General features: G+C 33.1%; 4 protein-coding genes and 2 long non-coding RNA genes across 10 annotated transcripts; all 6 read right to left on the minus strand.

Annotated features, from left to right (window-relative positions):
- Positions 1–1412: 1412 nt before the first annotated feature.
- LOC115967870 lies at positions 1413–4724 on the minus strand. The gene is made up of 3 exons (XR_004086576.1): positions 4553–4724; positions 3182–3604; positions 1413–2024 (listed from the first exon to the last, which is right to left on the minus strand). It is a non-coding gene; the product is annotated as an uncharacterized LOC115967870 (long non-coding RNA).
- A 1715-nt stretch (positions 4725–6439) lies between these two features.
- On the minus strand, positions 6440–31854 carry LOC115968303 (ankyrin repeat-containing protein ITN1-like). 4 transcript variants are annotated; one of them, XM_031087658.1, is made up of 6 exons: positions 30482–30570; positions 30269–30406; positions 29273–29740; positions 28671–28826; positions 27902–28335; positions 6440–7172 (listed from the first exon to the last, which is right to left on the minus strand). In XM_031087658.1, the coding sequence occupies exons 2-6, from the start codon at positions 30387–30389 to the stop codon at positions 6546–6548; spliced, it is 1806 nt and encodes a 601-aa protein (XP_030943518.1). In that variant the 5' UTR covers positions 30390–30406; positions 30482–30570; the 3' UTR covers positions 6440–6545. The 4 variants fall into 4 exon arrangements, with proteins under 4 accessions (XP_030943518.1, XP_030943519.1, XP_030943516.1 ...); XM_031087656.1 differs by adding an exon at positions 31651–31854 and having other exon boundaries at positions 6445–7172; positions 30269–30678; XM_031087657.1 differs by lacking the exon at positions 6440–7172 and adding exons at positions 26247–26994; positions 31651–31853 and having other exon boundaries at positions 30269–30678.
- On the minus strand, positions 7197–14029 carry LOC115968304. Its single transcript, XM_031087660.1, has 5 exons — positions 13940–14029; positions 13503–13622; positions 8932–9400; positions 8338–8493; positions 7197–7919 (listed from the first exon to the last, which is right to left on the minus strand). The coding sequence occupies exons 3-5, from the start codon at positions 9137–9139 to the stop codon at positions 7756–7758; spliced, it is 528 nt and encodes a 175-aa protein (XP_030943520.1). The 5' UTR covers positions 9140–9400; positions 13503–13622; positions 13940–14029; the 3' UTR covers positions 7197–7755.
- A 10705-nt stretch (positions 31855–42559) lies between the features above and the next one.
- On the minus strand, positions 42560–44494 carry LOC115966450 (zinc finger BED domain-containing protein RICESLEEPER 2-like). The gene is made up of 4 exons (XM_031085685.1): positions 44142–44494; positions 43471–44036; positions 43150–43350; positions 42560–42678 (listed from the first exon to the last, which is right to left on the minus strand). Exons 1-4 carry the CDS (start codon positions 44492–44494, stop codon positions 42560–42562), a joined length of 1239 nt encoding a protein of 412 aa, XP_030941545.1.
- Positions 44495–56165: 11671 nt separating this feature from the next.
- LOC115966451 (ankyrin repeat-containing protein ITN1-like) lies at positions 56166–56726 on the minus strand. Its single transcript, XM_031085686.1, has one exon. It carries the CDS (start codon positions 56724–56726, stop codon positions 56166–56168), a length of 561 nt encoding a protein of 186 aa, XP_030941546.1.
- A 762-nt stretch (positions 56727–57488) lies between these two features.
- LOC115967915 lies at positions 57489–62251 on the minus strand. 2 transcript variants are annotated; one of them, XR_004086589.1, is made up of 5 exons: positions 62170–62251; positions 60752–60871; positions 58781–59245; positions 58155–58310; positions 57489–57880 (listed from the first exon to the last, which is right to left on the minus strand). It is a non-coding gene; the product is annotated as an uncharacterized LOC115967915 (long non-coding RNA). The 2 variants fall into 2 exon arrangements; XR_004086588.1 differs by lacking the exons at positions 57489–57880; positions 58155–58310 and having other exon boundaries at positions 58655–59245.
- Positions 62252–64331: the final 2080 nt, after the last annotated feature.

Genomic DNA, 64331 nt, shown 5'->3' on the forward strand with positions numbered 1-64331 from the left:
AAGTAGAATTACAATGAATCTATAACTATGTGTTTGTTAGGAATCCTTTGTGCTTCGCGTTCTTCGTGTGTACTTTATGTTCTTCGTGTGTTCTTCTCATTCTTTGTATGTTCTTTAAATGTTCTTTGTATTTTCTTTGTCTTTGAAGATTGTAGTAGAAGTTCTTCGAGACTTTGGAGGCTTGAATCTGTAGATCTTCACTAACTTGCAATCTCTTGAAGTTTCCAAACACTTTTGGACTTGATTCCAATGCACTTTGAGATTTAGAAAGATGACTTGAATGATTTCTCTTTGAATGTTCTGAAGATTTGAAGGTTGAAGTTCTTGGAGGCTTTGGAGCTTGATTTCGGCAGAGCTTCAAGACTTCTAAATGTGTGGCAATGTCCTCCTACCAGACTGATGAGAGTCTTTATTTATAGGAGTCTTGAGAAGTTGTGATGACACATGATTGTCTACAAGTGGTAAAACATGTCATAGTTTAAATGGAGGGGCTTTATGTCTTGTTCTCTAAGGGACATGTGACATTATTTGATTAGCCAAAGTGTTTTAAATTAAAATAACACATGGCAGCTTTTAATCAGACTAGACGCAGACCCGCGCGATGCGCGGGGAAAAAAAACTATTTACTGTAGTGAAAAATACTATTTCTCTTTTAAGAACTCAAATAATAAAGCTAAAAGCTAATGATTAATTAAACCGATATAATTTTTTCCTATCAATGGTCTTAAATTTAAGTATGAATTTTAAATTTGTGTGTTTTCTATAACAGGAAGTCTCAAACAGTAGGATGATTAAATAAAGATGGATTGAGTATAATATTATTAACAGAAATAGTTTTTTTTTAAAAAAAAAAAACAATAAAATGGACCAAAAATGCAATTGTAATTAAAAGTTAAAAGTGAAATTTCAAGTTCTATTACAATCTCTCACAACATATTTGGTTCACAAACTACAATCATTGTTACTCATACGGAGTTTGGATTATGCACCTATACTTGCAGTTTAGAATTTTGACATTGAAATTGATAGATGGTAAATTCTCTTTAGAATCATGCATATCCTTTGAGACCTTAACTACTTCAAATACTTTGTTTTATCCACATGACTCCTGGAATCAAAACTCAAATTGAAATAATAAGGTCATCACCATAAAATATAAATGCCTCTAATTTGACAATAAGATCTGACAAACTAATCACTCACCAAATACAATTATTCCAACCAATCATAACTATTTGAGCCAAATATCACAACTAAAAATCATTTAGATGGAGACAGAGAAATCAGGGATGAAACAAAATTCCTACAGAATGCAATATAGAAAGAGAGGCAGAGACAAACCAACTCTTAGGAACAAAAGTGCAAGAGCGTGTCAGCAAAGAATTAAGACTTGAAGAGATGCCCAAAGAACCAAAAGAGAAGACCATGGTGCTTGATTAAACTTAGGTTCCACTTACAACATTACAAACCACTTAGCTGCCAAGTGCCAATACTCAACTTTCAACAAACACCTGCTGCCCACCAAATTGATACCAAGTGAAGGCCTAAGGCCCTCACACAGCAACTTTGAAAAGTATTATAGGTCCTAATAGTTTATGTTTCAACAGTTTGTACCAATTTAAAAATATGCCAAGCAGAGTACAACAAACATCTATTAGACAAAATAAATACCTTACATGAAACCTAAAGTCCAAAAAAAAAAAAATATATATATATATATATATATATAGAATAAAAAATAAAGAAGCTTGTTCTACAAATTCTCTCATGACTTTGATAGGGAGAACCCTCAAAGATAACAATATAGCAGTAGTCTTCCTATGCACTTTTCAACTTTGACAGCCCATGAACATATTGGAACTTTTTCAAATTCTTACACTAAAATGAAACACCAATCCATTTGCCTTTCTTAGACTTTGAAGCTTCCGTGAGGACCATGATTTGCCTGAGAATAGGAAAATTTTTCATTTGTTTCAATGTTGTTGCAGACTTTGTTTCTTAGCATTTCTCTCCTTCCAAAAGCACTACATAAAGACAACATTCTATTAGACATCTTCTCTAATAAAATATGATCAATAAAAAAAAAAATGTTTGCTTCTCCTTCCTAAGGCAGCAACAGAGAGGTACACCCCAATAAGAAATTGAATGATTAATAAAATCTCTTAGTTTCCGTCTAGTTAGCAGTGCCCATACTTATTGAATTATTGTTTAAATCTATTGCCGGAGAAAAGAAGAAGCAACTATTAGACAATATTGTATAAAAATAAAAATGCTATATTTTTTCATCTCAACGATTCGACATACAACATTGTTCATTTTGCACGGATGATAAGTCCTTGACCCTAATTGCACAAAGATTAAACTCACATTGAATAAAGTTAAGTAAGACCCACATTCTTTTTTGCTAAATAATCAAGTGAGAGTGGCCCTTAAACACACTTCAATCATTGAATTTTTAATTCCATTTTAAAGAACAAACCACTTGAAAGATAAATATTCACATAAAAAATAGGCAGGGAAGAGAGGAATTTAGTTTAAATTGTTAATTTTTTTGGATAATTGGTCGTCTCTCTTGATGGTTTTTTTGTGTAAGTTATTCTGTCCTACTAATGATCTTCACACATTTCAAGTCACAGTGAGAGTATAGAAATTTGACAGAAAGTCTCAAACCCATTAATCTTTCTAAGCTTCACAGTGAAGTTTGAAGGGTATCAATAAGATCAAAATTAATTTAATCCTATAAAAGATTAAAAAAAATGTATAACCACGTCACTTCAAAAACATTTAAGGAGCAACATAATTGGCAATTCAAATATCAAATATAAATTAGAAGAAGAAAGATTTATATTAAGTAATAAAGCACACTTGCAGCCCATGCCTCAATTCCAATATGGCAACAAACAGAAGCCAAATTCTCAGCCTCAATGCTTAAATCAAGGAGCTAATTTACCACAGATAAAGCATGAAAGATTGCCCCCCTAATATCATGCCCAATGTCTGACTTTTTTCTTTGCAATTACCTTAGGAATATATTATGCATTTACTTTATAACTTTTCCTTGCACAAATTACTTTCTATACATGATGTAAATAGAATTTCTAATAAACATATTTCAAGCCTGAATCACTGTCTATGATTCCAACAGTATTAAAAGCATGTAATATTTTCAAATTGATCATACCCTTTCTGGCAGAAACAACGGTGTTTTTTGTATTGCATGAACATGGTAGTGATCACTTGGACTTCTTCTTTCTAGAGCGGCTAGGTACTGATTCGTCAGATGGAGCCAATGACGCCAAAGCTAATTTGTCATATCAGCATAGTTGATTCCTGTTGCAAAAAGCATTGAATGTTTCTTCAAAGTTTTAAGTAAAAATTTATTTAAAATTGAAAGTGAATAAGAAAAACCTAAACAATGAGAGATGTGGATAAGGGATTCACCACTTAAAATTGAAAGTGAATAAGAAAAACCTAAACAATGAGAGATGTGGATAAGAGATTCACCATCATTGTCTAGTTTAAGATTTTAATGGTGACCCAATCATCAAACCTGATAATGTTCATCATTGCTGTATCTTCATCATCAACTTGCGCCCTTGCATCACTATAACACATGGCATCAATTCAAAAATAGAAAATAAAAATTAAGACAAACAATTTAGAATGGCAGAAAAGAATACATGGTCAACCCTTTAAAGATCTATAGCCTCAGAAGCATGGATAAGGGATTCACCACTTAAAATTGAAAGTGAATAAGAAAAACCTAAACAATGAGAGATGTGGATAAGAGATTCACCATCATTGTCTAGTTTAAGATTTTAATGGTGACCCAATCATCAAACCTGATAATGTTCATCATTGCTGTATCTTCATAATCATCTTGCGCCCTTGCATCACTATAACACATGGCATCAATTCAAAAGTAGAAAATAAAAATTAAGACAAACAATTTAGAATGGCAAAAAAGAATACATGGTCGACCCTCTAAAGATCTATAGCCTCAGAAGCATGGATACTCCAAAATCCCTATACTTAAAATAAAAATAAAATACACCTAAATATATTAATTGATTTTACAATCTTTAGAAGTATGCACACAATCATAGCACAACTTAAAAATGCTTGCATAGTGACTTAAGTTTCACGAATCTGATAAAAGAAATTCACACATTCTTAAAATTGAAACCATGAATATCAAACCATGTCTAAACCAAAGACCATGATAAACACAATTATGTAGAAAATTCAAACACCAGGAAAACAATTTTCTTTGATTCTAAATCCCAATCAATATATTATACAATCATACAAAACAAACAGTAGAAGCAAACACCACAACACTACAATAATAAATCAGAGGCACACTAAGTCGTTGGAATCGCACAGGATAAGACCCAGCAATCAAAAATTCAACACACTAAGAAAAATGATTTATAAAGTAATTAAATTCAACATGACAATCATCCACACCACAGCACGAAAGACGCTGTAAAAAGGGGAAAAAAATCATGCAAAAGAATAGAGCACAAAAGAAACTTGGATTTAGAGATACCTCAACTGAATCGTCTAGCTGCTATCAGTATTTATATATTGTAAGGAGAGGAAGACAGGAAGGAAGGAAAATAGAGAGGTTGCCATTAGAAGGGAGAGAGGCTGGCGATGATTAAATGTGAAACCGTAGAACAGAGAAGGTGGGGAAGGGGAAAGAACTAAAATGTGGGAGACAGGAAATTAAAATCGTGTGCAACAAAAGGAAAGGAAAAACAAAAAGTTGCAACCATGAAAGCATAGGGTTTGAAAAGGCTCTGGGTTTGGGCTTTATGTGATATTAAATTTGTATGAAGTGGGCTTTATGGTGAAGATAGGGATGACAATTATTTTATAATTATCTGTATTTAAAATTGATAAAAATTATTTTAAAATTGTAGGATAAATTTAGAAAAGATGATAGAAATGACATGACTGTTGATGTGGCTCAATGTGAGAGTAGCAACATTAAATGCTACGTCTCAGCTTTTAGTAATATATTGACTAAAACCCAATCAATATATTATACAATCATACAAAACAAACAGTGAAAGCAAACACCACAACACTACAGTAATAAATCAGAGTCACACTAAGTCGTTGGAATCGCACAGGATAAGACCCAGCAATCAAAAATTCAACAAACTAAGAAAAATGATTTATAAAGTAATTAAATTCAAGATAACAATCATCCACACCACAGCACGAAAGACGCAGTAAAAAGGGGAAAAAAATCATGCAAAAGAATAGAGCACAAAAGAAACTTGGATTTAGAGATACCTCAACTGAATCGTCTAGCTGCTATCAGTATTTATATATTGTAAGGAGAGGAAGACAGGAAGGAAGGAAAACAGAGAGGTTGCCATTAGAAGGGAGAGAGGCTGGCGATGATTAAATGTGAAACCATAGGAAACCGTAGAACAGAGAAGGTGGGGAAGGGGAAAGAACTAAAACGTGGGAGACAGGAAATTAAAATCGTGTGCAACAAAAGGAAAGGAAAAACAAAAAGTTGCAACCGTGAAAGCATAGGGTTTGAAAAGGCTTTGGGTTTGGGCTTTATGTGATATTAAATTTGTAAGAAGTGGCTTTATGGTGAAGATAGGGATGACAATTATTTTAAAATTATCTGTATTTAAAATTGATAAAAATTATTTTAAAATTGTAGGATAAATTTAAAAAAGATGATAGAAATGACATGGCTATTGATGTGGCTCAATGTGAGAGTAGCAACATTAAATGTTACGTCTCAGCTTTTAGTAATATATTGATGGCTTATATCATATAAATTAAATATTAACATGTGTTGAGGTGTGATTGGCTCTTGAGTGTTCTTTGTAACTTTCTATTCATAACACTTGGAATATTTTCATTAGTCTCTGAATAATGACAATGGGACCCACTAAATAACACGTGGCATTTTGTAATTAGTTGCAAAATTCCCACTTCTACACTATAGTGAAGGATATTAGATGGAAGTTTGTTAATTATAAAGGTTTCAATGGAGAAACATAAGACCAAATACCAAAATGATGAAGGAATAGTAGCTTTAGACAGCAAGGTGAGGGTTGTTTCAATGATATGTTTGAGCTCAGTAACTCTGTTCTGTTTTTGCGTATGTGAGCGTGTAAGTTGATGAGTAATACCAAAGACAGAACATAAATTTTGAAACTCATTACTAGTATTCACCACAACAATCAGTATGTAAGAATTGAGTTTTTGTTGATAATATTTTTCCATAATGTATTTAATTAAAATGAGAGATAATAAGATGGGATTTTAATTTGATGGGAACCAACCAAGTAAATCAAGAAAAACCTTCAAAAAAAATTAATAACAATTTTTCATGCTTTTGTTTGACCTGTTTTGCAATTCACATTGGTTGACAACAGCTAGTGACATACATAGGGGAAAGGTACTCATGTGGACCATGGATGAAGCTCAATACAACCATACGACTAATAGCATCATACATTTGGGAGTCTAAAATATACTGATAGTATTAAACAGGCTCATACAATTCAAAATTCTAACTCAAAAATTCGTTGCTTGCTTGGCCGGAATAAAAACTTAGACCAGTAATATGAGCGGATTAAATCAGCCCAAAGGTTCGAATGTAACACAAGAAACAAAATCACTGGAGCACGGGCAAGTGAAGCAATGACATAAGGAACCCATTCTAACTTGTAGTCAAATATCAAAAAGATGGCAGCAATAAAGGCTGAGACCATGGTTGTTATGGAGATGAAGAGTGTTGTGAGCCCAAACATCAACCTTGCGTGCAATGAATACACAAACTCACTTTGTGCATAGCTTGAAGTAAGAATGGACAGTAACAACACAATTGATGCTGCCGAGGTAAAGAGTGCTACTGCATTTGAAAGAATAAAAATCATAAACCACTGCTCTTTGTGGAAAAAAGGAGTATTTGATATCTTGTTACTGGCACCAGGAAGTGTGAGAGCTGCTGCGAAGACCACAGTAGAAATGAGAGTTGCTACAAGCATACATGAATTGGCTGTCTCCTTCATTGCTTCTTCACCTAATTTAAGTAAATCTTTATGATCCTTATTGAAAACATCTATGGGTGTCATTTCCTCTGAATTTTTCATATACATATGAAATGGTCGGACAATCTCTTCCACTTCCTAGAATCATAAGCAGGGTGAAAAGTTAAATAGGCAATTTTATTAACACAAGAAAATGAATATTACATAACATATCAAAGATGGATTTAAATGGTATTAAGATCCTCTTTATTTGAAATGAACCCATTACATTGTTCATATTAAATATTACGAATGCATCCAATGTCTTGTCATTAAAATTTTAAATAACCTGACATTTTCTGTGCTCAAATTCAGAAAATAAAATATTAAACTTCCACCTGACAGGCTGACATTTTAAATTCGAAATGATATATCCAGAAAGTATTGAAATAGATCTAGTGGTAAGGAATACCTTAAACCACAATAGCTCTTGTTGCATTTGAAGGTTTGCTCGTGGGGCGCCAAGTCTTTCAACATGTGGCAACATTGCAGCAAACTGCAGCATGTTGTTTTTGTCAACATCAATATTTCCTACTATGTAATCCTTAATTGCTCCTATGTTATATATTAAATTAAACACATGTACGTGACGATGCAAAACAGCAACATGAAATACACTTTGCCCTTTTTCATTAACTTCCCATAAAAGAACAGGATACTCGCAAAGAAGCAAAGCTAAAAACTAAACATTTCCAGACATTGCAGCATCAAAAAGTACTCCTGAAGGCCTGCTGATTAGGTCTGAAATTTCCTCATCTGATTGCTGCAGAACTTGCTCCCAAATTCTTTCAAGTAAATCCCGAGCCAATATTGGCGTTGATGTTTGCTTATAGAAACCTTTGAAGTCTAGAAGAAGGGTAAAAGTATCAATTGAAAAAAGTTACCTTTATTAAAGAGAAATGGGAAGCAACAAAGTTGTTCTTTGGAACGATAGTGAAAGTATGTAAATCAAAAAAAGAATGTAAAATATGTTTGAGTGATGCAAAATGTTGACAAAAAGTTGCGTTATAGATCCTATCTAAAATATTTTACATCCAACAGTGTCCACACTGTTTTACATCATGAGTAGAATGTAAATATTGCTTGGAAATTGTGGACACCTAGTGTGAAAAGTGTGAATATAGTGAAGTTAAGAAACAATAATTTCCCTAATTAATTATAATGGGGTAGAAATGTTTACTCTGAGTTGGGAACTTAAGAGTATGCATAATGCTAAACACTAAATATCTATTGTGAGAATTGGACCAGGTTTAGAAAAGCGTACACAAGCTGGTGTATCTTGCCACGATCTTTAGGGGACTGCCGTTGTCAATGTGTGTAGCCTTTTGAGCCAACACATGCAAAGCTGTTTTCCCATTATTATCATCATCTCGTTCACAAGCCATTGTAGGATATTTACGCAGCATATCCAATGCTAAAACTATACAAGAAAAGAGTTTTATTGTAGTTAGAAACTAGGTTCATTTTAGACGAACAGATTTTGTTGTGGAGCCACAATTATATCAAGTGAGGTGCATCTTTTTTAAGCAGTAATGCTATGAAATTGGAAGCAGAGAGAAAGAGAGAGAGCAAGGAATATCCAAAATTTGACTTCCAACAAAAGTTCTTAGTATCATTATTAGAAATTCAGTATGTGAGTCACCGCAGAGTGTTAATTTGTCCTTGAAAGAAACTCTGGGATTGGGAGTGTACTCTACATAGATTATATCCTATCAAATTCTGAAAGTTCCAGAAAATAGTGGGATATGATACATAATGAATTACTAAAGCAGAAGCAAGATTGAAGGTAGCATGTTATTAGTTATATAGCCATACTGAAAAGTGACAAATTTTGGAGCACGAAGTAATGTAATCTTACCATACAAATTGCTGGAAAGGGTAAGAAAAAACAGCCTAATTCGTTCACAATGATCTAGACTGTCAAATTCAGTCTTCGAGTAGAGATATTCTGCCATTTCCTTATGTCCAACTTCAGCTGCCACGCCAAAGTGTATCAAATGCCTAGTACCACGTTTCATTGTCAGTTTATTATTCTTTTCTATCATCAACTTTGCAAGTTCGACCATTCCAGATACAGCAGCAATACTAAGGCCTGTGTCTTTATTTATGTTTTCTATAGCTAGATCTTCCCCAGTCCCATATTCCACCAGTTCTTTTACAAAAGATATGCATTTTGAAATGAACCGCTATGTGAATCACCGTATCCCATGCTTTTGTCAATCTAGCATAAAGCATGCCACGATCTTTATCGATGAACTGCTTAGCAGTTTTCCAGTCACCGTTAAGTGCAGCTAAACACAAGGCACGGGAGTGATCTCTTTTTTTCCCTGTAAAGTTTTAAAAATCAGAGACTTGCAATATATATAAAAGTCTTAGAGTATTATAATATAAGAATATAAAAGTCTCTTGTGTAACCCCAAAGCATACATTAAACTTGGTGCCATTATCTAAGCTTCTTGAAACGAGCATCGCAACAGAAAATTATGGCATATTGCATCTAGGCAATACAAGAAGAGGTCTGACAATGACTACCTGAATTTCTTTAAATCAAAATCATGTTAAAGAATATTGAAGATCTCATCTAGGAAATACAAGAAAAGGTCTGAAAATGACTCGAGGCATCCAATGGTAAGTAGAAGATGGCTGATTACAAGCCACTGGCTCACTTCGGAAGAAGATCTTCAACAAGGGGACTAGGTGATGGTCTATATATGGAAGGATCACTTTCCTGCTGGCACCTATAACAAGCTGAAAGACAAGAAGTATAGGCCATTCCAGATCATGAAGCATATTAACAACAATGCTTACGTTGTCGGACTCTAGCCAGAAATGTGTATTTCCTCTACTTTCAATGTTGTCTAGCTATTTGAATAATCTCCACTAGATGAGTAGAACAATGAGAACACGAGACAGAGTTCTTCCAAGTTGGGGTGCTGATATTGAATGAATGGTACAGGCTTTCCTTGAACAAAGATATCATCACACATTTAGTCACAATAAGTTTAGGAAGTAGAAAAGTAATGGTATAAATCATGGAGGCCGGTAATAGAATCACGTAGTGAAATTTAGTTTTCTAAAGGGTGCATTATGAGGATCAAAACTCACAACATGTATATATCAACGGTAGTTTTTTTTTTTTTTTTTTTTTTTTTTTTTTTTTTTTTAAATTTTAAATTCCCTTATTTTATACCTTCAATTTATCAAATTTACTATTTTTTTTTTCATAATTGCAAATTATAAGTCATAATAAGATCTCATCATTTATGTAATAATTCCTTTAATCCATAGTATTTAATTATGTATTTTTAGAAATTTGATTCTCAATATATATATATATATATATTAGAAATTTGTCCCTTTTGATAATTTTTTTTAATGTTCTAACTTAATTTCATTCCCAACATTAATTAGGCTTTTCTAGAGTCTTCTAATTGCCTAGGATTTCTTTACTATATATTAGTTGTTGTAGTCCCTTAGGTAAGTCAGACTAGTGGTGGAGTTAGAATTTCAATTTAGGGTTTCAAACACTTAAGGAGATTATCAAGATGGTCAAAACTTATCACGTAATTATCATTGATATTACTCAAATAATAGATAGGCACATTTAAATACATATAGTTAAGTAGATTGTGTTTTGATATAAACTCAAATTCTCACTTCCAAACTAATAAAGGATTAACTAAAAAAAAAAAATCAAACCAAATTATAAAATGGAGATAGAACACCTATGATGGGGAACTAATAAAATACAACACCAAAACATATCAACCAAAAGTAGAGATATTTAAAAATTAAAAAAATAAAAAAAATAAAAAGAAAAAGAAAAAGGACATAAAAATTCATGAACCTAAAGTTAGTTGCAAGAAAAAAAAAAAAAAATATATATATATATATATAGAGAGAGAGAGAGAGAGAGAGAGAGAGAGAGCATAATCACATTTTTTGAGAGAGAATAACAAATTTATAGAATAAAATATAATGAGAAGAATATTAAAAATTAAAGGTATAGTTGTATAACAATATATCATTATATACTATATTTTTAATAAAATAAGATCACATCTAAAAAAATAAAAAAAAATAAAAAATAAAAGCTTTATTTATATTTAGTTTATACTCACTAGAAAGAAAGAAAAAATGCATTTCACAATTGTATTTATATCCGTATGCTAATACGGTATTTAAGGTTAAGTAGAAGGGTCTAGTTCCACTCTGGCTTAAAGAATAATATGTATTTTTCATCAACTTTAAGAGATAGATATAATAAAGATAGCAACTCTATTTATTTTTAGTTTATACTCACTCAAAATGGACTGAAGTGGGTTGATTTGGATTGAAATGGACTAAAGTAGTCCGAATTGGATTGAAGTAGACTTAATTGGACCTGAATTAGACCCAAATAAGCCATGGGGGACCGAAATGGACTAAATTAGACCGAAGTAGGTGTTTATTAACTCTATCTCTTGAAGTTGTAGAAGAAAACGACATATGGTTCTCTAAGTAGAAGCTGAACTGAACCCTTCAACCTACCCTTGAATATTACATTATCATATACATATATGAATACAATGGTTGTATAGGATTTTTTTATTTTATTTTTTTTTTAAGTGAGTATATACTAAAAATAAATATATGGTGTCCTCTCAAGCAATTTGTATTACATGGATTTTCTATTATAAGTTACATTTAGGTTTAAAATTGCGTAAAGTTGTGGTAGTAAAAAAATGATGGTCCTATCATGATTGGTAAATTATAAAGGAAATCAAGTCCTATGGACTCAAGTTCTATATGATAGAACTTAAGTCTAATGGACTTGAGTTTTATGCCAATGTGGACGAAATTTCTACATCATCTGGTGCCACGATGCTGAAATCAAGTTCATTATACTCGATTTAGCATACCAAAATCGAGTCTATTGCACTCGAGATGTTAGTTTTCTAAATAATTTTTAAAACATTCTAACTAATGAAATTGTTTGAAAATTGGTGTTATTTTGAAAAACCAAATTCTGGTATAATGCATTATTATATATATATATATATAGAGAGAGAGAGAGAGAGAGAGAGAGAGAGAGAGAGAGAGAGAGAGAGAGAGAGAGAGAGAGAGAGAGAGAGATTGTAAAAATTATTCTTAAGGTAAACATGTTTTGTTTCTTATTATTTTTTGCCAGCCTCATATTTTTAGCTTTCTCCTGTAAAAGGTAAAAGGCGACAAAGTATACAGTACGCGAAGCTAAAAATCATTATATAAGCCCCACAATTAAGACAATAATAATAACAAATAGTGAATCTCATCAAAGGGCACCAAGCATCTATAATTAGATGCCTAGGGATCATTCAGCAAAAAAGAAAAATGCCTTGGGTTCCTTTGTGAAGTACTTAAGAATTCTCTCTGCCCTTTAGATAAGAGGGATTTTTTTTCCCCAAAATAACACCTATTTTCAAACTATTTTGTTAGTTAGCCACATTTTCAAATTATTTAGGAAACTAGCATCTCAAGACTCACAAACTCGATTTCACTGTTGTAACTCAAGTTTCTGAGACTCGAGTTCCATGAAAAATCAACGTGGAACTCGAGTTTCTAAAACTCAACTTCTAGACCACCAAGACCCAAATCAAATCCACGAGTTCCAATTTTTGCAGTTCATCAAAAACCAAACCAAAACACAACCCCATGAAGACCTAAATCCACGAAGGAGGTTGTTTCCTAAAGAAGAAAAAGAATCTGACCAAACCTGACGAAGACCCACGGTAGTTTTGATCTCGGCACCAACGGTTTGTTGATCTTGGCACTAGTGTCTCTCTGGTATTGTTGAATCAAACCAAGTGTCCCTTTGGTACCACAGACAAACCAACCTAGAGAACATTGAAAATGAATCCAGAGACAAACCAAATTGGGGAAAAAAAAAAAAAAACCTTTGGTGCCGAGATCAATGAACCCAAGCAGCTCCAATGTTGAAATTGTCAAAACCAAGCCACTCCGGTGCCAAGATCATCAAACCTAGTGCTCGGAATTGCTGGGTTGCTTGGAGTTGTTGGAATTGCATTTTTGTTGCTAGGAGTTGTTGGGTTGTTGCACTTTTGTTGTGGAAATCGACTCTATCATAATTGAATTCTAAGAGCAAAATTGAGTTTCTTAGACTTGAGATATTAGTTTCCTAAATAGTTTGTAAACGTTGCTAACTAACGAAATTATTTGGGGATTGGTGTTAGTTTGCAATTGTTTCCTATAGTCCTACATGAAATCTCCATCCTTGCGGGAACCAACATTTATAATTGTCCAACATACGTGGTTTTTTTTTTTTTTTTTTTTTGAGAAAGTGGAAAAATTTGTTTTAGAATTTGGAAAAAATAAAATAAAACAAAATGAAAGCCGCATTTTGTAATAAATCTGAAACTTATGTAGAGAACAAGGGGAAAAAAAATTTACTGTCAGGTGCAAAATCTGTCTTGGAAGTAAGAAATTCAACTTGAGGAAAATGATCTGGTTTTTGCAAACATGGGTCCATAAAAATTTCAAATAATTGTGCCGGTTGCTCCGTTGACATTGCTGCATTTAAGAAGGAAATTTACATAAGTTAATGAACACCTTTTAGTAAAAATAAAAATAAAGAAAATAAATAAAAAACGTCACACTTGTCTGAAATTCTAAATAGTTAGTTTAATAGTTCCTAAAACCTTATAAAATCTCTGAAATTTTGGATTCAAAGGTCAAAAATTTTAGTCTATTTTGGAGTCACCCCTATGAAATTCCTCACAATAATTATCTTGAGATATTAGCACGATATATATATATATATATATATATATATATATATATATATATATATTGTCTCTCTAGTTTGTGAGGTCAAATTGTGGACTCACCTGAAATTTTCCAAAATTTATTTGAGCTTATAATACGAAAAAGAGTGGTAACTGGTAAGTGTATGAGGAAGCTAGGAAACAAGAGAAATGGTTGGTATGGAATAGTGTAACTGTTTATGTTTTATATTATCGGAAAAGGAAAGGAATTTCTACTAAACAATTCCAACAACAGAAAGAATTCTAATAAGTACACCATTTGGTCGAGCATCAAATTCCGCAATTTTTAGAACCCTCGACACAACTTGTTCCAGCGTAAAATTCTGCAATTTTTAGAATCCCATTCCCTAGATAAAAATCAAATTCCACTCTTTATGCCAATTTTAATCTTCAAGCCAGTTTAAGAATATGCTTAACGACAAAAGGCAAATCAACGTATAGAAATTAAATTTGAAACTTTAAAAAGGCAATATTGGGCAATAACTGATATGCGTGGCTCAAAACTTCCAAATGCTTTTGTTTTCGTTGGAATGATAAAGGGCAAATGATGGCGGTTGAGAAACAAGTTTTTGAAGATTGGGTCAAGGTAACCTATATAATTTTTTGTCATTTATTTTTTAACTATCAATTTTTATATTATTATTTAATTGATATATTTTGTTTTTTAGTGTGTGTATATATATATATATATATATATATTATTTTTGTATCATGATCATATCTAGATGCTAAAGGATTACAGAACAAGCCCTTCCCTTATTATGGTGACGTAGCAATTGTGTTTGGTAAAGATTGGGCTAATGGAAAAAGAGCAATGCTATGGATGCTACTGAGGAGATAGATGGTAGACAAAAAGCCAAAATCCTATAGGCTATAGATGAAGTTGAGAAGAAGATGGTATAGAAGAGACCAATGGAAATGGTTCTAGTTCCCAAACACATATACCTATTAGAAGTGTTAGCACAAAGAAGTTAAATGAGAAAGAAGTCAAGATCCCATGATGAAATAGTTGAGACCTTAATGGAGACAATGAAAGACTTTGGAAAGAAGTATGAAGAAACTAATGGACACAACTTATACTTATTGACACACTTCTTTTCCTCTACCACTCATAATCGACCAATTCAGCAACTGTGAAATTTATTATGAAAAAAACTGTGTCGGTAGCATTATTGGAGGTTTATACTTAAAAAATAAAAGTGATGTCAACATGTTTATGTGCATAACGTGTAGAGCACTTTTCATTTGACCAAAGAATTATAAAATACACGGGTTTATGATTTGTTGAGGACGAAAAGTATTACAACCATTGTAGATAGAGCAAATGGATGAATCTTTGCAATAATTCAAATAATTGCGAGTGTTTGAATCAAATAAGAGCGTAGAAAGACAGATGGAAAGGGTCTTGAACACTTCACAACAGCACTTGGTAGTTTTTATCTTTAGAATGATTTTAGACTTAGACACGTAGTCACAGAGTAGGATAGTCATAGGAAATAAAACATGTTTTAAACATTGATTCTCTTTATAAGGAAATTTGGTTAATGCCACTAAATTTTAAATCTCTAGATAGAACATGTCTATTTAAGAATGAACTTTTAATCCTTAAAGTGGCTTACTGAATTCCATAATGAAAAGCTCTGTTAAAATGTAAGCTATATATATACAGAGACAATAAAGAATGACTTGAAAAGGCTATTTTGAAAAGTTACTCATGTTGTTACAAGCCATAAAATTTGTACTTGTCGTGAGAGAGAAAGAGAGAGAGAGAGAGAGAGAGAGAGAAAAGAAAAAAGAAAAAGAAAAAGAAGTCTCATTCCCTCACATTTTTGAAAATTTTGTAGAATCTATACAGTTTTTATAACTCTCTAGCTGAAAGTGAGACAAACCTCACTCCAGCAAGCTTTATGGGCTCACTTGAGAGCCTATCAAACGAATATCAAGTAAGCATCCAACCAAGCTCTCTCTTACCCCCGCGTACTCTCACATGTCCTCATTCAAGCCTTGCTCGAGTAGGCTCAACCAAGTACTAATTGACATTTTGTATAGCTGATATGTCCATTCAATTTTGCTATTACATTCATTCTACACAAGCCTCGCTCGAAGGGGACAATTTCCCCCCAACCCAAAACACCACTTATTTCATATATTTTGTTTATATATATATATATATATATATATATATATATATATTAGATATAAAATTTTCCCTCCTCCTGAAGTTAAATTCTAGCTCTGCCATTGTGTTGAAGGATTAGTTTATTATTTATATTTGTGTTCCCCTCTTTTTCTTTTTCCTTTTGGTTGAACATGCAACGTCCAAAGGAAGTTAATCTGAAGAGTTAAATAACCTTATACGGGATTCCCAAAAGATTTTAAAATTCATTCCTTAACCCCAATTAAGTCACTATTTAACCTAATATAATAAACCCTCTAGTTTTTTTCCAGTATTAAACTTAAGTTGTTGCAAACCCACGCAATGTGCGGAAAATTTGATGATTTGTTTTTTTGTTAAGTGAAAAATGAAAATATTTGATAAAACTTATAAGTATTAGTCTCAAACTCTTCTTAAAATAATGTGATTATTTTCTAATAAATTATAGTTGATACAATATATTAGATTTTCTAAATTATGCTATTTATATTTGTTATTTGAAAGTGTTTTAAAATTTAAAATTTAGAAATAATTTTTCAAGGAAATATAATGCATTTTACATTCAATTATTATATAAGGCAAGATATTTTATAAATAATGTAATGTGTGTTAGAAATTGTTTCTAGTATTCCTTACAAACGGTTCATCTTTTATATGTCTTGATTGACTTAAAAATGAAACATATATAAGTAAATCCATCACTGGTAGGAAAGGTGTTAAGCACCTTGCAATGTTATTTTGAATTTAATGTTAAATATGACCATTTAAAGAACAACTAAAATTTTGGCATTTGGGTTTTGAAAAAAGAATGATATGCATGTGCATGTGAAATGAAAAAAGATAAAACCTATCCTAGGATGACATGTGGATGTATGAAATGTATAATTTACCCTAGGGTGGCATGTGTGAGCATGAAGACACGTACAAAATGTATAGACATGTGAAAATTTTATTCTACAAAGCAAGATAAAAAGTGCATGGCTACACATGTGATCGTATGAATTTACTAGGAAGATAAACTGTATAGGTAATTAAGTAAAACTTCACTCCATAGCATAGCATCACATATCAATTGCAATTTTATTAAATTCTTATAAAATGTGAGAAAGGTGTCATTGTAAAGGCATTTTATTTTAAAGGAAAAAAATTTATTTTAGTAAAACATGGGATTGAAAAAGCATTTTTGCAGCCTATAGAGTCTTTGTGCAATTTTTATAGGTCATTTTGGTAATTTTGGAAACCTTGGGGTTACAAATAATACTATTGGAAAGTTGTGGGGGTCAAAAAGCAATTTTGGGAAAGGTATTTGTGGCTTGTGGACCCACAGGTTGGGAGTTTTCTTGATTAAAGTTATTGGTTTGGGGCCTTTGGGCCTAAGACTTTTAAAGTGGGTTGGTCTATGCATAGAGCTGGGCTTGTACCCAAATAGATTGGACTAACCCCACCTTTTCCATTAGAACCATCCATTAGAGCTGGGCTTGTTCTCATATAAACTGAAATCTCGTGTTCAGATTAGAACCATCCATTCTAACCCCAAATGCCACTACCTTTATTGGTGATCTTCTCTCTCCTAATTGAACCCATGACCAAAACCTAACCCTTTTCTTCTTCTCAGGTCATGGGTGTGACTATTTTGGGTTTCTTGATTTGGTTTGAGGTTTTGGGTCTGATTGGAAATTTGATTTGGGTTTGGGGTTCCGAATGGTTGTTGCTGTGAGTTTTTGATTTGGGGTTTAATATGGGGTTTTGAGGGGCTTCGGTTTTACTGTTGTTGTGTGTATTAATGTACGTTTGTGTAAGCATGCTCTGTTTGTATGGAATCTGTGTTCACTGTACATGAGAACAGGAATAGGTGTAGTCGTGTGTGTGTCTTGTGTTCATGTGTACACTTGAGTTACTATAAACGTGTGAGCATGAATTCCAAAAATAATAGCATAGAATGAAAAAATGAAATAGGAAGTAGGTGCTACCCATTTTGGTTTGCCATTTGCTATTGCTTCCCTTTCCGCTGCTTGCTTTTTCCTTGCTTCTCTTGTTCTGCATTGTTTATGGCCGAAAAAGAAAAAAAGAACAAACTTAGATTTCAAGCAACAAATAGAAAAGAAACAAGAAAGAGCGAGAAAAAATTATTGGGTCGTCTCTGCTCAGTGTTGCTTCTTCGTTTATGCTTGATACTCTACTTTCTTTTCTTCTCTGCCTTTCTTGCTTCTCATTAGCTACTACTGTTGTTTGTTGTGGTTATGGGTTGTTGTTGTTTATTGTTTGCTGTTAAATGGCAAAAAGGAGGGATCTTTGCTATGTTTTTTGGCTTGATGGTAGAAAGGAGAGAGCTTTCTATGTTTTGGTTATGTTTTTGGGGTTTTGGAGGTTGGGGAGATGGTGTTGGGAGTTGGCTATGTTTGTAGTTTCAAATTGATGGAAAAAGGATGGAATTTTCCTGTGTTTTCTAGATTTGCTTTAGGGGTTTTGGTTTTCTTGCTTGGGATTTTTGGTTTTGTTTTGGGAGTTTGCAGTGAGGTTGTTGTTCAAGGGTAGTGGCTACAAAGGGCTGGGATTTTCAGGTAGAGGAGTAGAGCCGTAGAGGAGAAAAGGAGAGACTTTTATGGGTATTTTTGGGATGTTGGCTGTTGGGATTTTTGGGTAGAGGTTATGGGGCATTCCCATGTAAAGCTCCATTTGTTATGGCAATTCAAACGCATGTTTTTAGTTTTTAAACAACAATACACGTATTTTCACACACTTTTTTTATCCACACATGTTTTCACACATTTTTTCAAATGGATGCAGCTTGTGCCCAATGGCCAGTGCCATTGGACACGTTGCGATGCAGACACGTCCAAGACTGGACACGTGTCCATATCCTAATGGGTCCAGTAGTCAAACAACAAAACACATATTTTTAAGTACATATACCAAACACTCCCAAACCCATCATAACTCACATGAGTGATGTTTAGAATGTTTTAGCAATTGTGACTCATGTCATTCAGTCTAAACTTGTGCAATGGATTAAAAGTTGAAACTTGAAGACACTTAAAAGAATTGTGTGAAACTTTCAATCAACAGTTAAAAATTCACAAATAAAATTTGACATACCGATCAATTAAAAGAGCTTAGCTTGATCTCCAAATAAATCACATGTACGACTTGATAAGAATAAAAGGACCAAGTATAATGAAGAAATAGACTTGAATAAAAATCGTACTAGTAATTTATGAAAACTAATTAAATTCCTTAATCATTTTTGACTTGTGAATTTTAATTGCATGCTTAATTATAAGGTTTCAAATAGTATACTTAGTGCCAATTTTTATGGAAAATAACAAAAAAATTTAGCATGCATTCAACCGAAAATTATGTACTTTTTCCATGATTAAAATGAAAAATGGGTAATTTCATTAAATTTGTGATATCTCATTTGATTTATACCTATTCTTTGCCCAAGCAAATTACATGAAATTTTACGGTCTTAAATAAACTTAATATGGAGGCTATATATATATATATATATATATATAGACAATAAATAATGACTGTTGAAAAGGCTCTTTTGAAAAGTTAGTCTAGTTTGTACAAGGCCTAAAATTTGTACTAGTTGGAGACAAAAAAAAGTTTCATTCCCTCACATTTTTGCAAAATTCTGTAGAATCTACAGTTTTTATAACTCTCTCAAGGGAGATAGACATTGCTCTAGCAAGCTCTTATGGGCTCACCTGAGATGTTATCAAACAAAATTCAAGTCGACATCCAACTAAGCTTTGCTCTTACCCCTTTGTACTCTCACATGTCCTCAATCAAGGCTTGCTCAAGTAGGCTCAACAAAGTACTAATTGACATTTTGTATAGCCGATATGTCCATTCCATTTTGCTATCACATTCATTCTACACAAGCCTCACTCGACGAGTAATTTCCCCCCAATCCAAAACACCACTTATTTTATATATAAACACACATTGTGCGCCGCTTCTTTATATTTGTTTCGCCTTCTTTTATTTTTCCTCTTCGTTGAACATGCAACTCCAAAGGAAGTTGATTCGAAGAGTTAAATAACCTTAAACCTTATACTAGGATTCCCAAATTAAAATTCATCCCTTAACTCCAATTAAATAATATTCAACGTAATATAATAAACCCTTTAGATTTTGTTCTAGTAATAGATTCAACTAGTCACTGGCTCGCAAGATGCACGAAAAATTTGAAATTTTTTTTTTTTTAAGAAAAAAAAAATGTAAATGAGACTTTAATAACATAAGAAAAATGTAATTTTATCAAGAACCCATCAACATTATGCTAAGAATGTGGCACAATTGTCAATGAAGCGACTCTTATTTCTACACAAACCTCTCCTACCAAAGTATCATCGAAGTTAACTAAATGGACTTAAGTGGACCGGTGGATTGAAAGGGGCTGAAGTGGACTCAATGGACCAAATGGATTGCATGGATTGAAATGCTATACTGATGCAGCTAAACAGTACCATATCAATAGTAAATGTTATGCTTAAAATTTTAGACATTATATATGTAGGGACTCAAAAAGTAAAGGCCTAAGCCCACCTAGAACAATGGTACCTTGTCCTCCAAATCAAGCCCAAACAATAGAATTTTTAAGAAAGTGGGTAACTAACTCAAGTGCAATACAAGGATATGTCCAAGTTTAAAACTGAAGAATCCAAAATAGCAGGTAAGTGCAATTGGAACAACAATTGAGGATAATATCCTCCTCAGGCAAGTCTGAGGATTAGTTTCTTATAAAGACTTGCTAATATAGTAGACATGTCTTTGTACCCTAGCCTTTATTCTGACTAGAACTAGGCTTACTACTTGATTAGTGACCGCTATATAAGTATATAAGACCTCCTCATTCTCGGGTTGGGAGAGAACAGGAGGGTATGATAAATACTGCTTCAACTCTTCAAAAGCAGCAAAACATTCCTCAGTCCACTCAAAGCTTTTCCATATGTAAAGGAGTTGGAAGAATGACCGACATTAGTTCGCGGATCGGGAGATGAACATATTTAAAGTGGCAATCATTCCTGTCAACTTCTGTGCCTCTTTGGGGTTCTAAGGTGGGTGCAAGTCATTTATGGCCTTGATTTGATCGAAATTGACCTCTATTCCCTGATGAGTGATCATGTATCCAAAAAACTTGCCCTAATTGACACTAAAGGAGCATTTAGAGGCATTAAGATGCAACTTATGCTTCTTAAGAACCAAGAACACGCTTCCTAAGTCATTTAGGTGTTCTGAAAGGCATCACACAATAGTGGTAATTCCCAATGGGGGTTAAGAAAGTTGTCTTCTCTTGGTCGAAGAGAGCCAAAGGTATTTGGTGATAGCCCTAGAAGGCATTTAGAAAACTCATCCGAGGATGTCCAACCATCGCATCCAATAGCTGATCAATCTGAGGAACGGGAAAATGATCTTTTAGGCAGAGCTTATTTAAATCAGTAAAATCCACACAAACCCTCCATTTTCCCGACTTCTCCTTCACTACCACAGTGTTAGCTAACCATTCAGGGTAAAAAGCTTCCTTAATCGCCCTTTCTCACTTGAGCTTATTCACCTCTTCTTTTATTGCTTCGACATGTTCCTTTGAAGAGCACCAAGTGATAACACCTTAAAATGTATACTTGTTATATATTTATATGGGCGTTATCTCCTTATTAGTATGATTGATTTGTATAATTAAACCATCATTTGCATTAGTCCCTATCATTTATCTTTACATAATTTATTGAATAAGATGCTATTCATTGTGTGTAATTTTCTACTTTCAGGAAATCATGTGAGAAAGATGAGTTTACAGGAATTTGTGAGAGAATGGAGGCCAAACTAGAATTAAAGTGGAGCTAAAGGACCATGCTTAAATGTCTAAGAAGGTGCAACTGGAGTGCTTGGATCATCTACTATGATTGGAAGCTTCAAATAAGGAAAGAAATCAAAGAGACAGAATCTGAAAAAGAAAAATCTAATTTGAGCACTGATCAGTATTTTGGACGTATCTCTCTCCTCAAAAATCCAATTGACACAAGACTAGATGGGTTGGAACCGTGATTTAAATATCTACAACTTTCCAGTTTTGAGTTTTCCGAAATTCTCAATTTGTGATGGCCAAAATTAACTCACAATTTACTACTGTAAACCTGGACGGAAATCAAAATAGTAAATGTTTTATTTTCTTTGGACACTTAGACATTAGGGTTTTGAAGTGAGGCTGGGCAGAACGAATTTTGGAGAGAAAACCTTGTATTTTTCTTTCTCTAATGGCGGCCTAAACTCTTTGCTAGGGCTAGAGGTTATGTTTCTTCTATACGGTATGAATATTCAATGTGATTCTTTCTAGGATTTTATCTACAACATATTTGATTGTTCAATTAGATTTCTTTTGATGTATTAGTTCTTCCATGCTTTCAATAAGTTCAATCATGTTTTTCTTATTGTTTAGATGAATTTCTAATAGTTTCAAATAGAAATTAGGATTTAAAGTGAATGGGTTTTTCTGAAAACTTTTCTAACCGCATTATTAATTGAGGTTATCATGCATTCTTGAATTGTCTCAGTTCAATCGAATCATAAGTTTTTAATTTTATAAGAACAATTAATTATGAAATAGATATTTTCTTAGATCACAAAAAATTTCATATCGATATAGGGAAACACCCCGATGCCCTAGTATTTACATTATTAATTAAAATTAGTTTTTATTATTATTCTTGTTAACAATCACCAAGCAAAAGTATTTTTCTTTTTCACTCAAATTGTTATTTAATTATATTGTCTTTGAATTTACCCCGCTCCTTGTGGTTCGACCTCCGTACTCCGAGAATTATATTGCTACAATCTCCTGCACGTGAGCAAGCACCAAGGTGTTTGCCTTTTTAGTACAACTGCAAGGTTTACATTTAGATGATGACATATAAAGTCTGGGTCAATCCTCGATGCCTCATAAGCATTCCATGCAAAAACATCCACGTTCTACTTTAAAAAGCCTATAAGTTCCTCCTTTTCAACAAGGGATAGTTAAGCCCCCACTTGAAAATACTTATCTTTGTTTGATCCAAGAACCACTTTTTCTAACTCCTCACAAAGTAAACCCTACAGTTCAATTTGAGTTTTCCCTCGAGGTTAGCCAATTGCTACGAGGCCTCTTCTAATGTAGAAGAAGCCTTATCCAACGATTGATATCCAATTGCGGCCACTAGGCACTGCCTGACCATTGTTTGACTTCCAACAAGCTCTCCCACTTGCCCCTTGGTGGAGTATTTGACTTTTATATGCATGGTTGATGACATTGCTCCCATGGCATGGAGCCAAGGCCTCACCAAAATAGTCGTATAGGGGGAATAAGCTTCAACAATAATAAAGTCCACCTCCACCACTTCATTCTATGCTTGCATGAGTAACCTAATCATCCCTTAGGGAACCATGGTTCTCCCATCAAACCTGACCAAAAGGGAGTCTTACTTGCTTAAATCCTCGAGCTTGAAATTCAACCCCTTATATAAGTCTAGGTACATAATTTCAGTCCCACTTCCTTGATCAACCAGGACTCTCTTTACATTATATCCCCCAATATGAATAGCCACTACTAGGGCATCATCATAAGGTTGGAAAGTCCCAACTTTATCCTCCTCTGAGAAGCCTAAGGTCGACAATGCTTTAGACCTAATCCTCTTAGATCTCAAACTCACTCCTTAAGCTCTGGTCTCAAAGCTACGGACATAACACTCAAAAATGAACTTGCATTGTGGCTAGGGGTGGCAAAAATCACATTGATTTTTCCCAAGGATGGCCGGGTAGCAATTTCCCTTTGGTACCTTACTTCGATCTGACTTGCTTGTCTTGAAGGCTGGTGCATGAACTGCTTCAGCTTCCCAACTTTCACTAACTGGTCTAAATGGTCATGCAAGGTTCTATAGTCTTTGGTACTAGCAGTAAAGACTTCGATTACGTTTGGATGGGTCTTCTTTTATCTTATTGGGCCACTTGAAATAAGATTCATTCTTTATCTTCTCGAGGATCTGGTACACAAGCTCTTTAAACACCAAGTTAGCTACTTGTGCATTAGCCCTTGATGATTGGTTAGCAAATTCTCTCCTAGGTCGACTGTGATTATACCCCTCTGGTCACGGATTTCTCTTTTCAGGGGGGAAGATTTTGGTTTTTCCTTTTCCTTGAGTTTGGTCTTCCTCGACCTACTTATGCTCATCAATGCGATCCATGAGCTAATGCATATTTCAGGCAAGTTTCATAGTCAAAGATTTTCTCAGGTCATGTTTCGTTGGGAGCCCAACCTTAAAGGTTCTTAGGGATACATCTTCAAAATCCCCATCTATTTCATTAAATGTTTCATAATACCTATCAGAGTAGGTTTTCAGATTTTCCCCCTCCCTCATCACCATGGATAATAAAGAGTCCAAAAGTCTAAGAACCCTGTTGCATGTCATGAATCTTGCTCTAAAGGCATTAGTCAATTCTTCATAAGAACTTATTAAACCCTTTTCCGACCCGTCGAACCATCTCATGGCAATAGGCTCAAGGTTGGAGGGAAAAACCTTGCACATAAGGGCCTTATTCCTCGAGTGAATGGCCATCCTCTAGTTGAAGTGACTCACATGTTCCACAGAGCCAGTCCTCCCATGATAAATAGTAAATGTAGGCTGAGTAAAATGATGGGGAAGCTCTGGCCCTATCAATTCTTCATGTGAAGGGCGACTTAGAAATCCGACATAGAGGTTTACTCATTGTGTCATTTCCCATTTTCCTAGGGGGTGAGCTTTCACCTTGCCTTCTACTATGTTTCTTCACCATATCTAGGCATGAACATGCAAAGAAAGATTCGTTGGGGGGAGTCCTTGATCTCGGTCTATAGCTACGGTTTCCCTCATCATCAGATCCTAAGCTTGATGGGGGTGTTGGATCTCTCCTAACATGTGCCCTATGACATAGCTTTTTGCGCAAATGATCAATCTCCAACTTGAGATTTTGGGTCTCTTGCTCATGGGACACATGACTTCCAGTACTTGATTGGATCCTACTGGTATGCTCTGTATGTTGCGTTTCCACCCTAACGCTTAGAGTTCGATTATGCTCTCTATCTCTCCTCTGCTCCAGATTAACAAAGTGATCCTCATGCTATGAGCCAACGAACTCCTCTCTATTTTGTCATAGCTTGGATAAAGAAGATTGCAAATGATCCCTACAGATAGTGCCAATTGTAGGGACTCAGAAAGTAAAGGCCCAAATCCACCTAGAATAATGGTATCTTGTCCCTCAAATCAAGCCCAAACAATAGAATTTTTAAGAGAGTGGGTAACTAACTCAAGTACAATACAAGGATATGTCCAAGTTTAAAACCGAAGAATCCAAAGTATAATATCCTCCCATGGAACAACAATTGAGGATAATATCCTCCTTGGGCAAGTTCGAGGATCAGTTTCTTGTATATAAGTTAAGTTCTGTTTCTTTACAAGGTAATCCTAAATTCTCCTCATTGGTCTCTTTTTACTTAGAAATTGTTCATCCCCTTTTTCTGGGGGGTTCCTTTCCTTTTATGGTCCCTTCCCTAGCATCCCAGTCCCCAATCTGTACGCTTTAGGTGATTCCTTAGGATACTTGTCTCATCAAGATCCTTCTGGAGGTGGTAGAGAGAGTTGTTAGCTATGATATTGTTATTCAGGGTTCATTTTCTCGTTAATGCAACTGATAAAGTTGGTACAGAGCATTCAATATAGAGGTGAAAGGTATCTCCTTCAGGAAACTTCCTCCCACCAACCTTGCTCCTGCCACTATTTCTTCTCCTATGTGTTTCTAAGGGATATTAGTTGTCTTGATTCTCTTGCTCTCCTCGGGTAGGCGTAGTCTTCGGAGTTTGCTTTACCCATCTTAGCCCAAATTGGGACGAATTTATTCTCAACTGGGACTTCTCGGTACGTCCTTGGACCCCCCACAATATAGATTATATAGATTTGTGGTAATTGCAATTTGCAAATTTGATGAAGGCAAAAGATAATTAATTTTAAGTTATGCCTTGCAAAGGTTGAGGACTATATCAAGTTATTGAAATGTCATAAGTATATTTTTATTTAGCCTAGAAGACTTTAATTTCCAATCATTATAAATTTTAGAAATTCAGGTTTAGATTTTAGTTCATTATTTGTTATGCCTGCTTTGTATCCACATTGGCCAACAACTACAGATGAGATACGTTGATAGAGGAAAGGAATTCACGTGGTCCATGCATATTGCTCAAAACAGGTTACAACTAATGGGGTCTTTAAGTACAACTGGAAATCATAAAATATACTAATCAGTACTAAAGTGCTTTTACAATTCAAAATTCTCACTAAAAAATTCGGTACTTGCTTGGCCGGAATAAAAACTTAGACCAGTAATAAGAGCGGATCAAATCAGCCCAAAGATTAGAATGTAACACAAGAAATAAAACAACAGGAGCACAAGCAAGTGAAGCAATGACATATGGAACCCATTCCATCTTGTAGTCAAAGATCAAAAAGATGGCAGCGATAAAGGCCGTTACCATGGTTGTTATGGAGATGAAGAGTGTTGTGAGCCCGAACATCAACCTTGCATGCAATGAATACATAAAATCATTTTGTGCATATCTTGATGTGAGAATGGATAGTAGCAACACTATTGATGCTGCAGAGGCAAAGAGTGAAATTGCATTTGAAAGGATAAAAATCATAAACCACTCCTCTTTGCCAAAAAAAGGAGTGTTTAATATCTTATTGCTAGCACCAGGAACAGTGAGAGCTGCAGCGAAGACCACTGTAGAAATGAGAGTTGCTACAAGCATACATGAATTGGCTGTCTCCTTCATTGCTTCTTCACCTACTTTAAGTAATTCTTTATGATCCTTATTGAATACTTCTATGGGTGTCATTCCCTCAGAATTTTTCATATACATATGAAATGGTCGGACAATCTTTTCCACTTCCTGGAATGAAAGGCAGGTTGAAACGTTACATAGATAATTTTTTTAGGACAAAACTTAGATACATTACCTTAAATGTTGTTCCTTAGATCCCCTTTTTAAGATTCAACCATGTGACTACTTAAAAATACACTTCCATCTTATGAGAAAAAATCTACATGGTAGAATCTTAAAAAGAGAACTTAAGGAATAACACCTAAGTACTGTATCTAAGTCTCACTCATTTTTTTAACATATGAAAATGAATATTACATAGCATATCAAAGATGAATTGAAATGGTGTTTAGATCCTCTCCATATAAGGTGGATTCATTTTCATTGTTTAAACTAAATAATACACTTATAATCATGTCATTTATAATTTTAGTGTTTTTACAACTATAACTTTCGTCAAACCTTCATGAATTGGTTGATTGAGTCAATAATCACTTTCACATTCATGTGTATTTTAAAAAGTTGAACATAAAAGTTAAAAATTAAACAAAAAAGTTAGAGTCAAAGAAATTTTAGAGTGTGTTGAGTTTCAAACTTAAGAGATGAGTCATCTTATGTATTTATAAACCATTGCACAACTTAAGAAATATCTTAAAAATTATGGGCTAATTGTTGGACTTGAGCTTGGACTTGTGCCCATCACTCTTGGGCTTTATTATTTATATCCTTTCTTTCTCTCCAATAGCAGGATAACACTATTTATTGATAATATTTTAGGGTTTATATTGTTGGATCAAAATTTTTTTACTTAGCCATTTTTTCCCAACAATTGTGACACAAATTGTGTACTTAAACTTAGTCTAAAAATTTTAAATTATACGACCCTACCAAATCCAAAAATTAAAATCTATATGCCATTGTAAATTGAAAAAGAAAAAGAACAAGAAAAAATAGAAGATCTAGTGATAAGGAATACCTTAAACCACAATAGCTCTCGTTGCATTTGAAGGTTTGCTCGTGGGGCACCAAGTCTTTCCGCGAGTGGCAACATTCCAGCTAAGTGCAACATGTTGTTTTTGTCAACATCAACATTTCCAACTATGTAATCCTTAGCTGCTCCTATGTTATATATTAAATTAAACACATGAACGTGACGATGCATAACAGCAACATGAAATACACTTTGCTCTTTTTCATTAACTTCCCATAAAAGATCAGGATACTTGCAAAGAAGCAAAGCTAAAAACTCAACATTTCCTGACAATGCAGCGTCGAAAAGTACTCCTGAAGGCCTTCTTATCAGGTCCGAAATTTCCTCATCTGATCGCTGTAGAACTTGCTCCCAAATTCTTTCAATTAAATCACGATCCAATATTGGCATTGATGCTTGCTTGTAGAAGTTTTTGAAGTCTAGAAGTAGGTTTAAAAGTATTAATTGAAAAAATGACCTCTATCAATGGGAAATTGGAAGCAACAAAGTTGTTCTTCAGATCATGAAAGTATTTAAATTGAAAAAGAAAGTAAAATATGTTGGAGTAGTGCAAAATGCTGATAAAAAAGCTTCGTTACAAATCCTTTCAAAAATGTTTTAAATTCAACCTTGTCCACATTCTTTTATATCATGTGAGTGTAAAACAATAATTTCCCAAATTGTTATGCTGATTTGGGAACTTAAAAGAGTATATAGCATTCTGAACACTAAATATCTGTTGTGAGAACTGGATCCTGGGTTTAGAAAAACGTACATAAGCTGGTGTATCGTGCCACGATCTTTAGCAGACTGCCGCCGGCAATGTCTGTAGCCTTTTGAGCCAACACATGCAAAGCTGTTTTCCCATCATTATTCTCGTCTCGTTCACAAGCCATTGTTGGATATCTAGTCAGTATCTCCAATGCTAAACCTATACATGGAATGAGATTTATTGTAGTAAGAAGCAACGTTTAGTGTAGTGCCACATTTATGTCAAGTTGCTTGCCCAAAAACATATGCGTAGGGCATGCAACTTTTTTAAGTAATGCAATGAAATTAGAAGCAGAGAGAGCAAGGAACTAATCAAAAATTCAAAGAATTTTATCAAAATTTCATAGTATCATTATTAAAAATTTAGTATATGAGTTGCTGCAGACAAAGTTGATTTGTCCTTGAAAGAAACTCTGGGATAGGGAATGTATTCTAACATAGATTGTACCTATAAAACAAAGTCAAAAAGTTCAACAAAATATTGGAATATGTATGATATATATTTTGATTTACTAATACAAAGCATGATAAAAAGTAGAATGTAATCAGTTATATATCCAGACTGACAAGTAACAAATTTGGGAGCACGAAGGAATGAAGTTATACCATACAGATTGCTGGAAAGGGTAATAAAAAACAGCCTAATGCGTTCAGAATGATCTAGACAGTCGAATTCAGTTTTCGAGTAGAGATATTCGGCCATTTCTTTGTGTCCAACTTCAGCTGCCATGCCAAAAGGTATTAATTCCCTAGTACCTCGTTTCATTGTTAGTTTATTATTCTTTTCTATCATTAATTTTGCAACTTCGACCATTCCAGACACAGCAGCAATACTAAGGCCTGTGTCTTTATTTAGATTTTCTATAGCTAGATCTTCCACAGTCCCATATTCCACCAGTTCTTTTATAAAATATATGCATTTTGAATGAACTGCTATGTGAATCAGTCTGTCCCATGATTTTGTCAATCTAGCATAAAGCATGCTCCGATCTTTATCGATGAAGCTCTTTGCAGTTTTCCAGTCACCCTTAAGTGCAGCTAGACACAAGGCGCGGTTGTCATTTCTTTTTTTTCCTGCAGAGTTTTAAAAATCAGAGGCTTGCAATTATATAGCGTTCACCAATTGTCAAACCACAAAGAGTGATGTCACCAATCAACAAAAAATAAACTAAACATTCATTAATTAGTCCATCAATCACATCTATTGCCACATTAATTTGTACATATATTGTAGTAAATTTTTTTGTAGCTTCAGCATTTTCCAACCACAAAACACATCACACTCTTTGCAATGATTTTTTTTTTTTTGGTACCTTTTATTTTCTGCAAATCACAACTCCTTATATATGTTATAGATATGTAAAGTGATATAACTTAACTATATACATGATCCAATACCAATTAGTGTTCACACTTCACAAACAAGTTCCATCAACTTTTCCTAGCTGGAGAAATGATGCATCTGATTAGCATTGAGGGCTAATATAGGACTCTGACCAGGCAAAAACCCAAAAGCTATCTAGCAAGCACTATTTGGGCAATTACTCTAGTACAATGTACAGACCTTTCTGCAAATACTAGTCCACAAATAGCGATACTTACCCTCACAAAGAATTAGATATGACAATTCTCTATTGGGTGTTGCACATTCAATTTGTGATCCACTAGGTATTTGAGTACTTAATCCCGCAGCATCCAGACAAATGTCTTCTTCCATTGGCATGGCTCCAATACTGGGTCCTGGAATTGAAGTGCTAAGATTTATTCTATGAGAGAAAGGCAGTGCAGAGAGTTGATTGCTGGAGTTAGAATTACATATAGGCTGCAGCTGATGAAAGCTTGACCCCTCAAAGGAATATGATTTCTGTCTTGTTAGATTGATCTGAGGTCCAAGAGCAGGTTCACAACTCGAGGGAGAAGAAGATTGAAAACAAGTTGGAGGCGATGAATTCACTCTCTCCTCTGTAGTCACCTGTGTCTCCCCTCTTCTTTTAGGAGGCATCTTTGTTTAACTGTCATAAAAATCAAATCATATGAGACATAAATGAAGCACATGTGCGCCTGTATGTGTGAGTATGCACGCATATGCATATGAGCATGCAATTGATTTGGATCTAACTGTTTTAATATGACTCAGAATTATGGTAAACAAGCTCAAGAAAATAAGTCCAAAGGTATAGCCACAAAAGAAGACTTTCGTTTCTTAATCTTGGTAATTAAGCTACATCTTTGATTGAACAAAATTACATAAAAAGTAAATTATTCGTTGACCTGTGACTATACTTGGGCTACATTACAATCAACTAACACTTTTCAGAGCTAACTCTCATTTTTTACAATAAGACAATCTCAGGACTTGGGCTTAAATTCTCTTAATGAATTCGAGGTAATATATTCTGGTTTTCCAGTTTCTTTATAAAGTCGTTCCTTATCTTAGTCCAATTTCATAAGCCATAATTCACAAAGGGTTTTGGCTCTAAGTTTTCAACTAGTAGTACAGGGAAGTGGCAGCACAACTTGAACGGTTGAAACTAGTTACATTAAGAACACAATAACAGAAGAATCATTATAGCCTCGTTCTATCTAGTTGAATGAGAATGCAAGCATCATATGTGGCCTGAACAAACTGTGTCATAATCAAAATTTTACTCCCAAATTTTTGGGATTAGATATAGATCTTCACAAACAGGTGCTGCCACATGTAACAACAAATATCGGCTCCTGCTTTGCTTTCAGCTTTTTAGCTTATTTGCTTAATGTACAAAACTAGAAAATAGAAGAAAAGTTTTCGTTTCCAATTATTAAAGAAAAATGAAAACAGCCAAAAAATGAAAATGAAAATGAAAAATCGAAACATAGCTGCAAACAAATCATAAAGGAAAAAGAAAAATGTTATTCAAAAAACAGAGAAGCGCTGACCATAGTCTTCCACTTTTAGATCACGATGACTATGAAAAAATTACTAACAAGAAGTTACAACTTACCAGTGAGAAAAGCGTTGTAAATTGGACCCTCTTACTTTCTGTGTCTTAGACACCCAGGCAAAAGCAGCAGGATTTTAATGGCTCTGACAAGTGCTTCAAGCCTTCAACAGATAACGAAATGCATTGGCCGGAGTACTAAGTTAAGTGAATTTCACAACACAAGTATGTGGTTGTAGATTGCATAGCTAAAGCAACTGAGGATGACTATATATATACACCCGCGTACGCACTCATGCGCGTGTTCAGGCACTTTTTATTTTTTCCGACATGTAAAGTATTTTTTTTTTTTTTTTGAGAAACTTTCCGACATGTAAAGTAATCACATATAATCATATATACAAAATAAATACATATATATTTTTTTTTTAGAAACAAAGTAAATACATAAATGATTGTGAAAAGTTGTAAGTATAACACGTCCAAGATAACGCCGAAAAATTAGGTGGGTAAGAAATGCGAGTTAGTAGGATTTTAAAATAGAATAAATCTCACATATTTATTGTAGTTAGAGAATAGGACAATTTAGGTGCAATAAGTCAAATTTGGTTTCTTTCAGGTTTCTAGTTTCTAACTTTATCATTGATTGACTTTTCTAGCTTTAATCATTACTAGTTAGTGGCACGTGCCTCGCTCGTGTTACCTTTGAAAAAATTTAGATAAAATTTCTATTTGAAGAATTATGAAACTATATACATTAAAAAAAAAATGTATGTCACACATAATGTTAGGGTAGCTATTTAACATAAGAATATCTATTTTATTATAACAGTTTCTTAGTACTTATTTGCTAATGACAATATTCACTCACTAAAAACTTCTGAGAATGATAATGAATATTATCATCTTCCAACAATAAGCCACTGAGTTTTGCTAAGACATTGTCATAATATTTAAAGTTTCATAATGAAATATGTCATATACTACAATTGAACCATTTCATCAAATACCTTCAACCATACACAATGAAAATTTTTTCATTCATACTTTCTTCTTTATCATTCTACATGAGTCTAGGTACAATGTTTAGCTAGCTTGGTTTTTAATGAACACCCATTTTAGGCAAGAAAAGAAAAAAAAATAACAAAAGGCATGTGTCTCGAATTTTCCATTAGATAAATTATAAGTTTCGACGATTTAAACCTAGAAAATCAATGTTCTTTAGGTAATAAATAAAATACCTTATATCATCATTCCAACTTTCTAATCATTAATACCATCTAAAACTCAAAATACTTGAAGAAAATTTTTGGAATATTAAAATTTAGTGTGAGTATTTTAGACATTACACATTGATAAGGGTAATTTTGTAATTAACCCATGACGAAACAAAAGGCGATGGACATAACAAGGTTGTCAACTTCACTCATGAGAGACAACCTTGTTGTAAAGTCTACAACTCCACCCCATACCTGATAGCTACATCTTGGGCATAGTAAGCTGAAGACAGTAAGTTGAAGATAATAAGCTGAAGACAGTAAGCTGAAAATAGTAAGCTGAAAATAGTAAGCTGAAGACAGTAAGCTGAAGAGAATAAGCTAAAGGGGATATATGAATCTCTGACGACCCTGACGAGGTAGTAGGCAAAGCTAACGACCCTGATGTGGTCTTGCTTGGTTTCCACGCATGCGTGTATAAGGAAATATATTGCGCCCCACGCTTACCTCTAATCAAGAAGACTCCTATAAGGAAAGGATTCCGGAAGATACACGGATTAAAGAGGTTCTCTCCTATAAGGAAAGAACTTCTAGATCAAGGCATGGACTTCGGCCCTACACTATTATAAAAACCCCAAAACCCTTATAAACGAAGGTACGCATAATTGACCCCGCTCTAGCACTTTAGAGCTGTAAACAAGAGATTTCTCTAACTTGACTATTGGAGGGTATTTGACCGATACCATACCGATACTCCTCTTAAGGTCTTCAGTTTTTGCGTTGTGCAAGTTCTTGTCAAGAGCACGTAAGGACCATGTGGCTTATTGATGATTTTTTGGCATCATCACACACTGTAATATTTTAAGAATTATAAACTTTCATTACAGTTTAAATAAAAGAATAACAATATGACATATTTGCTATTTTCAAAAACACTAAGGGGAGAATTGCTTAATTTTAAAGTTTAAGGAGGAACTGTGAACTATCTCAAACATAAAGGATGAAATGTGTTTTTATCCAATTTTTTTTTTTTTTTTGGGTGTAAAACTATGTATTTTTACTTAAAATTGTACGTAAAGATAAAAATACAATAAAAAAGAATAAAGTTTAGTTATAAAATTAATTGTAGTCTTAGGCTACAATCTTACTAAATATCTTTTTATTGGAGGTGAGTTGTAGCCTTAGGTTACAATCTTACTCAATAAAATAAATATTACTACATATTTTGAAAATTTAACCATTAAATTTCATATTCTTTACGCTCTTAATACGCATGTCAAATTTTGTGTCAATTGGATATTATTTACTATATGATCTATAACACCTCAACAATTGTAAAAACATTGTAGCAATTTATTGTGTTAATATTTTATTTTTTTAGAGTAGCTCATATGCATATAAAAGAATAAAAAATAAAAAGCTTGTTCAATAGGCCAATTTACCAACCAAATTTGAAAATGAAGAAAAAAAAAAAGGAAAAAAGAAGCAAGTGAAAGCAGAAAGAGTTGAATAAACCAAATTTACTGTTTCTTTGGCATTGACACTTTTTCTAGAAACACAACATAATGATACAACATTTTCATAATACCATAATTTTGTTATATTTTATTTTGATTCGTAAAGAATTGATATTTTAGTAGTTGTAAAAATATTATGACCAAAACAAATTGTCTTAATATTTTCACAAGAGAAATGTTATGTCCACAACATTTTCACAACAAATCATAAGTAGTATGCTGTTACGAGTTGTTATTGGTGAGCAAAAAAATAATTTCATTGGTAAATTTAAATTAGAACCAATAACAATTTACCTCCTATGCTTTGTTATGAAAGTGTTGTGAAAAATGTTATGAATGTCGTACTTTTTTTTTTTTTTTTACAATACCTTTATTTTTAGATGTGATTGGTTCCAGTATGATATTTTATTATTTTATTTTGGCATATAAGGAATTAACACCTCAACAATTGTGAAAATATTGAAGCAATTAATTGTGTTAATATTTTATTTTTTTAGAGTAGCTCATATGTATATAAAAGAATAAAAAATAAAAAGCATGTTCAATGGGCCAATTTACCAACCAAATTTAAAAATGAAAAAAAAAAAAGAAAAAAAAAAGAGCAAGTGAAAGCGGAAAGAGTTGAGTAAACCAAATTCACCATTTCTTTGACATTGACACGTTTTCTAGAAACACAACATAATGGTACAACATTTTCGTAATACCATAATTTTGTTATATTTTATTTTGATTCGTAAAGAATTGATACTTTAGTAGTTGTAAAAATATTATGACGACAACAAATTGTCTTAATATTTTCACAAGAGAAATGCTATATCCACAACATTTTCACAACAAATTACAAGTAGTATGCTGTTACGGGTTGTTATTGGTGAGCAAAAAAATAATTTCATAGGTAAATTTAAATTAGAACCAATAACAATTTACTCCCTATGCTTTGTTATGAAAGTGTTGTAAAAAATGTTATGAATGTCGCACTTTTTTTTTTTTTACAATACCTTTATTTTTAGATGTGATTGGATCTAGTATGATATTTTACTATTTTATTTTTGCGTACAAGGAATTAACACTTCAACAATTGTGAAAATATTGTAGCAATTTATTGTGTTAATATTTTATTTTTTTTAGAGTAGCTCATATGTATATAAAAGAATAAAAAATAAAAAGAGTGTTCAATGGGCCAATTTACCAACCAAATTTAAAAATGAAAAAAGAAAGAAAAAAAAAAAGAAAAAAGAAGCAAGTGAAAGCGGAAAGAGTTGAGTAAACCAAATTCACTATTTCTTCAACATTGACACTTTTTCAAGAAATACAACATAATGGTACAACATTTTCGTAATACCATAATTTTGTTATATTTTATTTTGATTCGTAAAGAATTGATTCTTTAGTAATTGTAAAAATATTATGACGACAACAAATTGTCTTAATATTTTCACAAAAGAAATGATATGTCTACAACATTTTCTAAACAAATCATAAGTAGTATGTTATTACGGGTTGTTATTGGTGAGCAAAAAAGTAATTTCATTGGTAAATTTAAATTAGAACCAATAACAATTTACCTCTTATACTTTGTTATGAAAGTGTTGTGAAAAAAGTTATAAATGTCACACTTTTTTTTTACAATTCTTTTATTATTTTATTTTGGCCTATAAGGAATAAACACCTCAACAATTGTGAAAATATTGTAACAATTTATTGTGTTAATATACTATTTTTTTAGAGTAGCTTATATGTATATAAAAGAATAAAAAATAAAAAGCGTGTTCAATAGGCCAATTTACCAACCAAATTTGAAAATTAAAAAAAAAAAAAAAAAAAAAAAGCAAGTGAAAGTTGAAAGAGTTGAATAAACCAAATTTATTGTTTCTTTGGCATTGACACTTTTTTTTTTAGAGTAGCTTATATGTATATAAAAGAATAAAAATAAAAAGCGTGTTCAATAGGCCAATTTACCAACCAAATTTGAAAATGAAAAAAAGAAAAAAAGAAAAAAAAAAGCAAGTGAAAGCGAAAGAGTTGAATAAACCAAATTTACTGTTTCTTTGGCATTGACACTTTTTATATATAAAACTGACTTTTGGCAAAAGCAATATAAGTGTATGTTTGGCAAAAATCAAAATGTCTATTTATTCTAGGCGTAAATGCACTTTTAGTCCCTACATTTTTATTTCACCACTTTTAGTCCCTAAATCAATTAACGCGTTCCATTTTGGTACTTATCGTTACTCATTTAATAGAAATTGCTGATGTGGCAAACGGAGTGCACTGTTGATACATTAAATACTGACGTAGCCAATAAAATAATATTAAAAAATGCCAAGTCAGCATTCACGTGTCCATTAAAAATAATATTAAAATAAATTATCAATTTTAAAAATTAAAAAAATTACAAAAAAAAAAAACATAATTAAATTTATCAATATCAATTTATCAAATTCTATTAAACTTTCTAGGCAACCAAACACAATAAAAGTTATTAAATCTTAAAATCTCAAACAAAATCTCCAAGCTCTCTCTATGAAAATCTCAAGCTCTCTCTCCAAGTTATCTCTTTCTACAAAAGTCTCCAAGTTTAAGGTGAAGGTAGAGGTGATTGAAGGTGGGTTTTGGGTGAAGGTGGAGGTGACTAAAGGTGGTTTCGGCTGAAGGGGCTAACTGAAGGTGAGCTCTCTCTCTCTCTCTCTCTCTCTCTAAATCCATGGCCGAAATCCCAACTCTCTCTCTCTCTCTCTCTCTCTCTAAATTCTCTAAATTCATGGCCGAAATCCCAGCTTTCTCTCTCTCTAAATTTTGGCCAAAAACTCAACTCTCTCTAGCCAAAAACTCAACCCTCTCTCTCTAAACACATGGCCAAAAACCCAACTCTCTCTCTCTCTAAATTTGTGGTTATTTGTGGTTTCAGATCTTGGGTTTTGTTCAATGATTTGGGATTTGAGTTTTGTGTTTTGAGTTTTGTGTTTTGAGTTTTGAGTTTTGTGTTTGGTTTCTTAGAAAGCCTAAGATAATCTAGGTTGAGTTTTGTGTTTGGGGTGGAAAAATCTGGGTTTGAGTTTTGTCTTTGTGCAATTGTTGAATGTCTTTGACTTTTGTCTCTATGTAATTGTTGAAAAAATGGGTTGAGTTTTGGGTTTGGGTTCCAAAATTTTGTCTTTGTAATTGTGGGCATGTCTTTGTGTTTGTGGATTATGATTTTTGTTGATCTGGGTTTTCGCCTTGTTGATTTGGGTTTTTGTTAATCTAGGTTTTGAGAGGCAACAACGCACCCTTTAGTATGGAAGCCACGGGTTCCTCTCAAAAAATGGGAAAACCCGATGAATTCAGCATCCACAACCATAGGTTATTTGTGTTTGTGATCTTGTGTTAATGTTTAAATTTAAGTTTGTGTTTTTTGTGTTTGGTTCTGGGTTTGTGCTCCGAAATCGAACTGAAGAGGCATTTATTACTCAAAACTCAAAATCAAGCTGTTCAAGAACTTATAGTTTGCCATCTCCGGTAGGATCGGTCCAGCAAGAGCGTTGCTGGAGAGATCTAGGGAAACGAGATAAGGCAACCAGTTACAGATTTGAGATGGGAAATATATGTTTTTGTCGGTAAATTTATTTTTTTTGGGTTTGTGTTCATGTGATTGAATATTTTGGTTTCGTGTTCTTTCTTGTTCATGTTTAAGATGAGACCAATCTGAATTCATGTGTATTTTAGGTTCTAATTTTGTTTTTTTTTTTTTTTTTTTTTCCATTTTTTATTTTGTTAAAATAGATAAATTAATTTTCAAAATCAAAAGTTGATGTGGATTCTTATGTGTCTTTTTTAATCATTATTTTATGCTGACGTAGCATTTTTTAATATTATTTTATTGGCCACGTCAGCATTTAATGTACCAACAATGCACTCCATTTGCCACATCAGCAATTTCTATTAAATGAGTAACAGTAAGGACTAAAATGGAACGCGTTAATTGATTTAGAGACTAAAAGTGGTGAAATGAAAATGTAGGGACCAAAATGGAAAAGATGCAAAATGTAGGGATTAAAAGTGCATTTACGCCTTTATTCTACTATTCAACTTATTTTTGCAATTATTTATGAGACTTACTGCACTTTTTGGTACTATTCATGGGTCTCACTATATTATTTCAGTTAACTTTTACATTTATTTATAGTACTTTCAGCAAAAAGTTTTTAGTTTCAATAAAATAAGCGGATCTCAAACAAACTCTAAATATTATATTCCGATGGCAAAAGTAAGTCATTGATTAAAGTTTTAAAATTTTGGGTGTAATGTCAAATGTGAAAGACAAACCTTAGCTTCTTTGGGGTTTCTAGTTTCTATATAGCTCAAGGTTTGAAGCTGAAGTTTGTAAGCCAACGGAAGTTGAATGAAATAAATAAGAGAAATATTTACGGATGTCCTAAGTCATTGATTTAGAAATTATTTTTATAAAAATTTTATGAGAAAATGATAAAACAATTAATTTTTTTGACAATTTTTTTATATTTCACATAAAAGTGGTATTTAAAACTTTCTTAATATGATTTATTAATAATTGCTTTAATAGCAAGGATAGACCGAGAATTTCAAGCTATAGGGCCAGAGTATATGCGAAAAAAATTGGGCAAATCCAAATTTTATAAGTTAGCAATGTGGGCAAGTCCAAATTTTATTTTGTTAAATTTGTGTGACATTTTGATTAGAGGAAATTGCAGTAAACCCATGGTTTTAAAAATCGATGCAATTAAAAAACCAAAAAATGGACTTGTTATTGGTTTTATGGTCCGACTAGGGTCGAACCAGTGATCGAATCGATGACGTCATATAGAATTTAATCTAATCAATAATTTTTAAATTTAAATTATATAAATAATAATAAGTGTTTTCCATATACTAATAAACTAATAGTAATAAATATGTATGCTTAAAAATATATAACATCTTTCTAAAAAATTTATGTAAGTTTTTAGCATTTTACATTTTATATTTATAAAATAAAAAATACCAAAATGTAACAAAAGAGGATCTTATATCTAGAAAAGTAAAATAACGAATCCAAATATATAGTAAGTTTATAACTATTTAGTATGAAATTAACAATAGGTAATAATAAATTTGTACTAAAACTAATTATTATTTAATATTTTTAAATTATATATTAAATATTATTATACATATCTTATATATAATATAATATTATTATATATTTTTTTTAATGATCAGTATGTCATGTAACCATGTAAGTCTTTCTCAAAAAAGAAAAAAGATATATGTCTTGTGACTACAACGTGACTCTCTATTCTTAAGATATTTGTTTGCTGAAGAATTAGAGTCAGACCTTGTACCCAGTGATGAAGATAAAGTTCCATTTGCAAGACCTGGGCTTGTGGTAGAACCTGATCTTGAGGATTTAGTGGTCCAAAGAGATTTCTGGAGCTCCTGCGCAATTGGGTTCCTACTAGACTATAGAATGTTCTCTATTTCACACCTACAACATTTAATCAACTTTGCATGGAGAATCAGGGGAGCAATTTCAATTGTAGGTAGAGAATCGTACTTTTATATCTTCCATTTTGAGTTCCTGAAAGATTTAATGCATATCTACACAGAAGGACCATAGGCAGTTGATGGAGCTCTTCTAGTTTTGGAACAATGAAGACCAAACTTAGTGATTAGGAACCTACAACTCAAATTCATCTCGATTTGGGTCCAACTACATGGTTTGCCTTTGGAGTATCAATACCTGGAACTAACTGAGAAGATGGGTCAATTGATGGGATTAGTGGAAAGGGGATTGGGAAGATAAAATCCCAAGAAACATTCGTTTTACGCGAGTGAAGGTGAGAATTAATCCCTGGCTACCAGTGATTGCTAGGTTCATGCTCAGACTTAATGATGGTTCTAGGGTTTGGATTCAATGTCGTTATGAAAGGGTACATAAACTATGTACTAGATGTGGTCTCATTGGTCATACACTTGATCAATGCACTCATAACATGGAGGATGTGGAATTTATGCTATTTAAGCAGAGGCAACGAATTCAAGAGCTTCACTAGGTACAATATAAATTCGATACTCTACAACCCCAATTCACAAATGAGCTTCGCACCTATCACAATCGAAGGAGGAGATGGACCACTCAGGTTCGTTTTGGACAAATGGGCCAAAAATAAGACCAGGTACTCTCTCACCCCCTTAACTCAGAGCATTCTGATCCTAGTACTCTTAGCACACCACATTCACAACATGCAAACTCATACAGTGCCTCCAACCCCAGCAAATTCATTGGACTCAAAATATACTAGGACTAATCCAAATGGAAATACCAACATCTTGCATGCTAGTCTTTTACCAACACAATAGAATCCATTAGGTAATGGAAGTCATAATGCTTCTTTTTCAACAAGACCACCAAAGCAACCCCCACAAGAATCAAACCTTCAAGGGACCTGGATTGAAGGCAATGGGCCTTTTATTACTAATGGCCAGAGTACCCGACCACATTTTGAACCTAGATAGCTTGAATGAAAGCATACTTGAAGCCATGCAGTGCCCTGGATGGGATAAGGGTTGCATACCTGAATCCCCTGATACATTCATAAAGTTGTTAGTACAAAGAGTAAATAGAAGGAGATTCATATTTGAATTGGGGGACTCCAGTAATGGGCCTAGACTTCTAAACCCCCAAATAGCAACACAATGGACCTGTTCAGTCAGACCAATTAGATAGCCCAATAGGTAATACCTAATTGAACAGTGAAGGGCCTAATGAAAGAGATCTTGGCCCCTTTGAACTCCTTACTCTTGGCCCAAGACCTTCCTTACCGAATATAAACCTTCCTTCTTCTATTCTAACATTGGAATTTTGGTGTAATGAAAGTGGGGACACATCAACTGGGGACATATCAAGACTAATCTCAAAGAAGAGAATCAGAAAGGAGATAGGGAAGTTTGGGAGAAACATTAAACAAAGGCTGTTATGTGGATTATTTGATTGGGAAACCAACCAAATCTAAGATGCTTCTGATCAGGGGACATCCAGTAATGTTGAGAGGATTGTAGGGCTTAGGGAAGCTGGCCTTGAACAGCTTCCTAGCAACCATGAAAATCTTGAGTTGGAACTGTAGAGGGTTAGGCAGCCCCTCTGCAGTTTTGCAATGCCGAAAAAAGGCTCAGTAGTATAAGCCTGACATCATGTTCTTAATGGAATTTTGGGAAAATGTGGTTTTTGGAATGGATGGGAGGTCCCTCGAGAAGGCTTGAGTGGTGGTCTGCTGCTAGGATGGATGAGGAATTAGAGCTTTAGCATTCAATACAGCTCAAAACACCTGCTCCATGCTGATCTCCTTGACAATAAAGGTATCGAGAAGCTTTCCAAACAAATCAAGCTCAACATCACATAACTGCACAACATCCTCAACAGATGCTCAACAACTAGGGATGGCAAATCATGATTAAGGTAGCAACTTACAGAAACAAAAAAACTAGGAGTGATTATGCTTTTGAGGTGAAAACAATGGAAGGATCTGTAATCTTCAGAGGTGGAGAAAGCAATGGAAGGAAATCTCATCATCTATCAATCTAGGGTGAAAAGTATTGCAACCATTGTAGATAGAAGCAAACGGTTGGATCTTTGCAATAATTCAAATAATTGTGAGAGTTTGAATCTCGTAAGAGCGAAGAAAGACAAATGGAAAGGATCCTGAACACATCACAACAACACCTGGTAGTTTTTATCTTTAGAATGATTTCAGACTTACACATAGTGACGTAGTAGGATAGTCATAAGAAATTAGGGATGGCAATGGGGCGGGGCAAGGCCGGAGGATGGGATCTTCGTCCCCGCCCCGCATGGTTGTTGCCTTTCCCCGTCCCCGCCCCGCCCCAGGGTGTGGGGAAAACTACCTTGCCCCATCCTCGCCCCTTGGGGCCCTGCGAGGACCCGCCCCGCCCTGTCCCGCCCCTAATACAATTTTATATATATAAATAAATTTTTTGGTACAATAATATAAATCACAACAACAAAAAAATGTTTTAAAATCCAAGCATTTAAATAAACCAAGTATTTAAATAGTCTAATATGTAACAACATAATTCAAAATTTCTTATAACAAAATAAACATTGTCTTTGCATGAACAAAATCATCAAGGATAATTGACTAGTTCTTTAACAAAATAAACATAAAAAAAAATAAAATAAATAAATAAACATTGTCTTATAACAAATAAAAATTGACTAGTTCTTTAAGAATAAGTTTCGCTTTCTCCCAATGTAGTGACACCACTTTCTTCTTCATCATCAGAATCATCAAGGATGTTTTGGAATGTATTAGCTTCAATTCCATCTACAACAGATGAAAGGCCTAAAAAAAGTAAAACAAATTCAATCAAACAATTGAAAAATACAGTGAAGAATGCAGCAACATAAATCATTAAATAGATTAACTAGTAAATCTGACTACCTTGACCTGATTGATTTCAGCCCATAACCAATTTTGAGCACACATCAATGCCTCCACGGTCTTTGCATGAAGTTTACTGTGATGTGGACTTAGCAGCCTACCACTTGTGCTAAATGATTCTGAAGCAACAGTTGACACTGGAATGGCTAGGATATCTCTTGCAATACATTGCAAAGTAGGATACTTAGGCCCATTAGATTTCCACCATGCCAAAATATCAAACTCCAAAGTTCTTGGCATTGATCATCCTCAAGGTAATGCTCCAACTCCAATTTAATATTCCCACCCTTTTTTTCTAACTAAGATATCTTTTAAAGTCCATAAGAGAGTCATCAACTTGTGGATCCTCACTTACACAAGTGCCACGAGTACCTTCCCTACCCATTCTCCCAGAAGTATAGTCACGAATCATTTCATAGCAAGTATCTCTAACTCTTTGAATTTCATTTTCAGCTTCATCACCATAAATAAGAGGAAAATAATATTCCAACAATTCAATCTTATGTCTTGGGTCTAAAATGGTTGCCACAGCCATAACACCGTGAATCACATTCCAATAACAGTCAAATTTTTCTAACATTTTAAATGCCATACTCCTAATTATATCACTTGGGCTTGTGAACCAAGAATTCAAAGCAATTTTTATTTCACACACCTTAGGAAAAAAAAGATTAGCTGTAGGATATGAGGTACCTGAGAATAGCTCTGTAACCTTGTAAAACAATGCCAATCTCTCACATATACTACTTGTCATCTCCCATTCTTCCTCTTTTGGAATACACTTATAAGATGACTCCCTTTGGCTCAATCGAAAAAAGACATCTCGATACTCTATAGCAGTAGAAAGCATAAGATAGGTAGAGTTCCAGCGAGTCTTACAATCAAGGGCTAGTTCTTTGGTACATTCAACATGTAATTGTCGAGCCGTATCTGTAAATCGTTGCCTTCTTTTTGTTGATCCAGTCAAAAATCCCACACTCTCACGAACCTTCTCAATGCATGATCCAATAACATTCAAACCATCCTGAACAATCAAATTAAGAACATGTGCTGCACAACGCATATGCAACATTGATCCACGCATAACAAGGGTACTACGTTGAAGCTTGTCTAGTATAATATTTATAACTACATCATTGGTACTACAATTGTCCACTGTCATAGTAGATAACTTCCTATCAATGCTCCATTCCAACAAGGTTTGTAAAAGGACATCAGAAAGCACTTCTTTTGTATGTGGAGATGGCACATAAATAAACCTAAAATAAGAAATTTAAATTATTATAACTAATAGTGAAATAAGTTCATACAATATTTGAAAAAAATTTAAATAATAAAATGAATATATACTTAAAAAAATGTACCTCATAACTCGGCTTTGTAATCTCCAGAAATCATCAATGAAGTGTGCTGTTACAACCATAAACCCTCGCTTTTTGTTTTGTGAATTCCACATATCAGTGGTAATAGCAATTCTACTCCGATTCTTTTCTATTTCATGTATTGATTTCTCCCTTTCATGATCATAGATGCTCGTAATGTCCTTCTTGATTGTGTTCCTACAAACCATCTTGAACAATGGTTGAAGAGAAGTTGAATATCTTCTAAAGCCAATGTGATCAACTATAGAAAGGGGATACTCATGCAAGATGATCATACGTGCGAGTTCTTTTCTTGATTCATCTTGATCAAAATGATAAGCATTCACACCTGCCATTGAGTCCATGTTATGTTGATCCCTCACCAAAATTTTTTGTTTCATATCCCTAATGTCCTTACAACTTTTTCCTAGGACATATTTTTAAGTGGTCATTCAAATGTTTAGTACCATTTTTAGAACCCCCTACAAGCAATCTCGTACAATAGTTGCACTCAGCTTTGTCTTTCCCATCAACTTTCCTTTTCTTAAAATGATTCCACACAACTAATTTCAACCTCCCTCATTCCTCAGTTATCTCATTGTTAGGTTGGGCTTGGGCATCTTCTGGCCTATCCAATGGAGTTGAACAGGGAGTTGTATTATCTTCATCTACCATAATTGGAGATTGATGGCTGCCAATGGGTGTGATAGATGGATTGGAGCTACCATTTTTTTCACTTGAAGTCATTCCTAAAAAAATTATTTATGATAATTTAGTAACTAAGCAATCATAAAATAGTAATATACATACACCAAAACCTAAGCCAAAAGTCTCGATCCAACACAAACAATGTAGAACAATGTAAAAGATAAACTTATATCACTTATGAAAAATTCAAGTAAATTAAACTGTGTGTAATGCTTTCACACATTTCAAGGAAAAATATTGTCAATAGAAAGATATAGATATAAGTATTTAACCACATTAACAGAGATAAAATCTTTAAGATTATTAATCAAACAAGTTTTAAAAACTATGACTCTATCACATAGTAAAGAAAAAAATAAGTTAGATATAAAAATATAAATATAACCGAATAGAATGAGTACTAAAACTCAACTACGTGAGATATATACCCAAAAAAAAAAACTCTTTTTAAGCGTAAGCCCTTCATTATTCTGGCTTGTTGTAGAATTGAAGAAATTTTGAACATTCAATTTTGCAATTATTTTAATGTTTTTGGAATATAACCAAATAGAAGATCTCTCCCCTCCTGTGCAAAATACATAATGAAACAATGTGCAAAAACATGAAACAATGTGGGGCGGAATACATGATGAGACAATGTGTAAAAACATGAAACAATGTGGGGCCGAATATATCAACAAACCTACTGCCTACTATATTCAAATATATGAAACAATGTGAAAAAAATGTGCAAAAAACATGAAACAAACCTGCCTACTGGAAATTTGGGCACTACGTAACGTGAATGAGATGAACCTTGAAAACACGTATGAACTATAGAGAAGAGGGATGGGTCAGAGGCGGCAATAGCAATAGGGTTTTAGAATAAAAAATATTTTATCTCATATCTTGTACTCTTGTGTTTCACTTTAAATATTAGTGATTTAGGGTTTACTAAATTTACAATTATAGTCTTTATTAGTGCGGGGTGGGGACAGGGCAGGGCAGGTTGGGGATAAAAATACTAAACCCATCCCCGCCCTGCCCCGGGGTGCGGGGACAAAATATTGCCCCATCCCCGCCCCACCACCTTTGCGGGGTGAGGTGGGGCGTGGCGGGGCAAAATTGCCATCCCTATAAGAAATAGAACACGCCTTTTTTTTTTTTTGATAAATTGTTATCTATATATATATAACCGAAACCTTTGAAACTCCCACAATTTTCCACGTCAGCACAATATTAAAAAAAAAAACTATAAAAAAAAAACTTTTCTAAAACCGAAAATAAAAACATAAATGCAAAATAACTTTTCTAAAACCCGATAAATGGCTTTGCCGCTCCCCTATACGCAAAACACAGCTCAATGGCTTCACCTTCAGTCCATAACGCAGGCCACCATCAGTCCTTCTCTCCCACAACTCAACGGCTCCACCTTCTCCAGCACCACCCTTTTCCAGCTCTACATTTGTCGGCGCTACCCATCTCTCACTCACAACAGTTTCTCCCCCTCTCTCACCCTCAGTTCTTCTCTCCCATAACCCTGTCGACACCTGGGTTTCTACCACCGGGTTTGTTGTTGGGTTCTACCCCTTATCAAATTTTTATTTTTATTTTTGGTAGCTAATTCGAGTTTGGGGTGAGTTTGTAGAGAAATTCGAGTTTGGTTTTGAGAATATCTGCTTATACATGGCTGTATTTTGATGAAATTAGAGAAGCCCCAACACCCTAAGGTAGAACAACCCCACTTGGGGGTGTGGTTGAAGCGAACAAAATCCCAACCCTTCACCCTCAAAGTGTTTAACAAAATTCCTGAGCCCCAACACTTCCTTTCCTCTTTCTCTTTTATCTTAATTTAAGTGTGTATATATATTTTTTGCAGAGTTTCCACGTCTTTTTCTTCTTCTTCTTCTTCCAAGTTTGGGTTTGAGAATATCTGCTTATTCATGGCTATATTTTGATTGAAATCAGAGAAGCACCCAACCCCACTTGAATGGTTGCCTAAGTCCCTACCGTTAAGCGAATCCTACCACAGGTTCATCTATGGTAGAGGGTGTGACTGCCTTTTTGGTTGTCATCATTGGCCACTTGGCCTCACCAGGTCTATCTCTATCTCTCTTCAAATTTAGACACTTTGTTCTATAAATTTTTTCCCTTTACAAGATATTTTTTATGGTGGAATGCTTGCGATTAAGATGACTGATAATTAGGTAATTGTTATCTGAAGCTTGGTTTTATGTTTAGTTTAATTGTTTCATCTGAAGACTTTCATTGTTTTTATTACTTCTTTATCTAATTTTAAGAGTAGCATCTACATTTTTGAGGGGTTTTGTTTGATTCTAATTTTTTAGTTATTCTAAGGTTTGTATTTTTAATTTTAGTATAACCATAGAAGCTAAGATCCATAGCTATCAGCCTACTATTGACTTTTATTTTTCGCTTTTTGCCATGCACATCGAAGGACCAAGTCCATAGAGTTTAGAAGTTGTCTACAAATTCCAGCAATAGCAAAGTGCATAGCAAAGTGAAAAGGTAGAGCTATGTTTTTACTTCCATATCTATTTTTGAATCTATAGTTTTTGATGTCTCTGTTTCTCCATTACTTTCTTTGGGGCTTGATTTAATTTTTATTTGATTTAAAGTTTGGTTGGGTGGGTTGTTGGGATATGAGTTGCATTTCAACATAATTCTTACCAATTTAAATTCTTCACTTGCAATATGCCTTAATGGCTCTCCTTTTTTTTGTTTTTTTTGTGGATTACTTCATGCTTCCTGAATCTCATACGAAATAATTTGTTGACTGATTGATATTTTTTGGCAACATGTAAAACCCAAAAATATGGAATCCTTGATTCAATGAAAATTATTAATGCTGAAAGACTGATTGCACAATTTTTATTAACATTTTCTATCAAATGTAAAACAGCATATATAGCCACCAACACTCTACAACTGACATGAAAAACAAACTGAATTTCTGTCCCAACATCAAACAATATACAGAGGATGAAATTCAGTGCCACCAAAATTAAGCCTTTAATAGAATGGAATGGAAAGCTCTGTTTGTATAGAGGATAGAATGAAGGAAATGAAGGTCATATTACTTGAAATTTATTTACTTAATATTGGGTTTCTTCCTTTTAAGACTTGTGTGAGCTTTATTTTAGACTTGCTTGAATTAGTGTCGGATATCTGTGGCTGTCAATACATGAGGTGAGATTTGCCAAATAGGCAGTTTGCGTAGCTACAGGCTATTTGATTAGCATGGACTTTAGGAGATGATGGCTAAAGAAATTGACCGTTAACCCAGATTTTTGGGTGCAAATTGGTCACATATGCATAGCAAAGAAAAAAGAAAAAAAAAAAAACCTAAAGAATGTGTGTTAAAAAGGTGACCATCATAGTACAACATGCATTTATGGGGTGTGAGATAAACCTCTAATCTTCTCTGCCAATTCTGGTACTTAGGACACCAGTTGCCTCAGCTGTTCAAACTCCAAGTTGAGAGATCTATTTTGCTGATTAAGTCCATGAATTTCTTGCTTGAGATTTCTAATATCCTAATAAGTCTATCCTCTTGGAAGTACAATATATATATATATATATATATTTTTTTTTTTTTTTTCCTCAAAGTCATAACACATTTAGTGTTAATTTTGTGATTTTTTTTGGGTTCTCCTTGATTAATTTAAGTTGAATCTTTGAATTGAATAGTGGGAGCCATCCCAATTCATAAGGTTATTATTGTACAATCTATTTGTATTTTAGATTGAGCCAATCGTTTGAGAAATTCACTAAAGCTATTTGATCTGTCAGATATGAGCTTAGATAGCAAATTTGGAAGTACTAATAGATACATGTTTTGGAATTTTTTTTGTTACATTTGTAGTTTTGCAATGATTTATGACTATTATGCTACTATTTTAAAGTTGAGTATAGACATTTTTAATCATGTTCACTTTCATTAAGTGTTGTTTTTTTTACATGTACACAAGGTGTTTGATGAAATTTCTTATGAGTTCTAGAGGCCATAATACATGGAGAGTCGTAAGGAGGAAGATAGGTAAGAAATGTGATGCTCTATTGTTGATTTAATCAAGGTAAGCTGTGTTTGATTCTTATTACTATTTATCAATTAAAAATGTATTTTTTTTCTTCTAAACTTTGTCTCATTATTTTTATTTTCTTTTTTCTCCTGTTTAATCCTATACAATTGTTCAACTCAGGAGCACTCCACCAAATTTTAGATGCCTTTTCAATTGAACTAGGATAGGCTTTTAGATATACATACTCCAAGTTATAGATAAACTATCCATTTGGATTAAAAATTTGTTGTTTTTTACCTCCGGTAATATGCCATTACATCGTTTATGAGATTTGTGTTACCAAGATTTTGTATAGCTCAGTTTGTTGTATTGTTTATAGTGATGGAACTATTGAGAGTGTACTGTGGTTTCTTCAATGAAATTGGCAGGTTTAAGAATATTTGTAAAATTGAGAATATTGTTTAATGGTGGGGAACATAATTTTTTGTTGGCTGGAATCATAGAAATTATGTTGTTTTAGGTTTCTACAAGTTTTGTGTTTATTTTTATTTTTATGTGAACTTTTATTTTGAATAAATTGTTTTTATTTTCATATATTTTCAAGTCAATACCTTGAACAAAATAAATATATTTAATTTCTATTTAACTATCTCGTGCATCGCACGGGTTAGCGATTAGTTATAAATAAGAAAGAGAATTTGAACCTTGATTCTCTTTATAAAGAAATTTTGGTAATACCACTAAATTATAAATCTCTAGATAGAACATGCCAATTTAAGAATGAACTTTTAATCCTTAAAGGGGCTTATTGAATTCCATAATGAAAATCTCTGTTAAAATGTAAGCTCTATCTATATATATATATATACAGAGACAATGAAGAATGACTTGAAATGGCTATTTTTGAAAAGTTACTCATGTTCGTACAAGCCAAAAATTTGTACTTGTCGTTAGAGAAAAAAAGTCTCATTCCCTCACTTTTTTGCAAAATTTTGTAGAATCTACAGTTTTTATAACTCTCTAGCTGAAAGTGAGACAAACCTCACTCTAGCAAGCTTTATGGGCTCGCTTGAGAGCCTATCAAATGAACCTCAAGTAAGCATCTGCAACCAAGCTTTCTCGTACCCCTTTGTACTCTCACATGTCCTCATTCAAGGCTTACTCGAGTAGGCTCAACCAAGTACTAATTGACATTTTGTATAGCTGATATGTCCATTAAATTTTGCTATTACATCCATTCTACACAAGCCTCGCTCGAAGGGGACAATTTCCCCCCAACCCAAAACAACACTTATTTCATATCTTTTGTTTATATATATAAATTAGATCTAAATTTTGCCCTCCTCCTGAAGTTAAATTCTAGCTCTGCCATTGTGCTGAAGGATTAGTTTATTCTTTATATTTGTGTTCCCCTCTTTTTCTTTTTCATTTGGTTAAACATGCAACTCCAAAGGAAGTTAATCCGAAGAGTTAAATAACCTTATGCGGGATTCCCAAAAGATTTTAAAATTCATTCCTTAACCCCAATTAAACCACTATTTAACCTAATATAATAAACCCTCTAGTTTTTTCCAGTATTAAACTCAAGTTGTTGCAAACCCACGCAATGTGTGGAAAATTTGATGATTTGTTTTTTTCTTAAGTGAAAAATGAAAATATTTGATAAAACTTATAAGTATTAGTCTCAAACTCTTCTTAAAATGATGTGATTATTTTTTAATAAATTATAGTTGATACAATATATTAGATTTTCTAAATTAAGCTATTTATATTTGTTATTTAGAAGTGTTTTAAAATTTTAAAATTAAAATAATTTTTAAGGAAATATAATGCATTTTACATTCAATTATTATATAAGGCGAGATATTTTATAAATAATGTAATGTGTGTTAGAATTTGTTTCTAGTATTCCTTACAAATGGTTCTTCATCTTTTATTCGTCTTGAGTGACTTAAAAATGAAACCTATATATATAAGTAAATCCATCACTGGTGGGGAAGGTGTTAAGCACCCTACAACGCTATTTTGAATTTAATCTTAAACATGACCATTTAAAGAACAACTAAAATTTTGGCATTTGGGTTTTAAAAAAAGAATGATATGCATGTGCATGTGAAATGAAAAAAGATAAAACCTATCCTAGGATGACATGTGGATGTATGACATGTATAATTTACCCTAGGGTGACATGTGTGAGCATGGAGACATGTACAAAATGTATCGACATGTGAAAATTTTATTCTACAAAGCAAGATAAAAAGTGCATGGCTAAACATGTGATCTTATGACATTTACTAGGAAGATAAATTGCATAGGTAATTAAGTAAAACTTCAATCCATACCATAGCATAGTATATCAATTGCAATTTTATTAAATTCTTATAAAATACGAGAAAGGTGTCATTTGTAAAGGCATTTTATCTTAAAGGAAAAAAATTTTATTTTAACAATCATGGGATTGAAAAAGCATTTTTGCAGCCTAAAGATTCTTTGTGCAATTTTTAGAGGTCATTTTGGTAATTTTGGAAACCTTGGGGGGAACAAATAATACTTTTGGAAAGTTGTGGGGGTCAAAAAGCAATTTTGGGAAAGGTATTTGTGGCTTAAGGACCTACGGGTTGAGTGTTTTCTTGATTAAGGTTATTGGTTTGGGCCTAAGGCTTTTTAAATTGGGTTGGTCTATGCATAGAGCTGGGGTTGTTCCCAAAAAGATTGGTCCAACCCACCTCTTCCATTTCTTTAATCTCTTCTTATCTACTCTTAATAGACATGGGAAAATGGGTTAGAATTTCTGAATCGACCCGATTTGAATTCGATTTTTTTTTTTTTTTACTATAAATAAAAATGGGTTAACCTGTGATCTGGCTTGTGTTTTTTGTGGGTCAACCCAACCCGACCCGCAATCTGACTCGTGACCCAAACCATTTTTTAAAAAAAAAAAAAAAAAAGAAAAAAAAAAACCTAGAATTAAGACAATATTGGTTTAATTGTTTGTTGTGAGTTTTAAGGAAACAATTGAGACATTTGCATAATTGCATGCAAATGAATTGAAAGATGAATGATTAAGCATTCTGTAATGAGTAATGATTTATAGATATCAAATAGCAAAGTATATGCCAAGATAATTTGGTTACACTAGAGTTAAAAATATAGATTTAAAATTGTAGATGTAACGACCCAAGGAAAAGCGCTAGCCACATCTGCGCTATACCTCAAAAGGACTAGTCACAATTGAAGCTCCTTATAGTTGTTAATAAAGCCCAGTTCAACCCAGTAAATACCCGATGTGGGACTCATCACACACCCACACACATCACACAATCAATCAAATTGGGGTATCACAGTAGACATGCATGAAAAACATTGATTCTTGTGAAAATAGTGAAGCCAAAGTATCAAATTAGCATAAATTATGAATGCTTAGACCTATTTTTTAACAGTTTATGTCCAAAATAAAGGGTTTTTCAAAATAAATTATGATATTTTCTAAAGTGTGTGTTGCTTAAAAATGATATAATATTCATAAAGAAGACCATGTATAAATAAATAAACAATCAAATTTTAATGTATATTCTCAAATAAAAAAAGGGTGTCAACCACAATTAATAATAGATTATAAAATTAATTTTCAAAATTGTAAATTTTTTATATGTTTTTATTCTTTGTCAAATGAGTTATCCAATAAGTCATTTGTAATTTTGTTTTATATTTTGGGATGTTGATATTGTGTAGAAATAAAACTTGTGTAATTTTGTTTTAGTTAGCAATGTTTGGATTTGTATAATTTTAAAATTATTGAATAAGTATTAATAAGTTTAATTAAGTTCATTATTGATATAAGTGGTGAATTCAAAGTAATACATTTTACATCAAGTAATTTGTTGCATGACTTTTCAAATGGCAAATACATATTGTTTTCTTTATAATTAAATATATATATATATATATATATATATATTCATGTGAAAGATACCGGTCAACCCGATCCAATCGGTAACCTAATTGACCCGAACCTGTTTTTAACTCACTTAAAAATGACCCGTTTTAACCCGCAACCTGATTGATCCGACCCGAACCAGACCTACCCCGCCCCGTTTGCCATGTCTACCTCTTAAATTGAAATCTCCCCATCAGATTAGAACCATCCACTCTAACACCAAATGCCACAGCTGCTACTGGTGAGCTTCTCTCTCCAGATTGAGCCCATGACCAAAACCTAACCCTTCTCTTCTTCTCAGCTCTTGGGTATGACTATTTTTGGTTTCTTGATTTAGTTTGAGGTTTTGGGTTTGGGGTTTCAAATGGTTGTTGCTGTGAGTTTTTGATTTGGGGTTTTGAGGGTTTCGGGTTTACTGTTGTTGTGTGTATGAATGTATGTTTGTGCAATCATGCTTTGTTTGTATGGAATCTATGTTCACCTATGTGAGAACAGGAATAGGTGTAGCCGTGTGTGTTCATGTGTACACTTGAACTACTATAAACATGTGAGCATGTATTCCAAAAAAAAAGCATAGCATGAAAAAATGAAATAGGAAGTAAGTGCTACCCATTTTGGTTTGCCATTTGCTATTGCTTCCCTTCCCGCTGCTTGCTTTTTTCCTTGCTTCCCTTGTTTTGCTTTGTTTATGGCTGAAAAAAATAAAAAAAATAAAAAAATAAAAAAAAAAATAAAAAAAAAAATAGATTTCAAGCAAAAAATAGAAAAGAAACAAGAGCTCTCTCTTGTTTCTTTTCTATTTTTTTCTTGAAATCTAATTTTAAAATTTTTTTTTCCGAGAATCTCTGCTCAGTGCTGCTTCTTCTTTTATGCTTGATACTTTGCTTTCTTTTCTTCTCTGCCTTTCTTGCTTCTCATTATCTGCTGCTTTTGTTTGTTATGGTTGTGGGTTGTTGTTGATTATTGTTTGTTGTTAAATAGCAAAAATGAGGGATCTTTGCTCCTTTTTTTTGGCTTGATGGTAGAAAGGAGAGCTTTCTATATTTTGGTTCTATTTTTGGGGTTTTGGAGGTTGGGGAGATAATGTTGGGAGTTGGCTGTGTTTGTAGTTTCAAATTGATGTAAAAAGGATGGAATTTTCGTGTGTTTTCTAGTTTTGCTTTAGGGCTTTTGGTTTTCTTGCTTGGGGTTTTTGGTTTTGTTTTGGGAGTTTGCAGTGAAGTTGTTGTTCAAAGGAAGTGGCTACAAAGGGCTGGGATTTTCGGGTAAAGGCGTAGAGCTGTAGAGGAGAAAGGAAGAGACTTTTATGGGAATGTTTAGGATGTTAGCTGTTTGAACTTTTGGGTAGAGCTTAATAACCGAAAGGGGAAGGGTAGACCAACCGTGGGAATGGGTTAGGATTCTAGGAATGTTTTTGGGCCTATCAAGATAGATGCCCTATCTTTCAAGAATAGGAGAAAAAAAAAAAAAGTGTATTTGTATGGACTTCTCCTAGGATTTTAAGACCATGGGTGACCAATCGTAGATACAGATGGTGACATCACATGAGCTATGTTTAGAATGTTTTAGCAATTGTGACTCATGTGATTTAGTCTAAACTTGTGCAATGGATTAAAAGTTGAAACTCGAAGACACTTAAAAGAATGATGTGAAACTTTCAATCAACAGTTAAAAATTTTACAAATAAAATTTGACATACTCATCAATTAAACGAGGTTAACTTAATCTTAAAATAAATCAAATGCATGTATGACTTGATAAAGATAAAAGGACCAAATATAACGAAGAAATAGACTTGAATAAAAATCGTACCAGTAATTTATGAAAACCAATTAAATTCCTAAATCATTTTTGACTTGTTAATACTTAATTGCTTGCTTAATTGTAAAGCCTCAAATGGTATACTTAGTACCAATTTTTATGGAAAATCTCAAAATATTTTAGCATGCGTTCAACAAAAAATTATGTACTTTTTCTACGATAAAAGTAAAAAATGGGCAATTTCATTAAATTTGTGACATCTCATTCAAATTATACCTATTCTTTGCCCGAGTAAGCAAATTACATGAAATTTTATGGTCTTTAACAAACTTAATATGGAGGCTATATATATAGACAAGAAATAATGACCATTGAAAAGGCTCTTTTGAAAAGTTAGTCTAGTTTGTACAAGCCCTAAAATTTGTACTAGTTAGAGACCAAAAAAATGTCTCATACCCTCACATTTTTGCAAAATTCTGTAGAATCTACTGTTTTTATAACTCTCTCAAGGGAGATAGACCTCGCTCTAGCAAGCTTTATGGGCTCACCTGAGATGCTATCAAACAAAATTCAAGTCCGCATCCAACTAAGCTCGTTCGTACCCCCTTGTAGTTTGTACTCTCACATGTCCTCAATCAAGGCTTGCTCAAGTAGTCTCAACCAAGTACTAATTGACATTTTGTATAGCCGATATGTCCATTCCATTTTGCTATCACATTCATTCTACACAAACCTCACTTAACGAGTAATTTCCCCCCAATCATAAACGCCACTTATTATATATACACACACACACACACATTTTGCCCCTCTTCTTTATATTTGTTTCCCCTTCTTTTTCCTTTCCCTCTTTGTTGAACATGCAACTCCAAAGGAAGTTGACCCGAAGAGTTAAATAACCTTATATTAGGATTCCCAAAATTTTTAATATATATTCCTTAACTCCAATTAAATAATATTAAACGTAATATAATAAACCCTTTAGATTTTGTTCTAGTATTAGGTTGAACTAGTCACTAGCCTGCAAGATGCATGAAAAATTTGAAGATTTGCTTCTTCTTTTTTTCTTTTTCTTTTTTTTTCGGTTAAGAAAAAAAATAAAAATAGTAGATGAAACTTTAATAATATAAGAAAAATGTAATTTTATTAAGAACCTATCAACATTATGCTAAGAATGTGACACAATTGTCAATGAAGCAACTCTTATTTAAATTATATAGATTTGTTGTAATTGCAATTTGCAAATTTGATGAAGGCAAAAGATAATTAATTTCAAGTTATGCCTTGCAAAGGTTGAGGACTATATCAAGTTATTGAAATGTTAAAAGTATATTTTTATTTAGCCTAGAAGACTTTAATTTCCAATCATTATAAATTTTAGAAATTTAGGTTTAGATTTTAGTTCATTATTTGTTATGCCTGCTTTGTATCCACATTGGCCAACAACTACTGGTGAGATACGTTGATAGAGGAAAGGAATTCATGTGGTTCGTGCATATTGCTCAAAACAAGTTACAACTAATGGGGTCCTAAGTACAATTGGAAATCATAAAATATACTGATCAGTACTAAAAGTGCTTTTCCAATTCAAAATTCTCACTAGAAAATTCGGTACTTGCTTGGCTGGAATAAAAACTTAGACCAGTAATAAGAGCGGATCAAATCAGCCCAAAGATTAGAATGTAACGCAAGAAATAAAACAACAGGAGCACAAGCAAGTGAAGCAATGACATATGGAACCCATTCCAACTTGCAGTCAAAGATCAAAAAGATGGCAGCGATAAAGGCCAATACCATGGTTGTTATGGAGATGAAGAGTGTTGTGAGCCCGAACATCAACCTTGCATGCAATGAATACATAAACTCATTTTGTGCATAGCTTGAAGTTAGAATGATCAGCAGCAACACTATTGATGCTGCAGAGGTAAAGAGTGAAACTGCATTTGAAAGGATGAAAATCGTAAACCACTCCTCTTTGCCAAAAAAAGGAGTATTTAATATCTTATTGCTAGCACCAGGAACTGTGAGAGCTGCAGCGAAGACCACTGTAGAAATGAGAGTTGCTACAAGCATACATGAATTGGCTGTCTCCTTCATTGCTTCTTCGCCTACTTTAAGTAATTCTTTATGATCCTTATTGAATACTTCTATGGGTGTCATTCCCTCAGAATTTTTCATATACATATGAAATGGTCGGACAATCTTTTCCACTTCCTGAAATGAAATGCAGGTTGAAACGTTACATAGACAATTTTGTTAACACATGAAAATGAATACTACATAGCATATCAAAGATGAATTTGAAATGGTATTTAGATCCTTTCCACATAAGGTGGATTCATTTTCATTGTTTAAACTAAATAATACACTTATAATCATGTCATTTATAATTTTAGTGTTTTTACAACTATAACTTTCGTCGAAACTTCATGAAGTGGTTGATTGAGTTAATCATTTTCACATTCACGTGTAATTTAAAAAGTTGAACATAAAAATTAAAGTTAAACGAATAAATTAGAGTCAAATTGATTTTGGAGTGGGTTGAGTTTCAAACTTAAAAGATGAGTCATCTTATATGTTTATAAACCCCTGCATAACTTAAGAGATAGCTTAAAAATTATGGGCTAGTTGTTGGACTTGTGCTTGGGCTTGTTCCTATCACTCTTTGGCTTTATTGTTTTTATCCTTTCTTTCTCTCTGGTGGCAGGATAACACTATTTATTGATAATATTTTAGGGTTTGTGTTGTTAAATCAAAATTTGTTTACTTAGCCATTTTTTTTCCCAACAACAGTGATACAAAAATTGTGTACTTAGTCTAAAAATTTTAAAAGATATGACCCTATCAAATCCAAAAATTATAATCTACATGCCATTGTAAATTGAAAAAGAAAAAGAACAAGAGAAAATAGAAGATCTAGTGATAAGGAACACCTTCAGTCTTTCCGCGTGTGGCAACATTCCAGCTGAGTGCAACATGTTTCTGTCAACGTCAACATTTCCAACTATGTAATCCTTAGCTGCTTCTATGTTATATTAAATTAAACACATGAACGTGACGATGCATAACAGCAACATGAAATACACTTTGCTCTTTTTCATTAACTTCCCATAATAGATCAGGATACTTGCGAAGAAGCAAAGCTAAAAACTCAACATTTCCTAACATTGCAGCGTCGAAAAGTACTCCTGAAGGCCTTCTTATCAGGTCCGAAATTTCCTCATCTGATCGCTGTAGAACTTGCTCTCAAATTCTTTCAATTAAATCACGATCCAATATTGGCATTGATGCTTGCTTATAGAAGTTTTTGAAGTCTAGAAGTAGGGTTAAAAGTATTAATTGAAAAATTGACCTCTATCAACGGGAAACAGGAAGCAACAAAGTTGTTCTTCAGATCATGAAAGTAATTAAATTGAAAAAGAATGAAAAATATGTTGGAGAATTGCAAAATGTTGATAAAAAGCTTCGTTACAGATCCTTTCAAAAATGTTTTAAATTCAACCATGTCCACATTCTTTTATATCATGTGAGTGCAAAACAATAATCTCCCAAATTGTTATGCTGGATCCTGGGTTTAGAAAAGCGTACATAAGCTGGTGTATCGTGCCACGATCTTTAGCAGACTGCCGCCGGCAATGTGTGTAGCCTTTTGAGCCAACACATGCAAAGCTGTTTTCCCATCATTATTCTCATCTCGTTCGCAAGCCATTGTTGGATATCTAGTCAGTATCTCCAATGCTAAACCTATACATGGAATGAGATTTATTGCAGTTAGAAGCAACGTTTAGTGTTGTGCCACTTTATGTCAAGTTAAGTTGCATGCCACTTATTGCTTGCCCAAAATCATATGTGCAGGGCATGCAACTTTTTCAAGCAGTAATGCAATGAAATTAGAAGCGGAGAGAGCAAGGAACTTATCCAAAATTCAAAGAATTCCAACAAAATTTTATAGTATCATTATTAAAAATTAAGTTAGTATATGAGTTACTGCAGACAAAGTTGATTTGTCCTTGAAAGCAACTCTGGGATTCGGAATGTATTCTAACATAGTTTGTACCTATAAAACAAGGTCTAAAAGTTCAACAAAATATTGGAATATATATGATATATAATAAATTACTAATACAAAAGCAAGATAAAAAGTCGAATGGAATCAGTTATATAGCCATACTGTCAAGTGACAAATTTGGGAGCACGAAGGAATGTAGTTAAACCATACAGATTGCTGGAAAGGGTAATAAGAAACAGCCTAATGCGTTCAGAATGATCTAGACAGTCGAATTCAGCTTTCGAGTAGAGATTTTCGGCCATTTCTGTGTCCAACTTCAGCTGCCATGCCAAAAGGTATTAATTCCCTAGTACCACGTTTCATTGTTAGTTTATTATTCTTTTCTATCATTAATTTTGAATTTCGACCATTCCAGATACAGCAGCAATACTAAGGCCTGAGTCTTTGTTTAGATTTTATATAGCTAGATCTTCCACAGTCCCATATGCCACCAGTTCTTTTACAAAATATATGCATTTTGAATGAACTGCTATGTGAATCGGTCTGTCCCATGATTTTGTCAATCTAGCATGAAGCATGCTCCGATCTTTATCGATGAAGCTCTTTGCAGTTTTCCTGTCACCCTTAAGTGCAGCTAGACGCAAGGCGCGGTTGTCATTTCTTTTTTTTCCTGCAGAGTTTTAAAAATCAGAGGCTTGCAATTATATAGCGTTCTCCAATTGTCAAACCACAAAGAGTGATGTTTCACCAATCAACAAAAAATAAATTAAACGTTCATTAATTAGTTCACTAATCACACCTATTGCCACATTAACATGTACATATATTGTAGTAAATGTTTTAGTAGCTTTAGCATTTTCCAACCACAAAACACATCACACATCACACTCTTTGCAATGATTTTTTTTTTTTGGTACCTTTTATTCCCTAATCTCTTAGCCAGAGTTCTTAATTGATTCCAAATGTTTCTCTATCTTATTTAATATCTGTTTTTTTATTTTTTATTTATTTAAGTAAACAAACAAGTTTTGATCATTTTTCTTTTCTTTTCTTCAATTTTAGATCGATACTCTTTCTTTTTGAGAGATTAGATTGTAATTCTTCATGAAGAATGAATGGTACAATTTCCTTTAACAAAGAGACCGTCACTAGTAAAGCTGCAAAAGGTTTGGAAGTACAAAATGACAAGTAGAAATCAATTCATTAAACAATAAAATCACGTGAAATTGTGTGTCCTAAACAGAATTGCTGTGAGGATCAAAATTCACGGCCTTAGAGCCTTGACCTACACCTTGTTTTGAGCGACATCCCACATTTTGGCCTCCAATTTATCCAAATTGCTAATTTTGGTAATTTTTTGATATTATCATTTTCAAAAAATTATTTTACAATATTTTACAAACGGTTGATGTGACCAATTTTTACTCTTTTTTTTTTTTTTTTTATATAAACTCACCATTAACATATTTTTTTTTTCTTATCAATAATCACTCACCAAATCAGTAATTTGTAAAATATATTGGTAAAATAGTTTGTATCTCTAGTATTTTCCTTTTCAAATTATAAGTAAGAACAATGTCCCATCAGTTCTATGATGATGTTTCCTAGAATACATGGTATTTAATTATGTAAATTTCTCAATTTAATATTTTTAGCAGTTTTCGTATTTCAGCATAATTTTGTGTTTAGCATAAATTATAGGGTTTTCTAGGTTTTCCTACAGATCTCCGTATCATATTAGGATTTCTTTAGTATATATTAAGGGTTGTAGCCCCTTGGCAGTTATACTACCGCTCAGTAAAATTTTCAAAATTTTTATTTTATTTCTTTTTTGGTAGACTTTGGGAATTCTCTTTGTGGTTTGAAAGTTAATTCTTGAGGTAGACGTGTTCAATTTCTTTTGGTAATCTAAGCGCATTAAGATTTAATTGAGAATTAACTTTTTTTTTTTTATAAGAATTACTTGAGAGAGAGAGAGATCAAATGGTGTTAAGTGATGAGTTGAGATGTCATGTGAGATGCACATGTGTCACTTTACTGTGCTGCCAGTCTCGATCCCTCACTCATAATTTAAGAATAATATTATATTTTGAGCCCAAGAAAAATGTAAATAAAAAAGAAAAAAAAAAAACTTGTTTGATGAACTTTATATAGAGAACAAAGGAAAAAGAATTACTTCCATGTGCCAAATCTGTATTGGTTGTGGGACATCCGACTTGTGGGAAATGATCAGGGTTTTGCAGACTTGGGTCCACAACAATATCAACTAATTGTGCCGGTTGCTCTGTTGACGTAGCTGCATTTGAAGAAGCAAATTTATATAAGTGGTACACTTGTTAAAAAAAAAAAAAAAAGAGGAAGAAGAAGAAGAGAGAGAGAGACTAAAAAATACTTTTTGCCTTTAAAGTTTACGGTTCTTTTCATTGTTTCCTTTATCTTTTAAAATTTTCATTTTGATTCTTCATATTTGATTATGTTTTGATATTAGCCATATAATCCAATTTTGTTGGTATTATGGTGGGTGGTGACATTTGATTTTATATAAGTGACTTGTCTTAATGGAAGACACTTGTAATACTTTACCATCATATTAATTAGTAAGTATATAATTTTAATTTTTCATAACAAATTTCAGAATTCTTAAAGTAATTGATTGAGTTGTGAATACAACTAATACTAATGAATTAACCACTTTTTCTCCAATAATTATAGAAGTTATTGTGAGAAAAATGTGTCCATAGCATTTTTGGGTGTTAATACTAAAAATAAAATAAAATAAAAACCATTGTAAGTATAACCAAACCGTTGGATTTTTACAAAAATCTTATTTAAGCTCTATATTCTATATCCATATATGTATAAGAGTTCTTCCTGATCATTTTGACTCTTTTTCGGCTTCTCTTATTGGGCCATGAGTACCTCTCCAGATTATGCCATATGGAAAAATAAAATAATTTTCCAAACTTAATAATAATAATAAATAAATAAATAAACCGTGCAACTTAAAGGCAACAATGGGAAAAAAAAGGTTTAGCTAAAAATTGGCTTGGTGCTTTTTTCCTTAAAGTCACAGTGTAATGATAAAAAAAAAAAAAAAAAAATTAAAAAAACTATTCATTGCTAGCTTTAGTAACATATCCTTTTTAATAAGTTATATAACTTATTTATTTAAATAATATATATTGACCGTCTTATAAATTATTATGTAATAGATTGGAGTAGATACTTCTAAATTGGTTTGGGCCTAATTTTTGTATAAAAAAAATCACAACTCGAAAACAAATGGAAAGCCCAAAAAAAGAGGCCCTCAATTATTATACGACGAAATTAAACTGATTCTAGGATATATAATAACTAAGCTTTTTCCCTCCAAAAAATTGACTTCATGTGAATTGAATAGGAAAATTAAGTTTATTAGTTTGCAATCAAATTGAGAAATGAGAAGATATTATTAGTTTTTTTTTTTTTTTTTCAAACTCTATCCCAATTTCCTTTTCAAACAACGAGAAGTACAAGCAATAGTGCATATTTAAGAATGGAGAGCGGAGAACAAACACATTCAAATACCCACTCCAATGAAGAAGAAATCCTTACCGTTGCTTGTGGCTGGTGCTCAGAAGGTGGCTGATGATAATATCTCTCTCTCTCTCTCTCTCTCTCTCTCTCTCTCTCTCTCAAAATGATGTATTGCTTTTCTTCTTTCATCTATTATTATTATTTTGGACTTTCACTCTACTTTGTTGCATTTGGTATTGACTTAAAAAACCAACTTTTTTTTACTATTTAGTTTATTTTTGTTATTATTCGTAGATTTTATTATACTTTTTGATATTATTCATAAGTTCCATGGTATTTTTTTCAGTACCTTTTAACTTTATTTTTAATAAAAAAATTTCAGTTCAATTAAATAAACTGTTCTAAAAATGTTTAAGTGGATTATACTACTGTGTTCAAAAAAAAGAAAAAAAAGTGGATTATACTACTTTTATTTTGAGCCTTTGCTTTCCAGTATCCCATTATCCTTTTAAAAGTATTTTGTCAGATTCCAATGCTTGGCTAATCTTTATCCAACAGTCCACGTGATTTTTTTTTTTTTTTTTTTTCTGATTAGTTGCCAATTTGGCCTTTGATCTGGTAGGTCACAGCTTCCTCTTCTATTTTTATTTTTTATTTTTTATTTTATTTTTGGGTAGAAGAGGCAATGTCAAAACTTCAAATATAATTAACAAACCCCGGGACAAAGCGTCGCGATACCACAAGGTGAGCTAACCCCAGCCCCAAAAACCAGTCCTCAGTTACTATTAATTGAAGTTTTATTACATGACCTTTGGATATCATCAACCAAACATACATTAGCAACTGCCTTTCATTTTTTGTTTTTTTTTTTTCGTTTTGTGAGCCTCTTTTTTTTTTTTTTTTTTTTTTTTTTGAGAATCCAGACCCGGAGGCCCAATTATATTAAGAAAGAAAATAGAGAAAGTACAAAGAATCCCTCGTTATAAGAGGAGCTATATCCTCAGGAATGGCCTCAAGCGAGACCTGCAACTTATTGCCTGACTTAAAACGTTTGGCAAAAAAATGGGCAACCGTGTTACCTACACGTTTGACATGAATAAAATTACAAACTCTAAAATCATTTGCTAAAACAAGAGAGTCCTGCAACACATGACCATCCTCTGGATGAGCTACCTCCGTAGATAGTAAAGCTCTAATAATAACTTCTGCATCACCTTCACAAACTACCTCAAAAATACTCAACTCTTTTGCAAAATTTAGAGCTCTGCGACACGCTAGAGCTTCAACAGTAGCAGCAGACTTGGGGATTGGGATGATACATGATCAGACTCATTAGATGAAACTGAAATTAAGACTGCAAAATTACAATTATTGAAAATAGTCAATTGAAAAGTGATTAGAAAATGAACAACAAAGAGTCTTATTAGCATTGGAAAATACCAAGTTATTCCAAAAAGTGGAAACTACTGCTGGGCATTCAAGTTTCAACATCTAAATGTACTATTTAATATCAGTTGTGAGTTGATGAGGACACAACTGATACTCATGGTCATAGTCCCACTATTTTTTTTTTTCACCATTCACACTCTCAACCATTTAAAGAATTGTCAAATCTATTATGAAAAATTTAGGTGGGTTGCATTATTTTGTGTTTATACTCAAAAATAAAAGTCATGTGAACACGGTTTATGTGCATATAACACGTAGAGAACAGTTTCATTTGATAAAGAAGTACAAAATACACGTGTAGTGCATTAATTATGATTCATGTAGGGGGAAAAGTATTGCAGCCACTGTAGATTGAACCAAACGGTTAAATTTTTGCAAAAATTCAAATAATAGCGAGTTTGAATCCTATAAGGATGAAGAAAGACAAAAGGAAAGGGTCTTGAACACTTCTCAACAACACTTGTAGTTTTTACATTCGAAAACATTTTCAGTAAAACATTTTTAGATATTTAGTGTGACATGTAAACACTTTCAAACACAAATCACCAAAACCAATGACTTGGTTAACAGAGCTGGAGGTTCAGTCGTCGGAGCTGCCAGTACAGGTGGCTAGAGCAGGTGGAACCAACTGCCTAACTGCTAGCTCTGGTTGTCGGACCATCACTTTCGATGACCAGACCAACGGCATTGGTGACCCAGCCACCAGATGGGAAGGAGGGACACTATGTATTTGTATAAAAAATTTTACCAATTTTTAAATTAAAGGTAAACAATTTTATAATATTTTACAA

The sequence above is a fragment of the Quercus lobata genome, chromosome 11 (genome assembly GCF_001633185.2).
Source record: "Quercus lobata isolate SW786 chromosome 11, ValleyOak3.0 Primary Assembly, whole genome shotgun sequence".
In the NCBI taxonomy this organism is placed as follows: Eukaryota; Viridiplantae; Streptophyta; class Magnoliopsida; order Fagales; family Fagaceae; genus Quercus; species Quercus lobata.

Bases quoted from the DNA above. Each gene is read 5' to 3' on its own strand.
- LOC115966451 (XM_031085686.1), bottom strand. From the start codon at position 56,726: ATGACACCCATAGAAGTATTCAATAAGGATCATAAAGAATTACTTAAA.
- LOC115966450 (XM_031085685.1), bottom strand. From the start codon at position 44,494: ATGGCAGGTGTGAATGCTTATCATTTTGATCAAGATGAATCAAGAAAA. The intron at 44,037-44,141 runs GTACATTTTTTT...TTCTTATTTTAG, and splicing joins TTACAAAGCCGAGTTATGAG to GTTTATTTATGTGCCATCTC. The intron at 42,679-43,149 runs GTACTCGTGGCA...TACTTTTTTTAG, and splicing joins TGGGAGAATGGGTAGGGAAG to GCCTTTCATCTGTTGTAGAT.
- LOC115968303 (XM_031087656.1), bottom strand. From the start codon at position 30,668: ATGCCTCCTAAAAGAAGAGGGGAGACACAGGTGACTACAGAGGAGAGA. The intron at 28,336-28,670 runs GTACGTTTTTCT...ACCTACTTCTAG, and splicing joins GGCACGATACACCAGCTTAT to ACTTCAAAAACTTCTACAAG. The intron at 7,173-27,901 runs GTATTCCTTATC...TTATGATTCTAG, and splicing joins GAGAGCTATTGTGGTTTAAG to GAAGTGGAAGAGATTGTCCG.
- LOC115968304 (XM_031087660.1), bottom strand. From the start codon at position 9,139: ATGGTCGAACTTGCAAAGTTGATGATAGAAAAGAATAATAAACTGACA. The intron at 8,494-8,931 runs GTAAGATTACAT...TTTCTTGTATAG, and splicing joins CCTTTCCAGCAATTTGTATG to TTTTAGCATTGGATATGCTG. The intron at 7,920-8,337 runs GTACGCTTTTCT...CCCTTCTTCTAG, and splicing joins GGCAAGATACACCAGCTTGT to ACTTCAAAGGTTTCTATAAG.